Consider the following 62088-nt stretch of genomic DNA (forward strand, 5'->3'; position numbering starts at 1 on the left):
CAGCTGTGGGGGGTAGTGGTAGATCATTCACTTCCTTTACTGACTGGGCACAGGTTTATGGCCTCACTGAGATATGGCACTGGAAACACCCGGATATCTGCCAATACTCCTGTCACTCGGATTCCTTCCGCACCATGTCTCGCATAGACCTGGCGTTTACCATTGTTCACACTCCCCCCATTATCTCTGCTGTGTCATACTTACCTAGGGGTGTATCGGACCATGCCCCACTCTCTGTGGATCTCCTCCTCCTTCCAGGCACCGATTCTACTATCTGGCACCTGGATTCATACTGGTTGGAGGATGAGGTGGTAAAGGGGATGCAAAAAGGGTATTGTTGATTATTGGACTGTAAACATGGGCAAAGTAGACCCACTAACAGAATGGGAGGCCTTTTAAACTATGTTGAGGTGTACTTTTATGTCCATTACTGGTGTCCTATGTAAAAATACCCAACAACATACCAAGGAATTAGAGACAGCTATGTTAACTTTGGAATCTGCCTATGCTGCTAATCCTAACTCTGATACGCGGGATTCGTGGTTGCAGTGTCGCAGAAAGTACGAGCTCCGTTTGTTGGACTTTAACCAAAAATGCATGCTCCATGCTACCCAAAAGTCCTTTGAGCATGGCCGGGTGCCTATTGGCTTACTTGACTAGGCCTGAACGCTCCCCTGTCTCAATCCCATGTATCAAGTACAAACCAAGCAATGGATGGATTTACCTCTAGATTTTATGGGCAGGGCCAATACCCTTAAAATGATATATCTACCTAAGCTATTGTATGTTCTAGCCAACTCCCCCTGTAAAATCCCTAAATCTATTTTTAAACATATAGATACAATCTGTATGGCGTTGTTATGGAATGGCCGACTCCCCCAAAGTGGCTCTTGAAACGCTGAGGTTCCCGACTCATCTGGCAGGTTTGGCATTTCTTGGCGTAACTTCTATCTGTATTATCTGGCATCCTAACTGGTTCGTATTCATGACTGGCTGCACCCGGTTGCAGCAAATGCCTGTACCTCTACAGAGGGAGCTATTGTCTCCCCTCTAGAGACCCTCCATAACATCATCTATAGAGGTCGTGTTCCAGCCCAGCCAGGTACATCTATATTAGACACCTCTCTTTGGTTGTTTAAATCTGTCGTCTCGAAAGTCTCCAAGGACAAGTGGTTGTCCTCTCCCAATAACCCCTTGTGGTTCAGCCCCAATATGCAGAAACTGTACTCACTACCTGATCCCAAATTCTGGTACTCTAAAAGGGTTAAATATCTTTGTCACTTATAGGATGCACAGGGTTTTAAGTCTTTTTATCAACTGCGTATTGACTTTGACCTACCACGCTCTTACCTGTTCTACTATTATCAATTCAGACATGCTGTTCGTGCTCAGTTTGGTACCCTAGACTACCATATAACTGTACCCCCACTGGAGAAAATGCTGCAACATCCTGACCCTATCAAACTTATCTTCACATATTATGCTGCCCTTACAACTGACTATAACCCTAGATTCTGGAAGGCCTAAACAAAATGGACTTCCATGGACATTTCTCTCACGGACGATGACTGGTCCAAATTTAGTGACACATACAAGTCCTCAGTTATATCTTCTAGGGACCGCATTATACACGTAAAAAATTTTTTACCACTCTCACCTTACCCCAGCTAGGCTGCAAAGAATGGGGTTGTCTCCTTCTGCTGAATGTTTTAGAGGCTGTGGTCAAATGGCTGATTTTATACACTGCTTCTGGTCCTGCCCAGTGGTTCATGACTTCTGGGTGGATGTAGGTTCCTTTATATTCTCAGCGGTGGGTCTCCCTAATATTATTCATCCTAAGAACTGCCTTTTGGGCATTTTTGGTGATTTGCCTATACCCTCTCATGCCAAGAGACTACTCAGCATTTTGCATTTTTATGTAAAGAAATCTATCCTGTTGTCATGGAAGGGATCACAGACACCTCTGGTTGAAGTTGATTATTGACTCTTTGCCATTATATAAGCTTACATTTGAGACTCGAAAGAGAAGTAAAATCTTTAAAAAAATATGGGGCAGGTGGAGGCAAGCCCTCCAACCCTCACCCCAGGGTGAATACATTGTTATGTTATTTTTGTCGTGCCACGTACCTCACAATGTTGATATTCATTGCTGCCTTGTAAAGTTTAAAAAAAAAATGATTGTTTGGTCAATTCTTGTACCTACACCTAATAACTACAAGAGACATGTGAATTGGATGTTTGTTTATTGACTGAGTGTATCACATGTACATGCATAACCAGGAATAACCAAAGTCTTTCTTTTGTATGGTGATCTGTCTTAAAACACATACAAAAAAATCTTTAAAAAAAAAGAAAAAAAAAAGACTAACGTGAGTGGATATTATTTTGTGATAAAACCTTTTTAAACGATATCATGCCATGTATGCTATTCCTTAACCTATGAGTATGTCTAACTATTGGAGACATGTGGAAGAGGAAGATACACATCTATGAAAGATATATTTCACCAGTACAGGCAATCTTTACATGGATAGCTGGTGAGTAAAGGCACAGGAGGAAGGGAAACACAACACTTTCATCACCTTTGCCATATATTTCTGCACGGATTGCAAATTTTGAACAACTTTTTCTGCACAGATGGCACTTTAAAAGATTCATCGCGATATTGAAGAATCACAGTACTATATAAACTCTTATTGTTATGCTTTGTCATTTGTTATAGCAGATACTGTTGATTATATGGTAGATATTGTAGAGTATTTTTTAATGATTCTATATATTTTACTGAGCACAGACAGTGCAGGAACTTCCCATACTAACTCTTAAATTAGTACACACCTTTTAACAGTCAAAACTTAATTTAATTTAAATTTATTTGAGCACACCACAGTGCGGGGACACTCATAGTACTTATTTTTAATGCTTTACATAGCTATACCTGCAAAAGGGGCAGCCTGAAGTGATTTATCAATACTTAATTTTCTGACTAAAGTTCCATTTTAAATGTGCCTTTGTCATAGTTATATACCCTGAAATATTATCTAGTAAGCTGTTCTCTACAGTCTGTACATGACAGTAAAAATTGTGTTTGCATATGAAATGCACACAGTTATTCTTGTACTATGCCCGTGTAGAAATTCCATCTTATATAGCCACTACTGACACCTGCAGAACCAATATATGTACTAAAGCTAATCTGTTACCAAGCTGTTGCCATTGCATCCTTCTACCATAGTGCCCTAATACAATGCCATTTTAACGGCCTATTTTCATCATTCTCATTTTCTACCTTTTTCTTTGCACATTTCCTAAAACAGAAGCGCTGAAGACTGTCAAGAAATGAATGGAAGCCTTAGCCAGCATGGCCTCACAAAAAAAAAAAAAATCTTTAAAACTCCATAGGTTATTTTTCTGTTTAGGCACTTTTGGAGAAAAGTTTTGCCAATGAAATGAGTTTTGAGCCAAAACCAGGACAACACCCATAGAGTTCATTCTAAAGCACGCACTCATACTGCAAACAAAAAAAAAACATACACAATAGTTTTATGCAGGTTTATTTCAACAATCCATTTTGACACATATAAAGCATTTCTTCAGTTTTTCTAGCTTTTCATACACAACGTTGTTATGGTATTACATGTATATTAGAAGATATGTATATAATATTCATGTTTCAGTAACATGTCATTGAGTGATTTAATAGGACTAATGTATGCCAAACAATATTTTGTTTTTTAAAAAAAACAAATGTTGATAATCCTCTAAAACCACCTTGTCAGTTTGGTATATATCTTGGTTAGTACCTAACATCACTGGGTGTTTTTGCTCTTTTCACCAGGATGGGGAAAGTGTGTATTGGCATTTGCTACCATGAACTTGATTGATAAAGAATATCCAATTGCCTCTTGGGGGATCAAGAAGGATATTTTCCCCCATCTGGAGCAAATTGCTTTCTAGGTTTTTTTTTTTTCCTCTGGGTCAACTGTGGGCATCGTATTGTGTTTATGATGATTTTCTAATTGTTTATTTTTTTGTATCGATTTAACTAGATGGACGTGTATATTTTTTAAACCTGACAAACAATGTAACTTTATTGGTGTTCATTTATGCTTTGCATTACTGATGGAACTTGTTAGAGTAAGGTCTATGCTGACAGAGCAAAACCCATTCTATTGTTGCCCATATCATAGACTGAATAGTATTGCCGCAGGAAGACATCACCCAGAATCCAGAAAGGTTGACCATTTTGGGATGGCAAGTAAGTCACTTCAACTCCAACTGTACAATATCCATTGTTCTGCAAATAAAAACAAGATACATGAAAAGGATGGAAGACTTATAAATGAATAACATGTTGACTTACAAACTAACATTGGGGTTTATTTACTAAAGGCAAATCAACTTTGCACTACAACTGCAATGAAAGTGCACTTGGAAGTGCAGTTGCTTTAGATCTGAGGAAGTGATGGTGCAGTGCTGCACCATCACTTTCCCATTTTACTTTTTGCAATTGTCATTTGCGGTGCTGGCAGGCCCCCCCCTTCTTTGGACAGCGTGGTAATTAGCAAATTTTTTTCAAGCTTTAGATCTGAGGGGAAGATCTGAAATGAGAGAAGCTCTGCTGATTTTATCATCCAATCATGTGCAAGCAAAAATACTGTTTTTTATTTTCCTTGCATGTCCCCCTCAGATCTACAGCGACTGCACTTCCAAGTGCACTTGTAGTGCAAACTGGATTTGCCTTTAGTAAATCAACCCCATTATGTCATTAAGAAGCAAAGAAGACATACATATTCAAAATAGGGAAATAGATAAGCAGCAACAAAAATTAAATATATAGTACACTTATAATATGATGAATTAAACTTTGAAAACAATTTTAAAGCCAGATTCCAGGAATTACAAAAAACTTTTTGTCCTGTATTGTAATTCATGACATAATTGCGTGACCACAGCTTGGAGTGTGTTTTGAAAGAGGCTTCTTGGGGGCAATTGCGCAAATGGAGGGGGTCTGCCAGAGCCATTTTTTTAGGAAAGCATTACACCTTATTCCTTATCCTTTAGAGGTAACAAGAATTTAACCCTTGGCAGTGCAGAGGGTCCCCACAGCAAGAGTCTTTTTTTTTTTTGTAATTCTTGAAGGTGGATTTAATATTTCTTTTAGGCTGAAACTAAGTACATGTTTTACAGAGCATGGCACATGCGTAGCCAGATGCAATAACTGATACAAATTTTTTTACATAGTACCATTTTAAATGTAGACATCATATCATATGCCAATTAGCAGGCATTTGCATGGGAACTTTACGATGACAGATATTCGTGACCAGATTGGAAGTTATTGAAAATTTAACAACATACATGGCTCTCTCATTATCATCCACACAAAAGTCAATTTATAATTTTGACTAATGTTTTCATTAATGATATTCACTGAATATTTAAAAAAAAAATCTTTAAGTAATATTCATAGCATTCTGGTCTTTCAGTTGTATATACTAAGACTAGAGTTCAGAATACAGATATATTTGCTATGCTAATATTAATTTCTCTCACAATCACATCCTATTTAGCTTTATGCAACCTTAAAAATTTAAATTATCTGCTGGCAGTACCCTTATATCCTGAATGATGTTTTGCTATGTACTGCATTTTGTTTTCAAATTAGTTGATTGCAATATTAAAGTTTGATGCACTTTTATTACTGAACTGTCATATGCTGTTCAGCATGTATTACCTGCAGAATATAAGCAGATGGAGGCAATGGGAACTGAACTCCATTGATGGTAAAGCTGATGGTAGGAAGGCTCTGTACACTGTTACAGCTCACTATATACTGCAAGACAAACAAGGAGATATACGTTTAATTTGACAGATAAAAAAACAGGTTGCATACAATGCAGTAGTTTACATTAAAGTGTTCTAAAGCCAAAAGGTTTTTTTCACCTCAATGCATTACCTGCATTAAGGTAAAAAAAACCTTCCACTAGCCATTTCCCCCACCCTCCTCACTAAATACTTACCTTAGTCCTCTTTTGATCCAGAGCTGTCCAATTCTGCAGCAGTTGCTTTCTCTTCTTGCTCTCACAGAAATAAAGGCAGCAGTGGGAGCCATTGGCTCCTGCTGCTTCAATCAAATCCTGTAAGGAGGGGGCAGGGGGGTGGGCCCGAGCTATGCTGTGTCTATGGATGCACACAGCCTGGCTCAGCAGCATGCCTGCATATATGCCCCCCATAGAAATCAGCTTTCTAAGCGAGCACACGAAAAAGAAGAAGAGCAGAGAGCACTGGTGGGGGACCCCAGAAGAAGAGGTAAGGGGCTGCTCTGTGCAATGGGCAAGTATAAACCACTTTTTTATTTTAGAAAACATTTTAAGCCTTTCGGATCAATTTGAAGCCCCCGTACCCTCATCACTGTCTGTGATTGACAGCGGCTGATGGCTCCCACTGCTGTGTCTAAGCCAATGAGGAGGGAGAGAGCAGACAGAGCCTCTGCTCTTGTGCACATCGCCGGATCGAGATCGGGCTCAGATAAGTATAAAAGAGGGGCTGGAGGGGGAAATGCATGCAGAAGGTTTTTTACATTAATGCATAGAATGCATAAGGTAAAAAAAAAACCTTCTACCGTTAGAACACAAAAAACTTACAGTAATATCGCTTTCCCATTTGACTTCAGTGGATTTTGCCAAAATTGTTAAATTTAACTAAAATCTTCAGATTTTTGCAAAATTTTGAGGAAATGAGAACTAAATTTTTCTCATCTGTTTATTAAATAACTTGAAATATCTGTGACGTTAAACTGCTTTCAGTAATTTAATGCAGTCTAAACTAAAGAAAAATTAGCACATTTTTTGCAATGTTTATAGTTTTGTTAGGGACCAGCTCCAGGTTTTTGGTTGGGATTAGTAAGATTTAAAACCACTGTCAGTTTTTTTTCTGCTGTTTGTTGGGGAAATTAGGCTTTACTTTATTTTCTTGTTAAAGTGTCACCAGAACAGGAATTTAGCAGAGATCTTCCCAATAAGGATACAGACAAAAATGAACACCTGACAGAAGTTCTGACTGTTACCCACTTTATTAAAAAACGTAAAAACAAAAGTTTTGACTGGAGTTGGGCTTTAAGTTAAAGGTACAGAGATGGGAGAAAGAATTATATTTATTAAGTACTCCTTAGGATATTCCAAAAAGAGGTATATAGTATAAATAGTATTTCCAAAAGAAGAAGGATCCTAATGATAAATTTCTTATTTTTAATTTCTTTAAATCAATGCTCTACCCACATCGTTCTGAAGCTTGAAATAGCCTTTACTCATTTACAGACTACCTGTATCTATTTTAGTCTATGGATTAGAGCCCACTGTGTTTCCTTATCTGCCTTTGTGGGACTGGCATTTATCCAGTGCAGAAAAATGCAGGTCACTGCACATAGGTTGAATGAGCCCTAACTTAAGCACAACAATATTTTAGCATATTGGGTATCATTTACAGAGGGATGGTTGTTTCCTTAGAGCATATGAAGCAGTCAGAAGGGACTTCACTGGGCTTTAGGTACAAGTGGGGAATCTTTAGGCAATGCTTGGTTAGAAATACATACAAATAAGCTAACAGGCAATCTTTTTTTTCTTCTTGCCTGACAGGCCTTGCAATTAAAATATTTATTTTAAGAATTGCCAGATATTTTCTAAACCAAAATCATGCCCTGTAGGAAATAGATGCAATTATTGAAAACTACCATTAAAAACCATTGAAAATGTTTTCATCCAGGAAAATGCTTTTTCTCTTCTCTCACCTCTCCATTTTGGCTTTCTTGGGCTCCAACATATTGCAGGAAGGTTCCTAAAAATTGTTGGGGAATAGTGAGGAGGGAGGTTCCTGTATCCACCATGGCTTGACATCCCTGGCTACACCAACCTGTTGCCTGTCCATTGATGGAAAACCTAAAATATATGAATGTAGATTATTGCTCCTCAAGACTCATTGGATTACACGGAAGACCAGTACAAACTTGATCAGATTATGTTTATTTTAGAACAGCTAATTGCTGGACTAAAAACTACTCACGCATCAATCGCAATCTGCCAGTACAGCTCTTGAGTGACAGGTGCCCAGTATATCTGTCCAGAATACAGCTGGTTGTCTACACCACCAAAAATGACTGCTCCTGATTGACTGAACACAAATGGTATGTTAAAAAAACAAATGTTTAGATAAACAAGCTCCACTAGTAGCAAATACAAAACAGCTTACAGTGAAGACATACCTATCCATGTAGACACTGAAAATAGGGTTTGTGAGGAGATTTTGTTGCAACATTCCCTGCATTGCAGTGGTGGCACCCCCTGCAGAAAGAGCAGGATAAGCCATTCCAAAAATACCTTCAAAGGCAGCATACACAAAGTTGGTGCCAGGTTCATTGACACTAAGGCCAAGCTCTTGGTTTGTGATGGTTAGACTTTGAACCTTTGAAAGAGATTATGTCACTGCATCAGCATAAGTACTAACATTTAAGCTAAAAAAGTAGAATAATAGCATAATAAACATATAACAATTTATTAACCACTTACCAACCAACTCCTGCACATTTACGTCGGCAAAGTGGTTCATTACCACAAAACAACATAGCGGTACGTCGGCCCCTTATTTATTATTTATTTATTTCAGGTACTTATATAGCGCCGTCAATTTACGCAGCGCTTTACATATATATATTATACATTCACATCAGTCCCTATACCCTCAAGGAGCTTACAATCTAAGGTCCCTAACTCACATTCATACCTATACTAGGGCCAATTTAGACAGGATCCAATTAACCTACCAGCATGTCTTTGGAGTGTGGGAGGAAACCGGAGTACCCGGAGGAAACCCACGCAGACACAGGGAGAACATGCAAACTCCAGGCAGGTAGTGTCGTGGTCGGGATTCGAACCAGCGACCCTTCTTACTGCTAGGCGAGAGTGCTACCCACTGCGCCACTGTGCCGCCCCTTTAAAAACCATAACCGGCATGCGTGCGCCACTGCACGGCAGGGGACACGATGGCCACCGGCCACCCGCGATCATGGGCACTAGAGCCAAAACGGGGATTTGTGTGTGTAAATACACAAATCCCTGTTCTGACAGGGGAGAAAAGACACATCTGCTGTTTGTAGCAATTCCGAACAGCGATATGTCTCCTCCCCTAGTCAGTCCCCTCCCCCCACAGTAAGAAACACTCACAAGGGAACACATTTAATTCCTTGATCGCCCGCTAGTGTTAACCCCTTCCCTGCCAGTGACATTTACACAGTAATCAGTGCATTTTTATAGCACTGATCGCTGTATAAATGTCAATGGTCCCAAAAATGTGTCAAAAGTGTCCGATCTGTCTGCCGCTATGTTTCAGTACCACTAAAAATCGCAGACCCCCCGCCATTATTAGTAAAAAAATATATAATAATAAAAATGCCATAAAAATGCCATAAATCACTCCCATAGTTTGTAGACGCTATAACTTTTGTGCAAACTAATCAATATACCTTTATTGTGTTTTTTTTTTACCAAAAATATGTAGAAGAATACATACTGGCCTGACCTAATGAAGAAATTTGTTTTTTAAAAACATTTTTGGGTTTATTTATTATAGCAAACAGTAAAAAAACATTGTTTTGTTTTTTTTCAAAATTGTTGCTGGGTACAACGTTGCACGACCGTGCAATTGTCCGCTAAAGCGACGCAGTGCCGTATCGCAAAAAATAGCCAGGTCATTAAGGGGGCAAATCTTCCGGTCTGCATGTGGTTAAAAAGACGAGATTCCCCTTGATCATATTAGTTATCACTTAGCATGAGTTTTGTAAACATTTTTTTTTCTAGCTTTGGATAGAGTAAGAAATAAATAGAACTCCTGTCTGGTTTTTACTGTTACCCAGGGCTCCATTAGAGAGATTTACCTTCATTTTTATATCTTGCTGGCAACACTGTCAACTGACTGGGAAGTGTAATTTTGTCACAATTTCAACCTAATTTCAATTGTAAAAACATTTAAAGCGGAAGTAAACCCATCCATAAAACCGTTTCATTTCCGGCACGCTCTCAACCAAACTGTCAAACCATCCAATGGCTGGTGTCATAACTGATCACATATGCAGCATCATGGCAGTTGTAGATTAAACAGAGGCAAAGATGGCAGCTTCCTTGGCTAAAAACGATAGGGGGGGTTACTTACACTTTAAATGTAGGTCAGACATCAACTAACAGTTCTGATCTTTCATAGTTTCAATGGAAATTCAGGTTGGTAAGTTGCCTTAAACAGTTCCCTCGTTTTTGTGGTCAAAAAATGGTTAAAAGAAATGGAAACTGCCACATAATTGCAATCTATGTATGACCTGTATAAGTGCACACAACTGGGCAGAGACTTTTATATTTTCAGAGTTAAAGTGACCCTGCCACCCAAGGATTCCTTGTAGAAAAAATCCAGAGCCTGTAAGAGAAAAGGCAATATACTTATCTTTTTTGATGATCCGTGTGTGTGCTACCGCTTTGGTGACTCCCAGCCGCTGCATGTATTCCTCTCTTGACAGCGTGTAGAATACCTGCTTCTCTATTGTATGCAATGGTTCCTCCTGCCAGCTACTATGTCACTACAGGATGTACAAACCAGTGGGAGGAACCACTCTGTGTAGCAGGGGTAACATGTATTTAACAAATCTGAAGTGTCAAACACCCGCTGAAGCAAGGGAGCAGTGAAATGGTGACATTTCATGAGCTTGGTGTTTTGGTGAAAGAGTCACTTAAAACCTTTCCTATTTGTATATGCTTGTACAGTTTGTACAATTATGTTTAGTGATTCTTGGACAAAGTATTCTAGTGAGTCATGACTACACTGTACACACATTCTGGGAAATCACAAGTAAAGTAGGTAAACATGATTCAATAAGCAAATGCATTCCATCCAACATTTAATTTTAATTTCAAGTAGATTCTCCTTTTAACAAACATTTTGTTTACTTTTAAGCTCTAATTTATAGATTTGTTGTATTTATATGTAAACATTTTTTAACCCCCCCTCAAAAAAAAAAAAATCTGTACTGAGAGAAGTATGTAGTCTAGCACTGCAGTCCTCTCCTAGCTTTAGAGCTCTTAAACTGCAATGGCTTCCCCTCAGAAAAAAAAAAAAAAACAGAATCGCGCTATCAAAAATTGATATCAATAATCAAAATAAATCTCATACATTCATCTATTAATAATGAACGTCAAGGGTATGTTTAAATGGAAACCCAAACATCTACATGTGCATATACAAATTGGTGATAAGACCATTAATAAATGCGTGCTTTGTAGATAAATTGTGGAGCACAAATGTGAATATGAGTCAATGGTTCATGAAAAAATCCCATAAAAAATGTGATATATAAAAAATCAGTGAATAAAAATTATTAATAAATAAAGATAAACATCTACAGACAAGACAGCAAAAAAACACCCGTGCAAAAATATATGAATGAAAAGTCCATAAGATGCAAGCTGAATATCATCGCAAAGATGTTGAGTAAAGGTTTTAGTTGAATCCACCACCAAAACAACAGAAATGGACTCTTACCAGAGCTCCATGATCCCCCATAACAGAGAATCTAGGAATGCATGTATAAAGGTACTGGGTGGCTTCAGGATAAACAGAAAACCTCAATATCGGGCAGTCCCTTCCCGACCAATCAGATCACGTTGGAACTGTGTGGTCTGACGTGGAGAAAATCCGATGCTGGTGGCCGTGTGTTTAAGATGGAGACTGAGAATGGCTTCCCATGACCTGCTTCTACAAACCGTGAGAGCCCTGGACCTCCCACAGATCCCATTGCCGAAAAAATACTGGTAATACAACAAATAAGCTTTAAGAACAAGTTTTGGTAGTGAGTACCCGTCTTATGCCTTTAAATTCTGTTGCTTTTATTTTTTTAAGAATTCAGTGTCTCTGTCTATACATATACTGCTATAATTGTAGTTAATTGTATATACATTTACAGGCATACCCCACTTTTAAGTACACAATGGGGTTTATTTACTAAAGCTGGAAAGAAGCCAATGAGCTTCTAACCCCAGCTTGTTCAATTAAGCTTTGGTAATAAAACCTGGAAGCTCATTGGTTTCTATGCAGAAGTGAGCCTGATTTTGCACTTTCCATCTTTAGTAAATAAACCCTATTGTGTACATAAAAGTGGGGTATGCCTGTATGTGGTTTCCTACCACATTCCATGTGGAATAAAGCTTTTGATTCCTTGTTATAAGTTAATATATGCCCTACAATACAATACCTGTACTGACAGGCTCATAAATTGTGTTCCACTGTGGATTGTACTTTGAAAAATGTTCAATAAAAATCCATATGAAAAGAAAAAAAACTGCAAGGGCTTTAATAGATTCTAAGTCACTGCGCTGCAGATAAATAGTTTTGTCTTTTTTTCTATATACTTGCTCTGAGTCTGCGTTTCAAAAAGTACCGAAACCAGAGGCAGTCAGGCAGCTAGAATTTTTAGAAAGATATTGGCAATGGTAGCCTACATATTTGTTGTAATATGATTTACCTTTTCCTACCTTTTAGGCAGAGGCCAGGTATCATCTTACCTGTACATTATAACAATTACCTCCAGGGTAACAGCTAAGTTACAAATACTTGAATCTAAATAAAATAATAAAACTTGTTATAGTGGCTGTCAAGATGATGCAGTTTTAAAATCCCCAGCGACTCAAAGGAATTTCCCTTACTAAATGTCTTTCAATTGTAAATACCGTATTTATCGGCGTATAACACGCACCGGCGTATAACACGCACCTCAATTTAGGAGGGAATTTTAAGGAAAAAAAACTTTTAGGAGGGAAGTTGAAGAGAAAAAAACTTACATTTAAATGCCCATCATTGCAGCCTTCTCAGTGCAGCCTTGCCCCAGTCCAGCCTTGCCCAGTGCAGCCTTGCCAGTGCAGCCTTGTCAGTTCAGCCATGTCAGTGCAGCCTTGCCAGTGCAGCCATGTCAGTGCAGCCTTGCCAGTGCAGCCTTGCCAGTGCAGCCATGTCAGTGCAGCCATGTCAGTGCAGCCTTGCTAGTGCAGCCATGTCAGTGCAGCCATGTCAGTGCAGCCTTGCTAGTGCAGCCATGTCAGTGCAGCCATGTCAGTGCAGCCATGTCAGTGTAGCCTTCCCCAGTGTCCAGTCCAGCCTTGCCCCAGTCCAGCCTTGCCCCAGTGCAGTCTTGCTGAAGCCTGTGAGCTTCAAAATCGCCGACCGATACACAGAGCCGGTCCTCGGCTCTTCTGGGCGGCTCTCGTTTACTTTTGGTTCCACTCGGACGGTGAGCGGAGCTATCCGAAACTAGCCGAGTATACTCGGCTAGGTTCGGGCGGCGCTCGAGTGAAACCGAAAGCCGCCGAGAAGAGCCGAGGACCGGCACTGTGTATTTCGGCGCCGGCGGCGCCATTTTCAAATCGCGGCCAGCGATTTTTTAATTCTGACAGGTCAGGATCGCAGGGGATCGGCGTATAACACGCACCCGCGATTTTCCCCTGATTTTAAGGGGAAAAAAGTGCGTGTTATACGCCGATAAATACGGTACTTATTCCCTGTTTTCATTTTAAAGGAGTTTTCCAATCCACAGTGGACTAAGTGTCAGTTCACACTGTAGCAATGTCAGACATTGCATGTGATTCACACCGCACTGCTGTGCAGATCACATGCAATGTCTGTGTGATGCAAATTCAGCCATACAGATTGTATGACTGAATTTGCATCGCATTCAAACCAAAATTGTGCAGGACCCTTTTTTTTGTCCGCACCAGAATCGGATGCAATTCCTGTCCGTGTCATTAACTTTCTATTGACACCCGCACAGGGCCGTCTTTAATATTGATTGGACCCTGGGCAAAAATTTTCTTGGGCCCCCCCCATGCAATTTCACTCTCCACCTGCTCTGAGACATATAATAAATTGCAGCTAGACTTAAAATCAGTTTACTGTATCAGATCAGGCAGCAATTGCAAGTGGTTGCCAGCAGTTACAGCATATCATTACTGCTTACTGACTGGTTGCTAGAGGTTACAGCACACATTACAACTCACTGATTAGTTGCTAGAGGTTACAGCAAATTATTTTTGCTTGTTAATTGGCTGCTAGAGATTACTGTAGAGTAATACTGCTCACTGATTGGTTGCTAGAGGTTACAGTACATCATCTCCTCACTGCAGGGGGCATGATATACATATGAATGCCGCTTTTATTTACATATCAATGCCGCCAGCCACAGCTATTTACATGTAAACACAGGGTCTACAGGTGAGTCATCTGTACACAACAATAGGGCAGAGTTGGGCAGCATTAGTACCAGCACTTCACACTGAGATAATATCAGGACACAGCACAGGACTAAAACTTCAAAGGACAAGGACATTTAAACTGGGATAGTTGGCAAGTATGAGACAGCTGCTTTGGGCCCCACAACAATGACAGGGCCCAGGGCAGCTGCCCCTTTTGCCCTGCCTTAAAGATGGCCCTGCACCCGCAGAGGTTCGCATAGGGCAGTGTGAACTGCCTGCGAGTTCTATGCGATGCAGGAACTGGCACTGGAATTGCGCTGGTTCCCGCATCTGCAAAGGGTGCTTCCCTTTGCAGACTCCTGATGCAGTGTTTTGAATAAAAAAAATAATAAAAAAGCAGTTGTAGCGCAGAAAGTTGCTAATGAAACATCCAAAATTGTTTTCTGAGCCAGAGTTGTCAGGGTAAATAAAGCTGAACCTGTTCGAGCACTGCAGCATTCTCTAAGCTGCATTTTTTTAAATCTGAACTAAAGAAAGGTAAAATCCTGCTGGTATGCTTTCTTGTTGTTGGTGGACATGCCTTAAAAAAAAATACTATAGTGATTTTGGTAAATTTTAAGTATTTATTTTTTTATAAATATATTTTGAACATATTTATTTTTTACTTTTATTACTTGTATTAAACTACTGTATGCACATATAAACATTTTGAGTGGGTGGTGCTTCCCTAAAACTATATGTACAGTATTTGAAAAGCAAATTTTTTGGTTTTTGGTTTTTGACAGTCTCTGATGAAACTTACTTACTGAAAAAAAAAATTTGTCCCTCCTTTGACTTTGTGTGAATTGTTACTTTCTCTGAACAGGACAGTGATATGAATCAGGGCTAGTAATATTGTCTCAGAATATTGCAGTAATAAACAAAGCATTTTTACCTAAGTGTCATATATCTACTATTTAGCTGATACCTTAGATTTGTTTATGCCACTTTAAAGTTACACTTACTGTCACAGTGTCATAGCCAAAGACACCAGTGAGACTTCCACTGCCATACTGCATAGAAAACTGCTGATTGTTGGACGTGTATGTGGAGGACTGGCTTGGGTCGAACAATGGATGGTTCTCTAGGGGGTGAAGCAGACAAATAACATCAGCAGGAGTAAGACATTTGTTGCTTCTACCCTGCTTTAAAGTGATACTAAAGTCTAAATTTTTTCCCATAAAAATAACAAACATGTCATACTTGCTCTGTTGCAGTGAATTTGCACAGAGCAGCCTAGATCCTCCTCTTCTCGGGTCCCTTTTCTGCTCTCCTGACTCCTCCCTCCTGTTCAGTGCCCCCCACAGCAAGCAGCTTGCTATGGGGCACCGGAGCTGAGTCACAGATCCCTGTGTCCATTCATACACGGAGCCCCGACCCGGCCCCGCCCCTCTCTCCCCTGATTGGCTCGTTGACTTTGTTTGACAGCAGCAGGAGCCAAAGGTGCTGCGTCTGTGTCTCAGCCAATCAGGAAGGAGCATCTCGGACGGCTAAGGCACTCGAGAACATTGTTGGGTAGAGAGGGACCTCAGGTAAGTGTTAAGGGGGCTGCTGCACACAGAAGGCTTTTTATCTTAATGCATGGAATGCATTAGAATAAAAAACACTCTGCCTTTACAAACCCTTTAAGTACTGTATGTTCTTCAATTCAAATATCTCTCAAAGTCACTCTTTTTGTAATTAAATAATAGTTATCAAATGCATGCATGACATTTCAACAAAATTACTGGGCTTTGTGTATATGTATGATATATACACCGATCAGCCATTACATTATGACCACCCACCATAACATGAGCACCCACCTAATATTGAGTAGGTCTCCCTTTTGCTACCAAAACAGCCCTGACCCATCAAGGCATGGACTCCACTAGACGTTTGAAGGTATGCTATGATATCTGGCACCAAGCCATCAGACACAGATCCTTTAGGTCCTGTAAGTTGCGAGGTGGGACCTCCATAGATCAGACTTGTTTTTCCAGCAAATCTCACAGATGCTAAATTGGATTGGTATCTGGAGAATTTGGAGACCAAGTCGACACCTCGTAGACGCATACTTCCATTGCTCCCTGGTCCAGTTCTGATGCTCATATGCCCATTTTAGGCACTTTTGCCTATGGACACAAGTCATCATGGGCACCTTGACCTGTCTGTGTCTATGCTGCCTCATACACAACAAACGGTGATGCACTCTGTGTTCTGAAACCTTTTTCATTAACGTTTCATTAAACATTAACGTTTTCAGCATTTTGACCTACAGTAGCTCCCCGCCTGCATCAATGAGCCTTGGCTTCCCATGACCCTGTCTCCGGTTCCCCAGTTTTCCTTCCTTGCACAGCTTTTGGTAGTTCCTGATCACTGCAGACAAGGAACATCCCGCAAGAGCTGCAGTTTTGAAGTTGCTCTGTCCAAGTTATCTAACTATTACAATCTGGCCCTTGTCAAAGTCTCCCAAATCCTTACACTTTTTTCTGCTTTCAACACATCAGCTTCAGTAACAACATGTTCATAGCTGCTATTATCAAGAGATATACAGTATATACAGTGTATGTGTGTGTATGTATATATATATATATATATATATATATATATATATATATTCTATGAGGGAACCATGGGAATATGTTTTCTTCAACAACACTATATAAAGTGTTAAAGTGAGTCTCTCGTGCTATTCTATGAGAGTAGACAAATTTAGTCAAATGAAAAAGTGCAATCACAGTGCAGCAAAACCTATAAGTGCGTCACATAACACTCAAACAGTAAACATGAATAAAGTGAGTTAATAATGATAAAACGTGCAGTGGAATAAATAAAGTGTCCCAATAGAGGATCATGTGAAATAAAGTCACTCAAAAATGACAATCACTAATGACACTAAAAATAATAATAATATGTGGCACCTTCTGTGAATAAAAAAAATATAAGTAAAAAGTGTAATCAAAAGTCCAAAAACTGAAGTAAAATGTAAATGGATCTAAATGTATTGATAAATGTTCAAGTCCTCTTTGAATGGATAAATAAGTAGGTAAAAATGTAAAGATGATGAAAGTTGATGTAGTAGAGTGTCCATGGGTTTTCCTGTTGTGATTTCTCTGATATTACAGTCTCCCAAAACTCTCACCTCAATGTTATAGTAACAAGCAGTCGCTATCTGCGACCTCCACCGCTCTCCATGGATAGATGGAGCCCTCGGCGTTTCCTCCACAGCTGTCACCGTTCGCTCCAGAACAGTAATAGTAAGAAGGTACCTCAGTGTGAGATGGGGGACGAGAATAGAGAAACCTCCAATTGTGCAGTATGTCAGGGCTAAAAAGTTTATTTAGATACATTACACTATTACATTTCTGGAGCGAACGGTGACAGCTGTGGAGGAAGCGCCGAGGGCTCCATCTATCCATGGAGAGCGGTGGAGGTCGCAGATAGTGATTGCTTGTTACTATAACATTGAGGTGAGAGTTTTGGGAGACTGTAATATCAGAGAAATCACAACAGGAAAACCCATGGACACTCTACTACATCAACTTTGATCATCTTTAAATTTTTACCTACTTATTTATCCATTCAAAGAGGATTTGAACATTTATCAATATATTTAGATCCATTTACATTTTACTCCAGTTTTTGGACTTTTGATCACACTTTTTACTTATAGTTTTATTATTCACGGAAGGTGCCACATATTATTATTATTATTTTTAGTATCATTAGTGATTGTCATTTTTGAGTGACTTTATTTCTCATGATCCTCTATTGGGACACTATATTTATTCCGCTGCACGTTTTATCATCATTAACGTAAGGATGTATCTTTATTGAATATGATTACCATATGCACATTTATTTATTACCATTTTATGTATTATTAAGGTACATTTATGCACAGAAATTTGCGCGAAATCACTTTATTCACGAACACTGTACAATGATTTGTCAGTTAATTTTACTACAAATTCAATTGTTTAAGATGAATAGATGTGCAAGCATGGTTTGGCCATTGTAATGGGGCAGAGAAATTAGTTTTTATGGCCTTGAACGTTTATTGCTGTCTGTGCCCGCTCTCTATATTTCTTAGTGACTATAGATAAGATAAGTCAATTTTTCTTAGTAACACTGGCCATACACTGCTAGTTTTTTTTGCTCAGCCCAAAACAGATTCCTCCATCAACACAAATGAGGCAGATGTAGAATTCTCTCCCACTGGGACATTGTATAATGACAGCGGCACCCGCAGCTGTTAGAACACACTGATCAGCAGCTGCAGCTGATTAACTGTAGCACTTGATTGAGGAAAAACTACAACACTTGTTAAGTGGGGCCTGCCATACAATGATCGAAATTTGACTGGATTCGTAAGGTCCAGTTTTAATCAGTGTATGGCCACCATTAGATTGCATTATTTTTTGGGGGGGTTTAACATTCTATTATACAACCAATTGTTATACGTACGACAGGCTTGACTCTGGCAGTAAGTTGAAGCAACCCAAAGATTGGATGATCCAGTGTCAAAAAGTACCATGAAGTTCTGGGGAGGTGTTCCAACACTAATTTGTCCATAATAGCAGGCCTGAAATGTTCAAAAAACATTACAGCAGTTATTAAAAAAAAAAAAAAGAGAAGAAAAACTAAATTGTATCTCCTTATCTCTCAATGTAACTCGCACTGCTTATAATAAAGCATATCTAAGCCCAAACTCAAACATTTTATGAATTGCATTGTACCAATCCTAAGATGTCTTGTTGTTGGTTTAGTTTACTTTTATTTTCACCAGTTGATCTGGCTAGTTAAACAGGAACAAATGCACAAGCTTTTAGGTAACATCTCGACTAAATCAGAACTTTACTTTACTGGCCTTCAAGGCTGCAAATTTGTGAAAAACATCATCAAAATCAATGTATTTCTCTAACTCAGTTTTAACTGATAATATCACAAGATAAGAAAGCCTTGATTGTCCCATTGTAGAATGCAAATAGTTCTTTACAAATTTCGCTTACTGTGCACTTACTGTTCCCCGAGGACAACGAGTTAACAAGACAACAGGACCGCAGCGAGATAAAAGGAGCAGGGAGGGAGGAAGATTCTTGCTAAGCACATTGCGTATATTGAGCAATATGCGTAGTCCAGATTTTGTTCCTTCCTTCTCCCGCCAGGCTCCTCCTTGCCAAGTCTACTATCTAGCATAACCCTGAGCCCCGCAGTGTAGACTGAGAAGAGAAGCAGGGTTTTGAGCAGGCTAGTGGTTTATTTTAAGTGTTCACTTCTCCCCCCTAACTAGCCTGCCACAGTGCTCTGTCCTGTCGCTGCAGATTGACAGCAGGACAGGCAGTAGGGCATTAAGCAGGCTAGCGCATCTGCGTGGCTCTCCCCCCCAGCCTGCCACAGTGTTCTGCCCTGCTGTTGTGGAGTGACAGGAGGACAGAGCAGTAGACACTGGACAGGCTAGAGCATCAGGCTTTCCTGTCTAGCACTATCACAGTGCCCTGCAGAGCGCTGGACAGGCTAGTTTCTTTCCTGCAGCGCACGGTGAGCACCCCAAACCAATCCCTGTAAATAATGCATTCGGTGCTGGCACGCCGATCTGTGTGCTGTCACAGATGGGGGTGACACCGTTGTGGCTGGATATCACTTCCTACTTGATGGTATCACCCCTCTGGCGGGTGTCACCCGCACCCTTATGGTGACTCCACTGCATTCAACTCTTGCTACAAAAAACATTGAATGGTACTTTTTTACCATTACACTAGAGCATAGTGTGATGATACATCACTCTCACATTTAAAAATTGTGCAGGAATTTTTAAAAATAGAAATTGTCTTTGCACATAAATGCATTTTTATAGTGATCTAGATTTTACTGAGTTAGTGAAAAGCATACCCTTTTAAACAATTAACCTCAGTTAATCAATTTATTCTACTTGGCAGCTCTTAAAATAGTCGACTCTGTCCTGAAGGAACTTTGCAGAATTTCTAAAGTGAGCTACCTACACATTTTCTGTATACCAGTGCTGCAAACTTCAAGCCCTTACCAAGATCTCAGCAGCCAAAATGGTCTCCATCTTTGCGTGTGAGATATGTCCACCTCAAAACAGTCAAGATAATACATATTGATGTGCACATGCTTGTGACTTGTATGGTAGATTGCAGGATCTAAACAATTTTGCTCATAAACCAACAAACTGACTGTTATGCCCTGTACACACGGTCGGACTTTGTTCGGACATTCCGACAACAAAATCCTAGGATTTTTTCCGACGGATGTTGTCTCAAACTTGTCTTGCATACACACGGTCACACAAAGTTGTCGGAAAATCCGATCGTTCTAAACGCGGTGACGTAAAACACGTACGTCGGGACTATAAACGGGGCAGTGGCCAATAGCTTTCATCTCTTTATTTATTCTGAGCATGCGTGGCACTTTGTCCGTCGGATTTGTGTACACACGATCGGAATTTCCGACAACGGATTTTGTTGTCGGAAAATTTTATATCCTGCTCTCAAACTTTGTGTGTCGGAAAATCCGATGGAAAATGTGTGATGGAGCCTACACACGGTCGGAATTTCCGACAACATGGTCCTATCACACATTTTCCGTCGGAAAATCCGACCGTGTGTACGGGGCATTAGAAGAATAAGCTGATAATGATACAAGGAAGGGGGTGTGTGTTTTGTCTTTTATGGTATATTTTTCGTTAGGACAAAATGTATCTAGGGCACAACCTAGCAGTGATGCCATCACATTCGCCGGAGTAATCAGTGTGGTGGTTTGTTTTAAACATGCATACCTACACTATCTTGTGAGCAGTTTTACCCTGCTTTTAAAATAAAGGAGGCACAATTAAGGTAAGTTAATGTGCTTTTTACTGGTACCCTAGACAATGCAGGGGACAGGGAAGCACTGTAAGGGTAATTTGCTCATATCCCTGGATTTCAGCTTTAATTAAAACAGTTGCAAACTACAGAGCAATAAGTAACTGTTGAGACAATAAACACTTAGGTCAGGACTATGTAACATACCACATAGTATTTACAGGTGTTAGGTCTGTATTACATACTACACAGCATATAGTATGTAGGGGTCTGGACTATGCAATATACAACATAGTGTATAGAGTACATTAGTCAGGAGTATGTATTATAGGACCCCTTATATTGTTGGCCAATGGGAGTAGAAAAGTTCCAGCTATAGGAGGAAGGGGGAGGCCTGCCATCTGTGGCCACTGGTGCTAAAAATGCTTGCCGTAGCTGAAGGAAACAATAGCCAGTATTGATGGTCAGTTTAAAGAAAAAAAATATTGGATGTTAGGAGGAAAAAATGCTGGGGTTAGCAGAGAGTGGGTGGAAAAAATGCCATGCATCTGTGTCCACAGGAGGAAGAATACATTGACACTGATAGTCAGTGAGAGGACGAAGGCCCTCATGTCAGGTCAACATGCCTGTTGTGCAGGATTTGTTAGCACTCAACAGAACCTTTTTGCTTTTTATTATTATTATGAAAAAAGTAATTTCACCTTGAAAGTGTTGAATCTGTATTTACAAAACTGATTTAGCACCCTTCGTAGATGGAAATATCCACAGCTCCAAAGCAAGAAGCAATATAATCACACGTTCACCCTCTACAAAAAAAGGAAAGTTTTAAATATTGAATAAAGCAAAAATTGGCATATATAGGGTGGATTTTGAAGTGAATCTACATAAAGTGATTAATAAGATCTATAGTATTGTAAAATACTTTTCTCCTTGGAGAAAAGATACGGGTGAATATAGGCAAATGTTGTTTAATTCTATTTTGACCCAGCAAATGTTGAGGGAAACCTATTTTAAAAAAATAGGTGTAAAGAACTGTGCTTGATAGTATGAATGTGCAAAATTTAATTTTGACCATAAAAGAAGCAAGTTGGACAAGTTGCCCATCAAATCTATTGTAAATAGGCCATTAGACTTGTGTTTTTTTTAGGTACTTACATCCATGTTCATAGGCTCATAGACCACAGCAAAATCATTCTTGTGGTTGAAGCTGTATTTCATGGCAGGATCCCTCTTGTGTGTTTTCATAAACTCTTTCAGTACTCCTTTCTCCTTCATTGTTTCCCGTATGGATTTGAATCTCTTCAGAGGGACTCTGTAACAATGTCATAAACTTAACCAAATGAAATAATTTTTACTACTATGATGTTCACATCTTATATTGCTTTAGATATTTCATCTGAGTTGGGTATTAACTGATTAAGAGTATTATGAACTAGAACTAACTATAACTATTAAGTAAATATTGAAGCAGATCCATATTTATATAGGTTGTGTCACAAATCTCTAGTTACTGGAAAAGATAGTGTAGGGATCCACTGCCCTCTACTGTCAGGTTCTAATATCACACTGTAATGTAAAATATGTATGTCACTTCCTGACTCTAGGGTTGTTGGGAAAAGATCCTGCAATGAAGAAGTGGAGAGAGAGAAGGTCTCAGCCATATGTTCTGTCAATGCTACTGATACTAGGTCAGAAGAGACGATTATTGCAAGATAACTAGGACTGCGTTCCAGACTGGCTGAGTAACGGCTGAAGGACCTCCTCATAATTGCAGATCTTGTCTTAAGGTCTCCAGCACAAAGACAAATGCTGCATCGTCCTCAGGACACCCAGCAACAGGACTATCCTGCAACATTCATCTAGAGTTACCTCTATAAAAAAATATATATATACTCGGGTATATGTACATAATTCCACCAAGAGCCCTTTACTGATAATATCCATTTGTACATTTAATGTACGTACTGTTATTAATATTTTCTTATATAAAGCTTGTATTTCTTTTATACTTGTGTGAGACAATATGCTTGTGGTTAATGTTATATGCTGGTTGCAGTAATTCTTCCACTTCCAATCACTTTGATTAGATTGCTGGTTAATTTCCAAGAAAGGGAATCTCCTCAATTCACAGAGGCCCTGACCTGGGTAGAGGCACTGCCAATTTTATTATCAATCCCACTCTTCCACTTAGCAGAGATTCTAGTTCTCTTATTTACCTACAGGTTTAACACAATATTCTGTTTGGGGAGGGCCGTTTTTCATAACCCTGATTGAACTTGATGGAATTATGTCTTTTTTAATCAGATTAACTATGTAACTATGTAACCTAATCAAAAAGGGGGACTAAAATAGTCAAGAAAGATTTTTTTCCATGTGGTAAGTGCTCAGTCCATAGGAAATTATGTCAGGGCAATTAGGATCATGTCTGGGTTGCATGGACAGTTTACTTCTACACTCATATTTAGTATTAGCATAAAACGTCTACCAGTTCACGATTGATCCTCCTAGAGAGAGTTAAGGTGAGGTGAGAAAGTACCTGCACCTCCATACAGAGTGAGCAGTCTTAAGGGAGATTGCTTCTGTTATTACCACCAGCTATTATGTGAGTATAATGCCTAAATGGTAAAGTTTACAAAATGTTAATATGACTTCAGAAGACACTTTTCAGTAAGCCAGTATAAATTTTTGATAAGCCTGTAACCTAGCAACATCCTGTCCATTGACTGAGTAGGCATCCTGATTGGGGCACACTATAAAAAGAGTTTAGCTCTGGAACATGTGGTACCCCTCTGCTACAAAAAAGAAAAGCTCTCTCATTTGTACATAACTATATACTCCCAAACTGTTGGCTACATTAATATACTTACTAAAGCCTCAGGTCAACTTCTGAGATGCATACAACATGCATTTAAACTTAAGGGAGAACTATAATTGCTTTGGAGTTAGAAAACATATATAGGTTTTAAAGTCGGAGTAAACTCCCATGCATGAACTTTACCTAGGTTAGCTTGTAATTAGAGAAAGTTGGGGTAACTGGCGCCAAACACAGAGTTTCATGAATACAACATGACGGTGCCACCATTAGCCAATCAATGGCTAATGGTGGCACTGTCCTCAGAGATAGGCTTTTGGAAGGAGGTGATGTTCCGAGCACATAGCTTTGCCCATCACAACAAACTTTGTCTGTGTGTATCCCGACTTACTCCCTGACCTCAGTGACCTCACATCTGTCCTGCGTTCCACGGCAGGTCTTCCGACTTCTATGGATGCTACCAAGCCTGCCTACCAGCAGCAGCAGTCACCGTGTCCCTGATGTGAGCACGATGTCCTTTGGATGAATCAGAGCACCAACCCCCATGCACCAGATGAGCTTTTAATACTTTTTTTCCTGTGAGTGTTTTTAATCCTATGAGTAACATTGTGCATTTTAATACTACACTCAGGTGGCGCTTCCTTTGTTTGTCCGTTTAAGCCTATAATAAGGCTTACCTATAGGTACTGTAAATTTCTCCTAGACGTGCACCATTTAGGAGATATTTGCTGTAGATGCAGCATGCGCTCTAAAGGAACGACGTACCCATGTCATTCCTTCAGAGTCCTGTGAGTCATGTGTTGTAAACGGCGGCTCCCGTGCGCATGTGCAGGAGTGATGTCATTGCGGCTCCAGCCACTCACACAGTCGAAGTCCGCAAACCCGGAAGGACGACTGGGTGAAGATGGAAGTGCCTTCAGTGGTGACAGTGCGCTGCTGGAGGGCTTCGTTCTAAGGTAAGTTTCACATAATGTGCAAGTGTGCGATGCATACTAGCACCTTATGACATTGCCTTGCTGGTTTAAAAAAAACAAAATGTCAGCGGTTTACTTTAATGTTGATACTCTATTTCTTTTATTATTTATTTAGAACCTTTACAAGTAAGCATTTCATGACACCATATTCCCTGAGCACTGTGGTTTTCTAAAGGCAGAGTACAGCAGAAATAACAGCATACATGGTTTTATGAACTAAATTTAAACAAAAAACATCCCAAAATTGTTGCAAAAGTGCTTTTACAGGTTGAGCAAATAGCCTACTGCTTTTGACCCAGTAGCATCCAAACTACTTGTTAAAAATGTTTATAAGGCCTCCTTAATTATTTACAGGCATGGGCGTAGCATAAGGGGTTGCAGGGGTCACAATCGCAACCCCACCCCTAGCTCCAGGGGGCCCCTGTAGCCTCCCTGTCATATCCTCCACAAAGTCCAGCTCCGATCTGCCCTAGGGCCCCACAGCCACGCTCAAGTACTGGGCTTCTACTTTGCCTTCCACAGTCCACAACCCCTCTGTTCCCATAGGCTGGGGAGAAGCTGTGAGACATTTCCTGAATGGAGAGGAGCATGAGGTGAGAACAGCCCAGGATGGGGAAGTGTCTGTGCTGTGTTCTGGCAACATGGAATGGTAACCGAGCTCAGTGAGGCAAGAGGAGGAGAGTGCCATCCTGTAGCCACGATGGGACCGACGTCACTGGTTAGGTATGACACTGCTCAGTGTCTCCTAGTCACCAGCTGGGATTCTCTGTACCCCCCCACCCGGGGATGTCTACTTACCCCACTTCCCTGACAACTGGGGAAAAGACACACACCTACGGGAGGTGACCTTCCCTACACCTGCCAACACTGACAGAGAAACCTTCAGAAATTGCTAAAACAAATCCCTTAACACCTCCTCTGGTGGCCCCGAAGGACTGCAGGCTCCAGATTTTGTGTCACATGGCTTTGCCCTCCCAGATCTAAGTTGCCCCCCCAAAGCCCCCTGACCACCCCCTCCACCCAGCATGCTATGCCCGGCTGCTGAGCTCCTTTCCCATTACAGCACTCCATACTGTTCCTCCTCCTCAGGGCTGAAATCACATTCCTTTACAACATAGCCAGTTAGCCATGATCTGCACAGGGTGTATCTGCCTACTGCAACTACACTGTCATTCCAACCAGAGAATTTCACGGGTCAGAAGGGCAACATAAAAGCCAGATACACCCTGTGAAGTCTGACAGACTGTGTGTAAAGGAATGTGATTTCAGCCCTGTGTAGTGTGGGTAGGGGGGTGCTGTATACAGTGCTGGGATGGGAAAGGAGCTCTGCCAAGTGACCTGCCAGGGATCCCTGTCCTCTGCCTCTCCAGCGGTAATCCCTGTCCTCTGATGTAAAGAGGAACTCTGGGAACTCAAAACTCTTAAGCCACTTTGAGTATCTTGGCATGCGGTGGATGTATCTGCACGCACGTTGGAAGTAGCGGCGGGGGCCCAGGTCAACTTCTGCATCGGGGCTCACAAGCTTCAAGTTATGCCTCTGTTTACAGGACAGGCAAATTTTGAACGTTTTGAAGTTGACTTGAGTGCATGTATTTGTACTTCAAATACCATATAGAATATGTAGCTCAGATTTGTGCAAAAGAGGGTTTATTGAAACTGCAAGAGTGCAAAGAAGAACAAGCAAAGTTCTATTACAGAGGAAAAACAAAAATGAATGAGGAGTATTAGTACATTATACAAATATATACAAATGATTCCTATAGAAAATTCACTTTAAAGTCGACTTGTACATTATTAAAAAAAAGTAAAAAGGTTTTTTTTATTGTAAACATCATGTTAAAGAACACACACCACACATGATGGCTGTTATTACTTTTGTTAGTAAGCAAAGCCTTTTCTGTGTCCCTCTAGCCTCTTCTGTGCCCTTTTGTCTCTCTGTTTAACTTCTTTTTTAGAACTTGACTTTTCCTAACTTCAGGGCTTATGTCATTCTACTGTTCAATGGCATGCCTAGTGTCATTCCCCTGACACTGAATGACCAATAAGAGCACTTTTAAGTGAATGGCAACTAATGGAACATAGCCATGAAGTCAAGTAGAATAAAGACCCAGTGATAAAGTTGAACTATAAAGACTATTTCTAAAGGACTTTGTCTTTCTTTCTCTGCACACTGCAGGACCTCACAGGAAATACTACATATGCTGGCATATTATGTGTTATTTCAAGTGTAGCGGCAAATACTTTTAGGTAGGTGACCTTTCTTGTTAGCTTTCTTTGACAGGTAAATTTAGACAGGCTGATGCTATTACACCAGGCCTGTTTTGTTGATTTCCATATTTGAGTGACAGGTAGTTTATGTTTGGTCTCGGCCAATCATTAATTTGCTTGGTAATCCCGGGACTCTCATATAAAAGCGGGGTCACATGGTAGGAGAGAGAGGAAGAGTTCAAGTCCGATCCTGCTCTGAGGAGCGAGAGAGCCAGCCTGGTTCCTGGAGGGGAAGTTGGAGGTTTTCCCCTCCGGGGAGCCAACGGAGCTTCACCTTAGCGAGAAGGGTGAAGATCCGATCCTCATGGAGGAACAGATGACATCTTACCGTGTGTAGCCGTGGAAGTCGTAGACCGCCCCTGCGGGGAGGGAAGCGGGCCACAAAGAGGCAGAGAAACTGAGAATCATTGCGGATGAAGTAGCAACAAAACGGAAGGAAACTGGGTGATCAATCGTTTATGAGTGGTACATGGACTATTGATCACGTGAGTAAAAGCCCAAGGGAAGGGTACTACCAGAGACTGAGGGTTGTTGGTGCACAAGTCAGTGAGATGGGCAGTAATGGCCTATGACTTTGAGTTCAGCATTGCCCCGGGATTCCAATCAGTCAAGCAGGAGGAGTTATTCAGAGTGGCTCTCCTTTAGCTTAATTTGGAAGTACCATGTCGGTGGGAACTAGTTTTAAAGAGATAGCGATGAAGCTACAAGTACACATATAGAGATATGGATCGTTCTTTTAAAGTCGTCCAGATGAAGGAGTTAATCAGAGTGACTCTTTGTGAACTAATTCTCTATCAAATCTACTTCCATCGTCCCTGATCGAAGAGATCGTTTAAAATGATTTCCTGACTATCCGCAATTGTTCATAGATTTTCCTGTAAGAATCATTGAAAGATGACAATGTAACAAAAGAGCATCTCAAAGGAAGTCCTTCTCCCATCCCAGTTTATGTTGATGAATAAAGCATTAAGAAAAAGCATTAAGGACTGTGACTTTTAAATCTATGGGCTGCGAGGGTTGAGTAGTAAACGTGAATTATGGATATAGCAAATATTCAGCCACTCCTTCGGGGGTAAGCGCTACATATGGGGGCTATCTGTTTCACGTTTGCCACTAACCATCTCCCATAGCAAAGAAAACCTGCATTTCAGTGATGTGTTGCCAAGCCTGCAGTATAACAGTACCTGCCGCCAGGGGTCGCTGGGGAGGACTTTGAAAATATACAGCTACAGTTCCTCGCGTGCTGAACCAACAAGTGGGGGGTGAAGCCACACCCCAGAGGAAAAAATTTTAGTGTTCAGCCTGCCACGCGCCAGAGCAAGATGGCGGAAGGTGTTGAGGACACGCTATCTGATGTGCAGGACCGGGTTCTGGTTGACACCAGTGTGCGGTTGGAGCTAACCAGAGGACTAGCGTTGGGAGTGATTGACGGAGTAGAGAAACTCTGTATGCTATGCCTTAGATGTCGGAGGCCTACAGTTGGAGTCACCGCCTGGGCTCAGTGTGGACATTGCGGTATCCAGTTAACAAGATTGGGACCCGTCCAACAGGAGGTCAAATATTATTTTGTTAAAGATAAAACAGGACTTTTTCTGCCGCAAGAATGGGTGATTCGGAAGGCCGGAGAGGGTCGTATGTCACCTACAGCAGCAGTAGAGGAGCTCCCGTCTGATTCGTCTGAATCAGAGCCACCAGGAGATCAGGTAGGATCTACTGAGAAAGCCTGTGACTTGGCTGGGGATCCGGGGACTGTTGAAATTGTTGCCCAGTCTTCAGAGGGAACCCCTGAGGAGCCAGTTAGCAGTGAGCCCTTTGATTTGCCCGTCCGGAAGGAGCCTAAATTACAGGAGGGGGATCCATCGGGTGAGCCGGACAGGGTAAGCGAAGATCGGGTTGTAGATTGGAGATCACCACAGATCTTGCAGAAATACGGATCGATGAGCGATCTATTTGAATGGTCATCCCCTGAAGAGTTTGATTCAAGTGAGGAGGAATGTTTTATTGAAAGTTCAACTTCAGTGGAGGCTTCCACAGGAGTGTCCGGTACAGTTAAAGTTTCAGTACCTCCATTTAATGTGACAAACACCATCGTTCCTAGCAGACCAGCTATGTTTCAGAAATGGGTCAGTAGAGCTACTGACGCGTGTGTTTTGCCTGGCAGAGGAAAGGCTAAAGACTTGCCTAGACTCTCTAGATTTCAGAGAGATGTTCAGCGAAAGGTGGCTCAAGAATGGGGTTTTGATTATCCCTATGTCCCAGAACTAGTTATGGACATTGTGGAAAGTTCCCGGGAATCATGGGAGGATGAACTTGTGTGGGACTACCTTCATGTTCCTAAGCCAAAAAGGACACCTGACAGTGAGGTTTGGGTTCGGTTCAAAGATATTCATCGGGAGTGGAAGCTTGGAAGAGTGATCCACAAAGACAGAGTATTGGTGGTAAAAGCTGGACAAAATACCCGCAGTTACTCTATCTCGGTGAGAGGACCGGGAGATAGTCGAAAGAGGTTGCCTGACCCGAGATATTATTTGTGAATAGGATTGTTTTCACAGGTGTATGTCTTCTACCCAGATTGACTGCAGGATGGCAGATGGGTTAGGGTGGGTTTTCCCCAATTAAACTGTTGAGCAGGAGACTCACATTCATGGTGCTTAACAAGGACAAAGTTAAGGACACTAGGGTGTGCTGTCTCTGCTTAAATCCCTTTGTAGCACAAGTACTTCTTCAAGGACTCTTGTTTAAGAGCCAAGCAGAAAGTTTATTTTTGCAAACGGATTTACTTGCCGAGCATGTCTATTGGGATGCGCTTTGCAGAAGTAATGCTGGACTCCTTTTGAGGGAGCGACTATCCCAATGGGAACATACATGCCATAAAGAAATGTGTATTTGTGGCCCGCTTCCCTCCTGCGGGGAGGGAAGCGGGCCACAAAGAGGCAGAGAAACTGAGAATCATTGCGCATGAAGTAGCAACAAAACGGAAGGAAACTGGGCGATCGATCGTTTATGAGTGGCACATGGACTATTGATCACGTGAGTGAAAGCCCAAGGGAAGGGTACTACCAGAGACTGAGGGTTGTTGGTGCACAAGTCAGTGAGATGGGCAGTAATGGCCTATGACTTTGAGTTCAGCATTGCCCCGGGATTCCAATCAGTCAAGCAGGAGTTATTCAGAGTGGCTCTCCTTTAGCTTAATTTGGAAGTACCATGTCGGTGGGAAGTAGTGGTAAAGAGGTAGCGGTGAAGCTGCAAGTACACATATAGAGATATGGATCGTTCTTTTAAAGTCATCCAGATGAAGGAGTTATTCAGAGTGACTCTTTATGAACTCATTCTCTATCAAATCTACTTCCATCGTCCCTGATCGAAGAGATCGTTTAAAATTATTTCCTGACTATCCGCAATTGTTCATAGATTTTCCTGTAAGAATCATTGAAAGATGATAATGTAACAAAAGAGCATCTCAAAGGAAGTCCTTCTCCCATCCCAGTTTATGTTGATGAATAAAGCATTAAGAAAAAGCATTAAGGACTGTGACTTTTAAATCTATGGGCTGCGAGGGTTGAGTAGTAAACGTGAATTACGGATATAGCAAATATTCAGCCGCTCCTTCGGGGGTAAGCGCTACACAAGGTCACGTGGCAGGCTTCCTCCTGCAACACTTTTTTTCCCTATTAGAATGAATAGGGGCATAGCAGAATGTGTGCCAGAGTAACTACTCATAGAAAAGCAATGGTATGGTTACATTTAAGCCATGCCACTGCCTTTTAAATTGGCCCCTAAATGAGAGGGTAGCACACAGAAACCTTTTCTGTCCAATCGTGGAGATAGTAGTCACTTTGTGAAGTGTGTGCTCATAGACAGAATGCTTTTCACATTTGAAAATGTAGGGCAGGTTTACTTTCAATTGAAAATGCAATAACACCCATTGGTAGGTAAAAAGTCTAAACCGATTATACCTATTATATGTTATATGTGCTTGGTTTCAACCAAACCAAACATGCAACTACAAAATCTGTACTAGAATGAAGTTTAAGTGTTTCTGGACTGACAACAGTTTCCTAAGTGGTTTGGCTTGTAAAATAACTGGATGTACTTGACTTGATGCTGAGTTTACAGCACAAATATTTTGTGTGTAATATTTGATATAGATTCTAACATTGTAATTATATATTTTTTAGAAAAATGGTTAGGTTCAGGTCTAGGATTAGGGGCTAGGCTAATGTAAGGCTCAGGTTAAAGCCAAAGTTAAGTGTTTATATTAGGGTTAGCTTAAGGATTCAAACTGATATTTTATATTTTTTTGCTATGTGTATTCTGCACAGATATCAATAGAAATCACATCCCGAAATTGCAAAAAGTAGTACAGAAACTACTTTTTGAAATCAGTGCAGATCTGCAAATGCAGCATCGCACTGATTAGCCATTGCCATTGCCAGCAATTACGGCCGATTTGACATGCGATTTGGCATGTCAAATCGCACCAATGTGAACCAGGGCTCAGTGTGTTTTTTTAGCTGTGTGTATAAATTTCACATTTGTACAATAGAGCACTTAAGAATAGGCAGGCTAGTATGTAAGAAGAACCATAGGGCTCCTTTCCAATAATGTAAATAAATGCATTAAATATTTGTATGCAATATTTCTTATGACTAAAATAATATTTTAAAAATGTAGTTTCCTTTTTAACATAATACATAAAGACATTATATAAAAATCACTATACAGAGTACTGTGAATGACCAGACAGCCTTATAATGATTTGGTATGTGGCCCCACCATTTATATATATAGGTATAGGCTTAGAAAAGGAGGAGTAATACATAATAAATTACACATTATCAAACATGGCATGCCTGTTCCGTGCAGTAAGAAAAAAATCTGCCTTCCAGTCTACATTTATTTAATGTTGTCTATGGACTGCTCACACAATCACAGAATATCATGGAAATATAGACAGCTCCTATTAAACACAACTGATTGTACAAAAATACAAATTAAAAAAAAATAGCTTGTCTATAAATAATATTTACAATTTCAACAGTTAAATTTACTTAACTAATAGTATCAGAAAAGTATCAGTATTTGTCAGAAAAGAAAGGCTTCTTGTTTTAAAGCAAGCCAAATATTGCACAGGCAAAGCAATGCTGTTCCAGGTCCACCTACTAAAACAGACCTCATACAGCTACCATTTCAGGTGCAAAGTCCAGCTCTAGAGGCTGATCAATAGACCTAGTCATGATTAGGTGCTAAAGCAGCATGAAACACATTGACTTTCCTCTGATCCTCCATTGTGATTTGGTCAATGCTTTTATGTTGTTTTGGTACTACAATAAAGGCGTTCTTTTATCTGAGTGCAGCCATCCAGACTTTCCCTTGTTTCTGCAAGCCCAAATATATATTCATAACATAATGCAATGCAGTACAAACGTATTTGAACTACTTTACTTTATTAAGTATTTCAAGGCACTCTAGAGCTAGATTGATGAATAATAGTGTTATTAATCAAAAATATTAGCATTTACAAACCTGACCAAACCCTCTGAGAGCTGAAGACAAACCAGCGCAAGAATCACCCACTTCATGGTTCTCAACTTAGGCAACACCAGTCTTCTGGGACTGTGCTGTAAGATGGTGGCTGTGATATTTTATAGAGCTGTTGCATTGACGCAAGAATATAATCTGGAATCTAACCTTCCATCAATGTTTGGGATAAATGTATTTATTTTGGAAGTCCTAAGCATGTATTATCTCAACTAATGTTATAAAAAAGCAGCTTAATATAATATTAAAGGTGATTTAATGGACTGATACATTTCTGCTGGTGGAAACACTATGCTTCAAGCTACAACATAGCTATCAAAAGGAAAATAAAGCTATCAAAAAGAAAATATAATCTTTCACTGTTGTTGTTCTACTGCAGAACAGAACACAAAATTAAAATAGAAAATAAGGTCACACTTTTTTTCAGTACCATATCATGCCTAATATTAATATTTTATCATACCTGTGTCCCGTATGTTAGTACATTGTAAATAAGAAGGAACTCACATAGTTTGCTTTATCCATAGTTTTATTTTAACCACTTGATTCTAGAAAGGTTTTGCTACCTTCATGTCCAGGGCATTTTTTGCTATTTCGTACTGTGCTACTTAAACACTTCCTAACCGTGCCATAGCTGAAAGATGACTACTGCATGACTCTCTCATTCTGGGAGAGCGTCCATGTCTTGGTATGCTGACGCCTTAAGAGTTTCCTTCATTGGAACTAAGGGGCCAAGCCCAACCCCTAAAAAGCAACCCCACACCATAATCCACCCTCCACCAAATTATTTGGGACTAGTGCAAAAAACAAGGTCCATATAGACATTGATGAGTGAGTTTGGGATGGAGGAACTTGACTGGCCTGCGCAGTCATGACCTCAACCCGATAGAACACCTTTGGGATGAATTAAAGAGAAGACTGCGAGCCAGGCCTTCTCGTTCAACATCAGTGCCTGACCCCACAAATGCACTTCTGGAAGAATGGTCAAACATTCCCATAAGCACACTCCCAAACCTTTTGGACATCCTTCCCAAAGAATTGAAGCTGTTATAGCTGCAAAGGGTGGGCAAACTCAATATTGAACCCAAAGGACTAAGACCGGGATGCCATTAAAGTTTGTGTGCGTGTAAAGGCAGGCGTCCCAATACTCTTGACAATATAGTGTATATATATATATATATATATATATATATATATATATATATATATTTACATACATTTACATATATTTATATATACACACATACACATACAGTGGGGACGGAAAGTATTCAGACCCCCTTAAATTTTTCACTCTTTGTTATATTGCAGCCATTCGCTAAAATCATTTAAGTTCATTTTTTTTCCTCATTAATGTACACGCAGCACCCCATATTGACAGAAAAACACAGAATTGTTGACATTTTTGCAGATTTATTAAAAAACTGAAATATCACATGGTCCTAAGTTTTCAGACCCTTTGCTGTGACACTCATATATTTAACTCAGGTGGTGTCTATTTCTTCTGATCATCCTTGAGATGGTTCTACACCTTCATTTGAGTCCAGCTGTGTTTGATTATACTGACTGGACTTGATTAGGAAAGCCACACACCTGTCTATAGAAGACCTTACAGCTCACAGTGCATGTCAGAGCAAATGAGAATCATTTCAAAGGAACTGCCTGAAGAGCTCAGAGACAGAATTGTGGCAAGGCACAGATCTGGCCAAGGTTACAAAAAAATTTCTGCTGCACTTAAGGTTCCTAAGAGCACAGTGGCCTCCATAATCCCTAAATGGAAGACATTTGGGACTACCAGAACCCTTCCTAGAGCTGGCCGTCCGGCCGAACTGAGCTATCGGGGGAGAAGAGCCTTGGTGAGAGAGGTAAAGAAGAACCCAAAGACCACTGTGGCTGAGCTCCAGAGATGCAATCGGGAGATGGGAGAAAGTTGTAGAAAGTCAACCATCACTGCAGCCCTCCACCAGTCGGGGCTTTATGGCAGAGTGGCCCGACAGAAGCCTCTCCTCAGTGCAAGACACATGAAAGCCAGCATGGAGTTTGCTAAAAAACAAAACACCTGAAGGACTTCAAGATGGTGAGAAATAAGATTCTTTGGTCTGATGAGACCCAGATAGAACTTTTTGGCCATAATTCTAAGCGGTATGTGTGGAGAAAACCAGGCACTGCTCATCACCTGTCCAATAAAGTCCCAACAGTGAAGCATGGTGGTAGCAGCATCATGTTGTGGGGGTGTTTTTCAGCTGCAGGGACAGGATGACTGGTTGCAATTGAGGGAAAGATGAATGCGGCCAAGTACAGGGATATCCTGGACGAAAACCTTCTCCAGAGTTCTCAGGACCCCAGACTGGGCCGAAGGTTTACCTTCCAACAAGACAATAACCCTAAGCACACAGCTAAAATAACAAAGGAATGGCTTCACAACAACTCCATGACTGTTCCTTAATGGCCCAGCCAGAGCCCTGACTTAAACCCAATTGAGCATCTCTGGAGAGACCTAAAAATGGCTGTGCACCAACGTTTACCATCCAACCTGACAAAACTGGAGAGGATCTGGAAGGAGGAATGGCAGAGGATCCCTAAATCCAGGTGTGAAAAACGTGTTGCATCTTTCCAAAAAAGACTCATGGCGGTATTAGATCAAAAGGGTGCTTCTACTAAATACTGAGCAAAGGGTCTGAATACTTAGGACCATGTGATATTTCAGTTTTTGTTTTTTAATAAATCTGCAAAAATGTCAACAATTCTGTGTTTTTCTGTCAATATGGGGTGCTGTGTGTACATTAACGAGGAAAAAAAATGAACTTAAAAGATTTTATCAAATGGCTGCAATATAACAAAGAGTGAAAATTTAAATTTAAGGTGGTCTGAATACTTTCCATCCCCACTGTATATGGGCATGCATACATGCACACAATCCTATACATACAGACCTATACCCACAGTTGATCCAGAGGAAGGCAACCAAAAAACAAAACACTAAAGGATAATACCATTTGCTCCAGCAGGGGAAAAAAATTCTTCCTGATCCCCCAAGAGGCAATCAAATATTCCCTGGATCAACTTTACCTATAAATATTAGTATCCAGTTATATTATGTACATTTGTGAAAGAGTCCAGCCTTTTTTAAAACAACCTACTGAGCTGGCCAGAACCAGCTCTTGAGGGAGTCTATTTTCACAGCTCTTACTGTGAAGAAGCCTTTCCATATCGGAGATTAAATCTCTTTTCCCCCAGACGTAAAGAGTGCCCCCTTGTCCTCTGTGATGACCTTAAAGTGAACTCAACACCAAGTTCACTATATGGACCAATTATGTATTTATACATTTTGATCATATCCCCCTAAATCTCCTCTTCTCAAGAGAGAATTCAGTTCAGCTAATTGCTCCCCATAGCTGAGCTCCTCAATGCCTCTTATCAGTTTGGTTGCATTCCTCTGCACTTCCTCTAGTTCCCCAATATCCTTTTTATGAACTGGTGCCCACAACTGACCTGCATATTCCAGATGAGGTCTTACTAATGCTTTGTACAGGGGCAAAATTATATCTGTTATATCTATCTCTCTGCACTCCATACCTCTCTTAATGCAAGAAAGGATTTTGCTCGCTTTGGAAACTGCAGCTTGGCATTGCATGCCATTATTGATCTACCAGAACACCCAGATCCTTCTCCACCATTGACTCCCCCAGCTGTTCTCCTCCTAGTATGTAAGATGCATGCATGTTTCTAGCCCCCAAGTGCATAACTTTACATTTATCAACATTAAACCTCATTTGCCACACAGTTGCCCGAATAAACAGTGCGTTAAGGTTGGCTTGTAAATTGGAGACGTCCTGTAAGGATGTTATTCCATTACATAGCTTGGTGTCATCTGCAAAGACTGAAATGGTGCTTCTAATCCCAGACCCCAGTGGCGTGGCTAGGGGGTGGCTATTGGGGCTATAGCCCTGAATCTGGGGCCCATAGCCCTGAGTCTCTTACTGCAGGGGTCCCTGCCTAACCAGTGGGCCGTGGCCTCTCTGCAGTTGGGCCGCGGGTGCGGCAAGCGGGCGGGCTGCATGAGAGAGGCGGGCATGCAGATGAGAGAAGAGAGCGGGCAGACGAGCAGAGATGACATCTTCTGCCCTCACAACCGGGCCTCTTCAATGTTGTAGGTGGTCCGGCAGGGAGCAGCGAGATGACATCATCTCTCAGTGCCCGCCCCGCACTGACAACTACTTCTGCCTCTGTGCTAAATGACCAGTGTTGCCGGCCTGCAACCAATGCAGCGACAATGCATATTTGGTGGCACTGGCTGGCATGGCAGGTGACAATCCACAAATAGTGGCAGGTGACGTGACAAGTGATCATCCACATCTGGTGGCAGGCAACGTGGCAGGTGACATTCCACATCTGGTGGCAAGTGACAATGCACATCTGGATGCAGGCAACATGGCAGGTGATAATCTGCATCTGGTGGCAGGCAACATGGCAGGTGACAATCCACATCTGGTGGCAGGCGACGTGGCAAGTGACAATCCACATCTGGTCGCAGGATATATGGCAGGTGACAATCTGCAAATGGTGGTAGGTGACATGGCAAGTGGCAATCTACATCTGGTGCCAGACAACAGTGGTAAGTGACAATCCACATCTGGTGCCAGGCGACAGTGGCAAGGGGCAATCCGCATGTGGTGGCAGGCAATGTGGCAGGTGACAACCCGCAAATGGTGGCAGGTGACATGGCAAGTGACAACCCACATCAGGTGGTGGGCGACGGTGGCAAGTGACAATCCACATCTGGTGGCAGGCGACGGTTGCAAGTGACAATCCACATCTAGTGGCAGGCGACAGTGGCAAGTGACAATCCACATCTGGTGGCAGGTGACAGTGGCAAGTGACAATCCACATCTGGTGGCAGGTGACAGTGGCAAGTGACAATCCACATCTGGTGGCAGGCAACAGTTGCAAGTGACAATCCACATCTAGCGGCAGAGGACAGTGGCAAGTGACAATCTGCATCTGGTGGCAGGTGATGTGGCAGGTGACAATCCGCAAATGGTGGCAGGTGATGTGACAAGTGACAATCCACATCAGGTGGCAGGCAACGGTGGCAAGTAACAATCCACACCTGGTGGCAGGCGACAGTTGCAAGTGACAATCCACATCTAGTGGCAGGCGATGTGGCAGGTGACAATCCACAAATGGTAGCAGGTGACGTGGCAAGTGACAATCCACATCTGGTGGCAGGAAATGTGGCAGGTGACACGCGAAGGGCTCCCACTGATTCTGCATTATGGTGTGTTGAAACATATATTATAATGTAACAATAGAAATAATGCGCTTCAATCACCTTGACACCATATCAACCATGGTGCTGTCATGATTGAATCACCAACACCAGCCATTGCTCGCAAAAAATTGCTTACCACCGGGCCTGCAAAAAGGTTGGTGACCGCTGCTATGAGCTCTAGACCCAGATCTTTTGCAGACCTAGCAACGCCCCTGCCAGACCCTATATCATTTATAAATATATTAAAAAGTAATGGTCCTAACACTGAACCTTGGGGTACCCTACTAATAACCCTAGACCATTCAGAGTATGAATCGTTAACCACTACTCTCTGAATACAGACTTTTAACCAGTTTTCTATCCATTTACAAACTGATTTTTCCAAGCCTGTAGACCTTACCTTACACTTTAGCTGTGTGTGGGGAACTGTGTCAAACGCTTTGGCAAAATCTAAATATACTACATCCACAGCCATTGCTTTGTCCAAGATTTTACTTACCTCCTCCTCCTTGTAAAAGAAAACAGATTTGTCTAACAACTTCTGTCTTTCATGAATCCATGCTGTCTGTTACTTAGAATGTTTTTTTCCATCAAGAACTCATCTATGTGGAATTTTATTAAACTTTCCAGTATCTTCCCAACTATAGAAGTGAAACTAGTTGGTTAATCTAAGTCTGTCTTTATGGATTTCTGTGCAGAAATTGTCAATTAAAGTAACAGAAAACACACCTGTCTATGTAGTTTGAAGGATTTCTTCACATTATGGTAAACCGGCAATCCCCAGGATTACATGCTTTTTTTCTTTGTAAACTAATTATTTCCTAAAATGACCCATCCTAACCTGAAGTGAACTACTAAGGTGACCCCTTAACAGTTAACTCCATGCTCTCCTTGTCTAATTTTATTATGGTAATTATATGTAGTGCCCTCTATTTTTAGGTAGGTGCTATAGTGGAATTCTTTTGGAGTGTTAGGATAGCCGGGGGTGTGGCCACCTACGCTTAGGCTCAGAGATACTGTCAGGAAATGTTCCATTCGCTGGTAATATCTGTCATTTGGCATGCAGTACTGAGGTCCACCAGCAGGGGTCTCCTGGCAGTTTGGAACTGTTAGGAGAGCTTTTCCCTGCTGATGTTATGTCATCTTTGGTTTGCAGTACTCGTGTCCACCAGCAGATGGATCCTGGCAGTGTTGGAGCATACAGTACCTCCTACAATCAGGTGTCACTTGAGGCCAATCACAGGCCTATAAATACAAGGCAAGCACTCACATGTTTGCCTTGGTTTCTTCATTGCGCCCTGACCTGCTAGCTTGTGATCTGATCCTGATTCTGAACCTGTTCCTGTGCCCTGAACCCGTGACCCGTGTTTCTGATCCTGTCTCCCCGTCCCGATCCCTATCCTGTCCCACCTGTTACCTTGCATCCCTGCCTGCAGTCTGATCCATCCATCCTCTCCCTGTCCTGTGTTCCATACCCCATCTGCTGATCTCCCTGTGTATGACCTTGGCCTGGCTTACGTTTATGTCTCTGGAACATCCCCTGTCCATCTGCTGATCTGCTGTGTATAACCCTGGCCTGGCTATTGTTTATGATCCTGGTATTTCCCATTTATTGCACTTATCTGTGTGTTGTTATTTGTGGGTCTCTGTCTGTGGTTGGTTATTGCACTGTGTCATATTGGAGGTGGTTATACTATATTATTCACTTACTTTAATAAATTATTATATTTTCACTTATATACGTTTTGATGTCCTCTGTCGCAGATCACACGGTTCTGGTCACACCTGTTCATGACAGATACCTTCTCTGCCAAGACTGGAGAAGCAGAGGATGGAATGAGACCTGAGTGGCAGGGAGCTCAAGTGAGAGTCCTGAGCAATCATTGATTTGCTTGGTCGAGGGGAGGCCTCTCATAGAAGATGGGGTCACATGTTCTGGGAGAAGGAGAGTTGTGGTGGAGTTTAGAGTTCGGGAGAGGGCAAGGCCGGGAAGGCCAAGGGCCTGGAGCCCTGGAGGAGGAGGAGAATCTTGAGCATGTCTTCAAGGAAGGTTTGGGGATGTTGCCTGAAACCCCGAGAAGCCAGCATGTAGTGCTGGGGAAGAGCCAGGCATTCCCATGTGGGGAATGTGCCGTGCAAGCAAGCAAGTGAAAAGAAAGTAGGAGTGAAGCGGAGGAAGTGAACTGGCAGATCAACTGTCTGTGACCAAAGAACACAAAGCGTTGATTGTGGAGAGCAGGTCAGTGAAACTTAAAGAAGCAAGTGCAGGAGCGAGTGAAGTAATGTGCGGTGTTACTACTGAACATAGTACAAGCAGTAACAGACAGTAACTTCCAAAGACTGAAGGGTGTTAGTATGCGGGTCACGAAGAAGGTGGTGCAGGCCTTTGACCTTAAAGAATTAATACCTCAAAGGAATCATATCAATCAAGCAGAGGAGCTATTCAGAGTAGTAGATTTTGTTCAACTTGGGAGTACTGTACAGGGGAATTTATAAGTGGATAGTCCGAATGACACAGAGAAGCGATAGATTCCAGAAGGGATCCTCAAGGGTAAAGTTCAGTAACCCAGAAATGGCTTCATTTATGGATTATTCCCTTATAATGTGGGGTCTGGTGGAGCATCTCCTATCTACCCTAGATAACCCAGAACATCCCCGTAAATAAAGAGCAAGAAAAATTAACTATTGACTGTTTGGTGTGTTATACTTGGTGATGAGGAGGTCAGAAGCAGGGTGTATGGTAAATTGTTATGAACAAATCAGCAGCCCCTACGAGGGTACCGCTAAATATATATAATACATTGAAGACGGAGAAGAATCACAATCCAGAAGAAAGTGAAATCCTCACTGGTTTCCTCCTGACCAGAGATTCAGAAGCAGAGAAGGTAACTGGTATGAAATACAAAGGTTCCTTCTGTCAGTGGATCCATGGATCTGCCCTAGTTTCAGTATTAGTAATTTAACTATACAATAATTAAATTATCGATTAACATACTTTCCATGGTATTATTGGATTCCTATTACAGTTTACATTATTATGATTTTTTTCAATATTAGCTATATTTGACCTTCTAGGACTACCAAACATTCCAAAAGTTTTGATATGATGTTTTTTACATTTTAAGTAGTAGTAAACCATTACATGTACCCAGTGAAGTGACTAGCATTAGGTGATACACAGGAATGATACAAATCCTCTTACATATGTTGTAGATGTGTATCTGTAGCCATTTCTTCATGTGCACATAAGGTGTGGGTAGGCAGGCCACAATCTGAGCTGCTGGGTGAAAGCAATGGGCTTGTATATAAAAGAGGAAACTCATAGGGTCTGGACTGGGCCCCGCCTACAGTGTAAAACGTAATGGAGGCCGCACAGGTTGGCTTGTGATTGTGCTTGTGCATTTATCTGCACACTTATGCGGGCTTTCAATGCAAATTGTGACAAGGGCTGTGTTCAGATGGTAGCTCTATGAAAGGAAGGCACCATACAACACAGTCTCTTTGAGGTATGCTGGTCATTCATTTATTTTTATGTACCAAATTAAATTAAATATGCTTCACTTTTAACATAAAGAAGAAAAGTCCTGCTTACTTTATCAAATACATCAGCGTCTCTACACTAGGCTTTTGCCCAGCCTAAACAGCTCACCGTCTGATAGGTGAATCCACCACGCAATCTCTCACAGAAAAACAGCCTGTCAGTTCACCCATCCACATAGTTTCAAAATCCATAGGACAGGCTCTTCCTGTGACGCTTCCCAGCCCTTTTATAATGAGCTGGGTATTCTGGCAGGTGGACTTGTGGACCAGGGCAGACAGGTTGCAGACTCACCCAATTTTTTCCACTCTAAAACCACACCCAACAGTGGAATTTTGTGATCAGCCGTTTAAAGGAAGACTCACTTAATTTCCGCATCAGGTGTCCCTAGAGATTAGGACTGCCTAAATCTGTATTCTGGGTTGATAAATACCACCATTTGGCCATGTTGCTTGACATTTTAGCCTAAAATCTGTTTAACAGCCCCTCCCTGTTTAAGCCCATTGGAACAAACACCTTCCCTTTGGGCACAGTCGGTCCTGGATCGGTGTCTGCTGGAGTTGGCCAAACACCACCCATTTTGGTTTGTGACAGAACTCTCGAACATCGCAAAAGTTCCGACCTGAACCGCGAACCCTATTAAAGTCTATGGGACCCGAACCTGAAAAATCATAAGTGCCCATTTTAAAGGCTTATATTCAAGTTATTGGCCATAAAAAAGGGTATGGAGACCCGGGTACTGCCCTGGGGGACATGTATCAAAAACATGTTTTAAAAGATTGTTTTTAAAGGAGCAATGATTTTAATGATGCCTAAAGTGAAACAATAAAAATGAAAAATTCCTTTAAATATAGTACCTGGGGGGGCCCTGCCTGTAAAGTGGGGCATCCGTACCATGTATCGAACCTGCTGCAGCAAAACTGACATATATATAAAGAAAAAAATGGCATTTAAATAGATTTTCCAAGCAAGCTTTCTTTATTTTGTAAACAATGGCTTAGGGGGCCAGTCTGTATGAATAATTTTTATTATTATTATATTAATATTTGGTATAATTATTTATAGTTATTTATTATATTATAATTTATGATTTTGTGTTTCAAACTTTATCATACCCGAGATGTCTACTAGACTCTGGTTTGGACAGATTTAAGTGAGTTATTCCTAAGAATTACAGGTCTACAATATAAAACGCCAAATTTCCATGCAAAATAATGGTACCGTTTTCAGCATCAAAAATATGAAATAATCATACCGCCAGGGAGGTTAACAAAACATACAAAAACAATTTCCAACAATAACCTCAAAAGAGAAATTTCAACATATATTTACAAAACTAATTTGGAAATTGCTTCATTCTCTCATCTCGCCATCTTCTTTCTCCTCTTCTACTCCTCGCATATACAATACATTATTACACCTTATTAGAACTTTCCCCACGGAATGCTCCGAGAACACCACTGTAGAGAGCAGGAAATGGCTAGTATACAAAAGTATATGTGCACCTGTCAAACAGGTGTGGAAAAATTGTCCTTTGGGTGTTGGTGGTGCCTTCAAACCAAAACCCTATAGAGGTACATTTGATGAAAGCAAGAATTGGCCTTTCTGTAAAAAAAATTAAACTATATCCACCTGTCAAACAGGTTTGAAAAAATTGGTCCTTGGGTGTTAATTGTGCCCATTAAACCTATACCAAAAAATTACCTCAAGATAAAATCAAGGTTAAGGTTAAATGCAAAGGCAAACATGTGGTACCCAAATGGCTGGTGTTTTTGCCACCCTCAATCTCCCTGCGGCAGAGATTGCAAATTGCAACAGTGCAATCAGCTGCACATGTGCTAAAAAAAGGCCCACACAGCTGACCTGTGGGAAGTGGGTCGGGAGATAACAGCTCCACAGTCTGATGGAATAGGGTGGCTGCTCTCTACTGTTCCATGATGGCCGCCTCTGGAGAACATCCTGCCTCGTTGGGGTTGTGCATTCCTCTCACTTTCCTCCTCTGCTCTATCCAGTACCCAAGTCATGTCAGTGACCTCATGATCATCATCCCCTCCATCCTCAACATCAATGGAGCCAACTTGGCAATACGCTGCAACTGGGGGAACATGACTGCCAATTTGGACTTTAATGGTACCGTATATCAACTGATACTAGACAATCAGAAGTAAAATACTTGAAAAGATTTATTACAAAAGTACATATGATAATGAACTTGTACAGATTAAAACCTACGGTTATAATCAAAACAGAATATTAAATTCTATAGTCGCACCACATTGTGACAACTGGAACATAGATACCCCCCAGGGCCGGCCGCGATATCATCAGCCGGAAATGTTGGCCGAGTTGCCTTCCATGTCTTGCATCATTTGCAGCTGATGACATCATGTCCGCCCTATTGTGCGTTCCACCGCTACCAGGAAGTAGGAGTACACAAGCCCAATCAGTCCCCTTGAAATAAGAAGTGGAGCAGGCACAGTGTATCTCTCTCTCCTCCCCTGTCCACAGAGTCCCTTCTTGGTCCAGACATGACAGCAACTACAGTGGGCATCAGGGCCACTGTTAGAAATCATCCTACCTGATGGGGCCCCCTTTGACCCAGTGGCAGGCGACGTGGCAAGTGACAAGCTGCATCTGCTGACAAGTGACATGGCAAGTGACTCACTGCATCTGCTGACAAGTGACGTGGCAAGTGACTCGCTGCATCCGCTGAAAGTGACGTGGCAAGTGACTTGCTGCATCCGCTGACAAGTGACGTGGCAAGTAACAAGCTGCATCTGCTGACAAGTGATGTGGCAAGTGACAAGCTGCATCCGCTGACAAGTGACGTGGCAAGTAACAAGCTGCATCTGCTGACAAGTGATGTGGCAAGTGACAAGCTGCATCTGCTGTCAAGTGCCGTGGCAAGTGACACACTGCATCTGCTGACAAGTGACATGGCAAGTGACAAGCTACATCTGCTAACAAGTGACATGGCAAGTGACAAGATGCATCCGCTGACAAGTGACGTGGCAAGAGACACACTGCATCTGCTGACAAGTGATGTGGCAAGTGACACACTGCACCTGCTGACAAGTGACATGGCAAGTGACACTCTGCATCTGCTGACAGGTGACGTGGCAAGTGACACACTGCATCTGCTGACAAGTAACGTGGCAAGTGACACGCTGCATCTGCTGACAAGTGACGGGGCAAGTGACAAGCTGCATCAGCTGACAAGTGACATGGCAAGTGACAAGCTGCATCCACTAACAAGTGACGTGGCAAGTGACACACTGCATCTGCTGACAAGTGACGTGGCAATTGACAAGCTGCATCTGCTGACAAGTGACATGGCAAGTGACACACTGCACCTGCTGACAAGTGACGTGGCAAGTGACAAGCTGTATCTGCTGACAAGAGACATGGCAAGTGACAAGCTGCGTCTGCTGACAAGTAATGTGGCAAGTGACTCACTGCATCCGCTGACAAGTGACATGGCAAGTGACAAGTTGCATCTGCTGACAAGTGACATGTGCAAGTGACACCCTGCATCTGCTGACAAGTGACATGGCAAGTGACACACTGCACCTGCTGACAAGTGACGTGGCAAGTGACACAATGCAGCTGCTGACAAGTGACGTGCAAGTGACACACTGCACCTGCTGACAAGTGACAAGGCAAGTGACAAGCTGCATCTGCTGACAAGTCACGTGGAAAGTGACAAGCTGCATTCGCTGACAAGTGACGTGGCAAGTGACAAACTGCATCTGCTGACAAGTGACATGGCAAGTGACACGCTGCAGCTACTGACAAGTGACGTGACAAGTGACGTGACAAGTGACAAGCTGCATCCGCTGACAAGTGACGTGGCAAGTGACAAGCTGCATCTGCTGACAAGTGACATGGCAAGGGACAATCTGCATCTGCTGACAAGTGACATACTGCATCCGCTGACAAGTGACGTAGCAATTGACAAACTGCATCTGCTGACAAGTGACATGGCAAGTGACACGCTGCAGCTGCTGACAAGTGACGTGACAAGTGACAAGCTGCATCTGCTGACAAGTAACGTGGCAAGTGACAAGCTGCATCTGCTGACAAGTGACATGGCAAGTGACAATCTGCATCTGCTGACAAGTGACGTGGCAGGTGACACGCTGCAGCTGCTGATAAGTGACATGGCAAGTGACAAGCTGCATCTGGTGGTAGAAGATGGTGGCAAGTGACACGCTAAAGGCTGCCACTGATTCTGCATTATGGTAAGTTGAACAATTAAATTTTATATTATAATGTAACAATAGAAATAATGCGCTTCAATCATCCTGACACCATAACAACCATGGTGCTGGGATGATTGAAGCGCCAACACCAGGTGTTTGTAATAAAATGGGCCGGTCTAGATGAAGTCCAGAGCCACATTTTTGTCCCAGTCCACCCCTGGGCAGAGCACTCACTGCCATACCCACACAGTGGACTGCCCGCCTATCCTCTCCGCAGCTCCCCCCCATTGCTGCAGACAAATGCCATGTCTGGACAAGAGGCAGAAACTGCAGGAGAAACTCAGCTGTCGAGCTGACAGCCAACAGTGTAAAGGGGAAGGAGCTTTCTGCTGAGAGCAGAGACCCCATGTTGGAAAAGGCATCGCTGGAGGCATGACCGACACTGTAAGCAAGTAAGTACCAGAACCCATTGATCCCATCCCCATCACCACATCTGCTCTGTCTGTCTGAACCCCCCCCTCCCCACCACCACATCTGCCTCTGACTGACCCCCCCCCCATCACCACCACTGCCTCTGACTGAACCCCCTCCACCACCACCATCACTGCTGCCTCTGTCTGGACCCCCCACCACCGCCTTCTCTGTCTGAACCCCCTTACCACCACATCTGCATTTGACAGAAACCCTACCACCACCACCACCACCACCACCACCACTGTTGCATGTAAATCTGACTTCCTGATACATTTAATTTTAGCTTTAATTTTCATGATATAAAATAATGCATATGGGGGCCTTTTGGTGGGCGTGATTATTTTTTTGGGGGGGGGGGGGATTTCATTCTTGGTCCCAGGCAGCACAATGTCTTGGGTCGGCCCTGATACCTCCTGTGTATCAGTGGCGTCTCCAGCTTTCATATTTGGGGGGGCACATGGGGGACAGGGACAAAAGTAGGGGGGCCAACTATAAAAATGTGTATATATATATATATATATATATATATATATATATATATATATATATATATATATGCCTGAGGATAAGCATACGAGCCTGAAACAAAGCTCTTCTGATAGCTTGCTTAAGGATATCCTCAATCAGGAGGTCATCTATTATCCCCAGCAAACATGGTTTAGGGTCTAAAGGTACCAGTACCTGGAAAACTCTGTTAATAGTATCAATGAAATTGTTCCAATAGAGGTGCAATTTGGGGCATCTCCATAAGAGATGGATGAGATCACCGTGATCTCTGGAACATCTGGTGCAGGTGGGGTCAGTACCTATTCCCATATGGGCCAATCTAGCTGGCCTGTAGTGTACTCTAGAAAGTATAAAATGCTGGGAGAGTTTTTGAGCAGCGTTCAACGAGCACATGGGGGCTGCCTGCAAGGCTTCCTCCCATTGCTCTTCTTCAAATGCGCCAACATCCTGTTCCCATTGAGCCACCACCTTCAGGGGTGTGTCCCTTAGGAAGAGATTCAGGAGCATGGTATAGCAATCTGATATAAACCCTTTATAATTAGTTATTTCAAATAGGTAATTAAAAATGGATGTGGGCTCCAGGATCCAAATGTCCGTACCTTTCTGGGCATCTATCGCATGTTTGAGTTGCTTATAATAAAAAAACATAGACGCCGGCAATTGAAAGGCCTCTCTGAGCTCCGAGAAGGATCTCAATTTGCCATCTCTGAATATATGTATCATGTGCGACACCCCGTATTGTTTCCATTTCAAACCATATGGTATTTTAGCTATCTCCAAATAATGATTATTTTCCTAAATGGGGCTATATTTAGTAAAGCCATCCACCCCCTGGAGCATCCTAACCTTATTCCAAATCTTCTGCATAAGAGCGTAAGTTGGGAAGAGTTTATTGGATTTAGTGTACTGTAGGGCCTCTAGACCATCTGCTACCTCTCTCTTGGACGTGAACCGGAGTATTTGATCCAAGGAGTCACTCAGGTTCATTTCCAATTCTTGTCTAGGTCGTAGGACCCTTGCAATGTGTTGCAATTGGGAGGCTAAATAGTACACCCAGGGATTAGGCAGCGCTAAGCCACCGTCGTTTTTGGGGCGCTGTAACTGCTCAAGTTTAATTCTAGGAGGTTTTGAAGAGGGAGTTAATGATTCTAAACTTTTGCAAAGTAATGACTATTGGAGAGTTGTGAAGCACATAAAGTAACTGTAGGATAAGGATCATCTTTATTAGATTTATCCTCCCTACTTGGGATAGTTTCAGTTTGCTCCATACTTTGACACGATCGCGACAGCGATTGATCAAAGGGGTTAGGTTTAGGTTGACGTAGTCTAAGGTACGGACTGTAATCTGTATGCCCAGATATTTAAGGGATGTCGAGACCGGGATATCCTGCATATTCCTTTTGGGATGGGGACGGTTCACGGTCTAGCAGTAGCAGGGAGGACTTGGTCCAATTAATAACTAGACCTGAGTACTTCCCGAACTGGCTAATGACCCTCATTGCTTCTGACAGTGAAGTGGATGTATTACCAAGCAGTAACATGGTGTCATCAGCATACATGATAACCTTCTCTTGAATGTCCCCATATCTAAAGCCCTGTATTGAGGGATTAGTACGTATCATAGCCGCTAGGGGCTCAATAGCCATAGCGAATAGGAGGGGAGACAGGGGGCAGCCCTGCCTCGTACCTCTATGTAATTTAAAGGGTGGCAAAATCCTCCCCCCTTCTCTAATGGCTGCTACTGGGGACGAGTAAAGTAGTTGTACCCAGTTAATGAATCCATCACCAATTCCGAATTTCCTCATTACTGCCCATAGATAGTCCCACTCGACGCTATCAAACGCCTTATGGAAATCCAGTGACAGCAATGCTCTATCACCCCTATTGTCTGCCTGGGATTGGATGTTGAGAAAAAGTCTGCGAAGGTTTATCGCGGTCGACTGTTGGGGCATAAACCCGGATTGATCCGAGTGGATTATGGTAGAGATGACTTTATTCATTCGAATTGCCAATACCTTGGCTAGGATCTTTACATCATTTTGTAAAAGAGAAATAGGTCGGTACGACCCCGGGTCAAGTGGGTCTTTATTGGGTTTTAATATCAGGACTATGTTTGCTCTGGTCATTGACTGAGGGAGGTTACCATTCTGTCTCGCTGCATTAAATACCTTCAGCAGGTGTGGAAGTATATGCTCGCCATATTGTTTATATACCTCAATGGGGAGTCCGTCGTCTCCCGGAGCCTTAGAATTGGGGAACAAACTGGTCGCCATCTGCAATTCTTCAATGGTTAAAGGGACATCAAGTTCTACCTTGGATTAAGCTGGGCAACTGGACACCATCCAGATATTCAGATAATGAGTCTAATGAGTACGTTTGTTTAGATTTGTACAGGGAAGAGTAAAATCTCACCAGCTCTGAAAAAATTTGGTCTGGGGAGTTGGTTAGCCCACCGAGGTGCGTACGTAGTGCCCCAATAGAGGGGGAAGTTTGATGGGAGTGGGCAATAGTTGCTAACTGGCGTCCAGTGTGCTCCCCCTCTTCATAGAATGCTGCTTTATGAAAGAATCTCTTTCTCTCCGCTGTGGATGCCATGATCCGATACAGCGCATCTTGCGCCGAAAGCCACTCCTCCTTGTTAGTTTGAGTTGGATCTGTAATAAATTTATTCTCAAGATCCTCTGACATACGTTCTATTCCCTCCCTCTGAGCGTGTGTTTTTCTTTTAATAGCTTGAATTTCGGTTATGAAGAGGCCCCTCAGGACTGCCTTAACCACTTGAGCCCCGGACCATTATGCTGCCTAAGGACCAGAGGTCTTTTTCCAATTTGGCACTGCGTCGCTTTAACTTTTAATTGCGCGATCATGCAATGCTGTACCCAAACGAAATTTGCGTCCTTTTCTTCCCACAAATAGAGCTTTCTTTTGATGGTATTTGATCACCTCTGCAATTTTTATTTTTTGCGCTACAAACGGAAAAAGACCGAAAATTTTGAAAAAAAATGATATTTTCTACTTTTTGTTATAAAAAAAATCCAATAAACTCAATTTTAGTCATACATTTAGGCCAAAATGTATTCGGCCACATGTCTTTGGTAAAAAAAATGTCAATAAGCGTATATTTATTGGTTTGCGCAAAAGTTATAGCGTCTACAAACTAGGGTACATTTTCTGGAATTTACACAGCTTTTAGTTTATGACTGCCTATGTCATTTCTTGAGGTGCTAAAATGGCAGGGCAGTACAAAACCCCCACAAATGACCCCATTTTGGAAAGTAGACACCCCAAGGAAATTGCTGATAGGCATGTTGAACCCATTGAATATTTATTTTTTTTGTCCCAAGTGATTGAATAATGACAAAAAAAAAAAATATTTACAAAAAGTTGTCACTAAATGATATATTGCTCACACAGGCCATGGGCCTATGTGGAATTGCACCCCAAAATACATTCAGCTGCTTCTCCTGAGTACGGGGATACCACATGTGTGGGACTTTTTGGGAGCCTAGGCGCGTACGGGACCCCGAAAACCAATCACCGCCTTCAGGATTTCTAAGGGTGTAAATTTTTTATTTCACTCTTCACTGCCTATCACAGTTTAGGAGGCCATAAAATGCCCAGGTGGCACAAACCCCCCCCAAATGACCCCATTTTGGAAAGTAGACACCCCAAGCTATTTGCTGAGAGGCATATTGAGTCCATGGAATATTTTATATTTTGACACAAGTTGCGGGAATGTGACACTTTTTTTTTTTTTTTTACACAAAGTTGTCACTAAATGATATATTGCTCACACAGGCCATGGGCATATGTGGAATTGCACCCCAAAATACATTTAGCTGCTTCTCCTGAGTATGGGGATACCACATGTGTGGGACTTTTTGGGAGCCTAGCCGCGTACGGGGCCCCGAAAACCAATCACCGCCTTCAGGATTTCTAAGGGCGTGAATTTTTGATTTTACTCTTCACTGCCTATCACCGTTTCGGAGGCCATGGAATGCCCAGGTGGCACAAAACCCCCCCAAATGACCCCATTTTGGAAAGTAGACACCCCAAGCTATTTGCTGAGAGGCATGGTGAGTATTTTGCAGCTCTCATTTGTTTTTGAAAATGAAGAAAGACAAGAAAAAACATTTTTTTTTTCTTTTTTCAAATTTCAAAACTTTGTGACAAAAAGTGAGGTCTGCAAAATACTCACTATACCTCTCAGCAAATAGCTTTGGGTGTCTACTTTCCAAAAAGGGGTCATTTGGGGGGGTTTTGTGCCACCTGGGCATTCCATGGCCTCCGAAACTGTGATAGGCAGTGAAGAGTGAAATCAAAAATTCACGCCCTTAGAAAGCCTGAAGGCGGTGCTTGGTTTTCGGGGTCCCGTACGCGGCTAGGCTCCCAAAAAGTCTCACACATGTGATATCCCCGTACTCAGGAGAAGCAGCAGAATGTATTTTGGGGTGTAATTTCATATTCCCATGGCATGTTTGAGCAATATATCATTTAGTGACAACTTTGTGCAAAAAAAAAAAAATTTGTCTCTTTCCCGCAACTTGTGTCGCAATATAAAATATTCCATGGACTCGACATGCCTCTCAGCAAATAGCTTGGGGTGTCTACTTTCCAAAATGGGGTCATTTGGGGGGGTTTTGAACTGTCCTGGCATTTTATGCACAACATTTAGAAGCTTATGTCACACATCACCCACTCTTCTAACCACTTGAAGACAAAGCCCTTTCTGACACTTATTGTTTACATGAAAAAGTTATTTTTTTTTTGCAAGAAAATAACTTTGAACCCCCAAACATTATATATTTTTTTAAAGCAAATGCCCTACAGATTAAAATGGTGGGTGTTTCATTTTTTTTTTTCGCACAGTATTTGCGCAGCGATTTTTCAAACGCATTTTTTGGGGAAAAAACACACTTTTTTAAATTTTAATGCACTAAAACACACTATATTGCCCAAATGTTTCATGAAATAAAAAAGATGATCTTAGGCCGAGTACATGGATACCAAACATGACATGCTTTACAATTGCGCACAAACGTGCAGTGGCAACAAAATAAATACATTTTTAAAAGCCTTTAAAAGCCTTTACAGGTTACCACTTTAGATTTACAGAGGAGGTCTACTGCTAAAATTACTGCCCTCGATCTGACCTTCGCGGTGATACCTCACATGCATGGTGCAATTGCTGTTTACATTTGACGACAGACCGCCGCTTGCGTTCGCCTTAGCGCAAGAGCAGGGGGCGACAGGGGTGCTTTTTTTTTTTGTTTTTTTCTTTATTATTTTTTTGCTTTTTTATCTTATTTTTAAACTGTTCCTTTCATTTTTTTTTTTTTTTATCATTTTTATTGTTATCTCGGGGAATGTAAATATCCCCTATGATAGCAATAGGTAGTGACAGGTACTCTTTTTTGAAAAAATTGGGGTCTATTAGACCCTAGATCTCTCCTCTGCCCTCAAAGCATCTGACCACACCAAGATCGGTGTGATAAAATGCTTCCCCAATTTCCCAATGGCGCTATTTACATCCGGCGAAATCTAAGTCATAAAATGCTCGTAGCTTCCGGTTTCTTAGGCCATAGAGATGTTTGGAGCCACTCTGGTCTCTGATCAGCTCTATGGTCAGCTGGCTGAATCACCGGCTGCATTCTCAGGTTCCCTGTTGAGACAGGAGAGCCAGAGAAAAACACGGAAGACAGTGGGGGGGGGCATTCCCTCCCACGGCTTGTAAAGGCAGTCTAGAGGCTAATTAGCCACTAGGATTGCTTTTACATGAAAGCCGACCGCTGGCTGAAAAGAATGATACCAAGATGATACCTAAACCTGCAGGCATCATTCTGGTATAACCACTCAAAGTCGTGAATGGCGTACCTGAAGACAAAAAAATGGTTAACAATAAAGCACAGTAAACGGTAAAGTATAAATAATTACATACCTGAAAAACAAACATGATAAAACATAATAACAATAAAACATTGCAGAATAGAATACAGTAAAAAAGAGCAGAACAATAGAGAGAGAGAATAGAGAGAGAGAACAATAAAACGACAACAATTTTTTTTTTATTTTATATATATTTTTTTTTTTACACACCTTTTTTGTAACTGTAACTTTTATAACGGTAACCGGTTCCAGGTTCGGGTCTCTCAAAATGCGATGGCATCTTGGGAGACCCTGTGAAAGTGTGCCTAGTCTGTGCAATGCTGTACCCTACGCTAATACTCAACTAGTGAATGGTAGCGTTCAAAACATTCACCAATGCAAAGACCAGGATTGTCAGGACAGGAGGGACAATAATAGCGGGTGTCACGCCTATATCCGCGCTTGCTGCAGACACGACATCTTTTTTGGGGGGGTTCGTTGGGTAGGGGTACTCGGGAGGACATAAAGAAAATGCCTCTCATGCAGCCCACTGCATTTGGTTGGGGATGTGAATGGGGGAAGTACGGGCGCTGCAGAAGTGGTGGGTTCCCAATTAGGATTGGCGAATGCAGCAGGAAGGGCACTATGGGCACGACGGGCCTGTGTTTGTCTTCTTGGTGGCAGCGGGACACTACTTGTGCTTGCCACCTCACCAGCTTGAACTGCACTTATGGGACTCGCCACGTCACCAAGTGTTACTGCAGTGCTGGTTTGACTACGACCGGGGTGTACTAGGCCGCTGGTGCTTGCCAGTTCACCAAAACGCTACCAAAAAAACTGTTAGCGATCGCAGGGATCAGGCCTGACTCTGCGAACGCTGCAGTTATGCATTTAGTGTTTTGTAAGTGTCAGTGATCAATCGATACTGCACTTGGGTGGGCTGGGCTGGGCTGGGCGGAGGGGCAAAACGCAGGTGCTAGCAGGTATCTGGGCTGATCCCGCTAACACTGCGTTTTTGGGAACCCTAAACTGCTGGGGACGCTAGTATAGATCTGATCGGATCAGATATTGATCCGTTCAGATACTATACCACTAAGGGAGGTGTATGGTGTGTGCGTGGGTGTTAGCGGTACTGGCGCTAACCTGACGCTGCCTGGGGCTGGTGCTTGCTAGTTCACCAAAACGCTACCAAAAAAACTGTTAGCGATCGCAGGGATCAGGCCTGACTCTGCGAACGCTGCAGTTATGCATTTAGTGTTTTGTAAGTGACAGTGATCGATCGATACTGCACTTGGGTGGGGTGGGCTGGGCTGGGCCGGGCGGAGGGGCAAAACGCAGGTGCTAGCAGGTATCTGGGCTGATCCCGCTAACACTGCGTTTTTGGGAACCCTAAACTGCTGGGGACGCTAGTATAGATCTGATCGGATCAGATATTGATCCGTTCAGATACTATACCACTAAGGGAGGCGCATGCTGCGTGCGTGGGTGTTAGCGGTACTGGCGCTAATCTGACGCTGCCTGGGGCGACGCATATCACCGCCGGGTGATCGGGGGGCTAAACCTTTATTCGGTAATAAACGGCGGGTTCCCTGACACTATAAAAAATAAACGAACTAACCAGCGTCACCCGTAACGGTTATACGGTGATCAGTGGTGAAAGGGTTAACTAGGGGGCAATCAAGGGGTTAAAACATTTATTAGATAGTATATGGGGGTCCCTGTCGCTATAAAACGCTGACGGCGAACCTAAATATTTACCTCACTAACTAGCGTCACCAGCGACACTAATACAGCGATCAGAAAAATGATCGCTTAGCAACACTGGTGACAGGGGGTGATCAAGGGGTTAAAACTTTATTAGGGGGGGTTAGGGGGGTATCCTAGACCTAAAGGGGGGTAATACTCACTGTTCCAACACTGTAACTGTCACAAACTGACACCAATGCAGTAATCAGAAAAAAAAAACAAAAAAAACAAAAAACTGCTGGTGTCAGTTTGTGACAGGGAGGGGTGATTGGGGGGGGATCGGGGGGCGATCGGGGGGGGGATCGGGGTGTTTTGTATGCCTGGCATGTTCTACTGTGTTGTGTAGTGTTGGTGCACTCACATTGATGTCTTCTCTCCTCGGCGCTGCAACGGAATACCGAGCCGAGGAGAGATGACATCATTTCCTTTGCTGCTGTTTAGCATACAGCAGCAAAGGAAGTGATCTGATTGGCCGGCGGCGATCGCGAGGGGGGGCCACGAACGGATGGCCTCCCCCTCATCTCCGATCGCCGGGGGACCAAACGGGACCGCCTCGGGCGGCGGGGGGGGGGTCCGATCGGACCCCCCACCCGCGGGAGGCAAATCACGTACATGTACGTGATTTTGCCTGCCCGTGCCGCCTTGCCGACGTACATCGGCGTGAGGCGGTCCTTAAGTGGTTAAAGGCTTCCCAGTTCATGGCCATCAATTCATCGGTGGTATGTATGTGCCAAAAGTCTGTAATATGAGATTCTATTTGCTCATGGGAAGGGAAGAGATTCAACCAAAATGCGTTCATTTTCCATGGAGCCTTTGCTACTATGGAAGGAGGGTGCACCTCTAGGGTTACAATCAGTGGGGAATGATCCGACACACTCCTGAGAGCATAGGTCACCTCAGAGATGTATCGTTGAGCCACACATGAACATAAACATAAGTCTATCCTTGACAGTGATGAGTAACTTTTAGAGAAACAAGAGAACTTTTTCATTCCCGGATTTTTAGCTCTCCATGAGTCTTTCCACCTCACTTCCTCAATAAATTTCCGAAGAGCTGTACGGTGTACCCCCCTCCCACTCACTACAGGTGGATGTTTATCTAATAACTGATCTGTATAGTTGTTATCTCCGGATGTTTCATTTGGTATGCCACCAGTGCTCTCAACACCTGATTGTTATACGGGGGGCACATAAACAAAAGCTAGTATACATTTAAAGGTAAACAATTTACAAAGAAGAAAGACATATCTCCCATCCTCATCAATTTCGGAACCTAGTTCCTCGTAATCCATGGAGCTGTGTATCAACACACTCACGCCTCGAGAATACGAGGTATGAGTGGAGTGATATGCTTTGCTCACCCATCTAAAATTAAGGCATAACAGAGAGTCCATTGTGAGGTGGGTCTCTTGCAGGGCACATAAAGCTGGGAGGCGTTTCCTTAACAGAGATGATACCATAGTCCGTTTTAGGGGATCTTGCAAACCCCTAATATTCCATGAAAGCACAGTCACTGTCGTCATTTTTAAGTGACCAGTAAATGACTTATAGGGGAAAACCTTTTTTTGCCCCTCTTACTCCAATCGAGGGGGGGGGACTTTCATGTCATACCTTAAGAGTACTGTCAATTGGTGAATCAACCAGCAAGAGAGAAATGAGGTTGCGGTTCTACCCGTATAATGATTTACCTCGAATGCTCTGGAACAAACTTGTATGAAGGAGTACCTTAGGACGCACAATGGTGCGTGAACCAAACATAAATGCCTCTTCTGATGTGGGTTATCCGTCTTCATGAACTCATCACATAGAAGGGCAAACATTCCTTATAATCCAGGACACTGATGTGTCAACAGGGACAACAAAACTTTGTGGGACAACCGGTCCCTCCGACCCCCGACGGGGTTCCGAACAGCAATAGCATTGTTGCTCCTGGTACATACTAGTAAGTACATTGCCAGGATCCATCACATTTCCGAACTCGCATTTTATAGGAGAGAAATCAATGTAAGTTTCCGGCACTGCCCTCAGGGAAAAATGAAGAAAACCTGGGGCCGGTGTTAAAGGTGTCAGTCTATCTCCGCTTCAGGTCTCCGATCTTGACGGAACTCATTTTCATTGGCATCTAGCCAGTCTGCAGCCTCTGCAGGGTGCTCAAAAAAGTGTACTCGACCCCTTAGAGTAACTCTGAGTTTCACAGGATATAGCAATGCATAGGAGGCTTGTAACTTTTGTAGGGGTTTTTTAATCTCAGAAAACCGCAAGCGATTCTTCTGGACTGCAGCAGAGAAATCTGGGTAGAATGAGATCCGCGTGCCATTGTACCGAATGTTCCTTTTTTCTAGGGCTAATCTCAGAATAATCTCCCTGTCACGATAATTCAGGAGATGGGCCAGTATCGGACGAGGGGGGCTTCCAGGTGGGAGAGGCCTTGTGGGTATTCTGTGGGCCCGTTCTACAGCTTATAAATGGGTGAAAGCCTCCATGCCAAAAACATCAGCCATCCATTGTTCTATGAACTGCGTGGGGTCACGACCCTCCACCTTCTCAGGTAGCCCCACTATGCGCACATTGTTAGGCCTGAGACGATTTTCTAAATCCTCGGCGCGTGTATCAGTGGCTCTCGCTAAACGTGTGGTGGATTGGGATTCTCTAAACATTATAGGGAGTTTATCCTCAAGTTCACGTATTCTGCTTTCTGCTGCAGTAGTCCGTTCCCGGATTTTCTGAATATCTTGCCTGAGGAGACTCACCTCTTCCTTCAAGCCACCAAAGCATGCTTGTAGATTATTCACAGAGGCTGTGCATTTATTAACTGCTTTTAAGATGGCAGCCAGTGTGGGCTGTTCACCCCCCTCCTCCTCCTCAGGTTCTGCAGGCTCCTCAACTACAGCGACACCGACATCTTGCCGAGCCATCATGGCACCTGCTCCCTGTTCCCTTTCACCCTCTTCCTCCTCAGTGTCATTAAATGCAGGGCAATCACCCACAGGCAGGGCTACTGTCAAGCCTGATTTCTCAGTCAATTTTTGAGCATAGTACCTCATATCCTTAGGGTGAACAGATGCTGCTTATTCAGTCCCTCCTTTGTTTTATCTGCACCACGCTTCTGTGTGGACGGCGGAGAGGCGCCATTTTGAGGATCCATCCCTGAGCCTTCTCCTCTCTGTCCTCGGGTCATCATGCCCTCTGTGCACACCGGGATACGAGCGAAGTGTGAAGGAGATTCTCCCTGGGTGATCCAGCGTAAAACGGGTGGTATATAGTGCCGGGAACCGGATCAATTCAGGATCACTGCGGGAGCTCTGTGACTAGACGTCTGCTCACATGCCCCGCTGGCCACGCCCCTCTGCATCAACCATTTACCATTTATGTTCTTAACGACTAGCTGCTATTGATTACCAATTACTATGGCAACTTTTATAGAATTTTTTTGTAGGGTTGGCTTTCACGAACTCCAGGGCTCAGTGATTTTTATTAATTGTTATACATTAAGGAATCATTATTATCGTTGTGCAAAATTTATCGCGTATATAAAACATTTTTTTAATACATTTTTTTTTATTTGTAAAATAGAAAGTGCAGCGCTGGACTTATGACAAAAATATATATGAGTGATAATAAATCAGTTAATCAATCAATAATCAATCAAATCAAATAACAACCACAGTGAATAATTTCCAATCATTGATAGGAGATCAGCAACAATTGGGTGCTTAGAAAATATTATGTGTTAAAAAAAACGATAAATCAAAAATGAAAATAAAATAAAGTCCAAATTTTTGATGTGTTGATATTCTATACAGGGTCCGGGGTCAGTTTTCCACCGTATAGTGCTGCCCACCACCTAATGGTGTAGAAATGGAGGCTTACCAGAAAGCCTGCGACCGCCCTTACTCAGGGGGGTCAAAACAGGCTTAGTAGAAATAGACCATCAAGGGGATACTCCAGGACACACTGCTGGGAAAAGACATCAACCTCCTGCATGGGCGACCAGCTAGCGACAACTTGAAGTACTTCGCAAGGAGCTGTCCCAGGAACGCTTCTCATAGAGCAGTCAGTAATTGCTGTGATTGGTTAAAAGTGGTTTCCTTCAGCGCAGAAGGAGGAGTGACATCACAGACACAGAAACCTGCTGTATACAGCTAAAGCAGGTACTGACTCATGCCAGGACTGTTGGAAACCACTTTTAACCAATCACAGCAATTACTGACTGCTCTATGAGAAGCGTTCCTGGGACAGCACCTTGCGAAGTACTTCAAGTTGTCGCTAGCTGGTCGCCCATGCAGGAGGTTGATGTCTCTTCCCAGCAGTTTGTCCTGGAGTATCCCCTTGATGATCTACTTCTACTAAGCCTGTTTTGACCCCCTGAGTAAGGGCGGTCGCAGGCTTTCTGGTAAGCCTCCATTTCTTCAACATTAGGTGGTGGGCAGCACTATACGGTGGAAAACTGACCCCGGACCCTGTATAGAATATCAACACATCACAAATTTGGACTTTATTTTATTTTCATTTTTGATTTATCATTTTTTTAACACATAATATTTTCTAAGCACCCAATTGTTGCTGATCTCCTATCAATGATTGGAAAGTATTCACTGTGGTTTGTTATTTGATTTGATTGATTAATTGATTGATTAACTGATTTATTATCACTCATATATATTTTTGTCATAAATCCAGCGCTGCACTTTCTATTTTACATCCATTCTTTGTGCCCTCATATCGGGGTTATAGTGTACAGCAGCAGGACCCTCTTCACGATTTTTATCTATAATTTTATTTTTTACATTTTTTTCACGCACCTAGCGCAATTCTTTCCTTTTTTTTATTTTTTTTATTTATTTAATTTTTTAAAAATTAATTTACTATTTCCTAGTGGTCAAGTTTTGTTAGATAATTTTTTGCATTTTTTTTATTTAATTTTTGAAAAAAAAAAATTTTTATTTTTTTCTCCCATCTATCTTTGCCCATTCATGTCCATAGAGACACCTTTGTACTGCTCCCTCTCCAAAAGTGATGTCATGTGTCATCAGGCATTTTCCTGAGTTTCCAGGAAGTGGATTCTCCTTGGCACCGAGCTGGTTCCCTGGGGTCTGGTAAGGTTCCTGTGTGACACCGGGTGTTCACTGATCGGCGCACTACAGCGTGGACGATCCTGCTGGTGTCTGTTGGGGTTTTTTCCCCTATTTCTGGCAATTCTGAAGCTTCCCGTCGGGTGATCCTAGTGTGTGTTTTTTTTGGACACCTCTTAGTGCCCAATCCCCCCCCTCCCCCCTAGCCACTTCAGGAATGTAGAGGTGAGACATGGATTGACCCAATTATCAATCCTGCATCCTTTTTTGCTTATGTGTTCCTACACTTGTATTCATCTGACTAAATATAAATGAATGTGCAATATATCATGGATTCAAATGAATTATCATTATTTATTTATTTGTGTATTTATGATGGAGTTTTTTGTTTTGGTTATAGGTTTTTGATATGGAATCTGTCGTTTTTCATTAGTGCAACTATTTGTGTAATGTATGTATATATATAATGTATGTGTATGTGTATGTATATTATATACATATATATATATATATATATATATATATATATATATATATATATATATATATATATATATATATATATTATTACATTTTTTTAATCTTAATTTTTTATTTCCCGATTTCCCACCCCTTTGAGGGCGTGGCTCTTTTTTGACACACAGTTTTCAATTCCACCATTCCCTATAAAAGCGCTTGCCCATGGTGTACGAGACTAGCCTAGCTCTGAGGAAGGGGGAAACGCGTTAACTGTACCCCGTGTTCTGAGAATGTCCATGCATTGTTTTTATGACCTTTTGTCAGTTGAATTTTGTGAGTACCCACTTTTATATAAAACATTTTTATTATTAAATTATCTTTGGTAATGCACTAGGTGTGCGCGCCTTCCATTTTTGTTTTTCTTGCAGTTCCTCTCGGATTACCCCATCTGAGGAAGGCAGTATCCACCCAGTTTTGGATACCATATATACCTTTCACACCACCATTTTATCTGACATCTGTTACTCCACACCTTGGAAGATCTATTAGCGCTGGAAGTGACTGTGTTTTTTGTCAATAGTCTTCCCCAGTTTGAACAGGAGGCTGGAACATGACCAGGCTCATCTGTCCACAGTGCCAATAATTCATGCAGGGTGTAGGCCGGTGCTCAGCCAGTGGCACAATCCAGTGCAGCCACATTGTGTCTTGGGTACAGAGTAGTTGACCCCTGTGTGATCCCTGTCTTTTTCCCACAAATATGATCATATATTCTTCTACATAGTTCTGTTTTTGTATTATAACATTAGCAGCAACATAAGCAGCCATTGCATTCACAGAGTATTAAATAGATAACCCTCGCAGTTGAACAGTTTGCAAAAATGTTTTGCCATATATACCTGATTGGAAGTCAAATTTTTTGGGATGTTGAGATATTATATTTACATTGGCTACACTTAGAAGTTCCCTTGAATATACAAATATCATTGTTTCTATCTGTTTCATAACTAGTCAAGCTTTTTCCAATGTTATACTAGGATGTTTGCTTAAAAATTTACACAAAATGGGATTATTTGTTAAAACTGAGTTGCATGCATACCACAACTATAATATACTGTACTGGTTTTTCCTACATACTACGTTTTTGAAAAAAAAAAAAGATTTGGGGACATAGGTATGTAAATAAGTAAAGTTATTTCCTTGGATTTCCCACCAAATTCTTTTTCTTTGAATTAAGCTTTTACATAATTTAAAGAAATCAGTTTTAAATAGGTTGTTGCTGGGAAGTGGGGGCAGCATTTGAATAATGGATTAAAGGGCTACTTTTGTCTTGTCTTGATCTCACTAATCTCACCATTAACTAGGATTTTTATTTTATCATAGATTTACCCCTTTCTCGACATAACTTTGCCTTGGACGTGAATATATTTATGTCTTTTACACAAAAGGTTATTCAAATAGCAACGATGAGACTCCATTTGTAGTAATCCTTTTAAATTTACTGATCAAGTGGAGCTTTTTTCCATGAATGTCTATATTATTTATTTTTGACTATGATTTTTTTGAGGTTTTGCATCAATATTACCACAAACACAATCATTCACTTAACCTTCAGTTACGTGTATCTCTATTCCTAAATAAATCTACCACATTCTACATTACGATAGAGAGGCCTGCATATACATTTATTGTCTCCCATAAGGGAAAAATTCTTAAACATCTCCTCCTCCATGAACCCAACCCCCAGGCACTCAGGGAATAGATAAAAAAGAAAAAAAAAAAAGGGAAAATAGTTCTCTCTCCTCTCTCTCCCATCATCTCCCCCACGTACTCCCTGCCCCCCTGCCCCAATTTACTAATTTACTATGTAACCCACTTCTAACAACTCCTTCATCTTCAAGAATGCACAAAAAGATTTCCATGGGGACCATACTGTGAGAAATGTCTCGCTTTTGTCATTTATCATTGTGGTAAATTCTTCCATTCTCCATAAATATTGCATTTCCTCTTGCAAGTCCCTTCTTGGTCTCTCTAGCAGAGCCTGGAAGGATCAACAGCAATGCTACCTGTGGCATAAAAGCAACTTCTCTACGTGTTATACAAATATATACATTAAGTATAGTTGTCCAAAAGGGTACAATTCTTGGGCATGTCCACCACAAATGGAGCAATGTGCCCAAGTGTGTTTGACATCTCCAGTAGATATTTGACTTTTGAGGAAATATTCTGTGCAGCCTAACT

The 62088-nt window shown here is 42.0% G+C and overlaps 1 protein-coding gene across 1 annotated transcript; it reads right to left on the reverse strand.

Moving 5' to 3' along the window:
- Positions 1 to 3538: 3538 nt before the first annotated feature.
- Positions 3539 to 32857, reverse strand: LOC141128564 (gastricsin-like). The gene is made up of 9 exons (XM_073615923.1): positions 32702 to 32857; positions 22277 to 22433; positions 18765 to 18882; positions 15281 to 15399; positions 8261 to 8460; positions 8062 to 8169; positions 7790 to 7937; positions 5738 to 5836; positions 3539 to 4297 (listed from the first exon to the last, which is right to left on the reverse strand). Exons 1-9 carry the CDS (start codon positions 32755 to 32757, stop codon positions 4145 to 4147), a joined length of 1158 nt encoding a protein of 385 aa, XP_073472024.1. The 5' UTR covers positions 32758 to 32857; the 3' UTR covers positions 3539 to 4144.
- Between the last annotated feature and the right edge of the window lie 29231 nt (positions 32858 to 62088).

Source organism: Aquarana catesbeiana, linkage group LG02 (assembly GCF_042186555.1).
Source record: "Aquarana catesbeiana isolate 2022-GZ linkage group LG02, ASM4218655v1, whole genome shotgun sequence".
In the NCBI taxonomy this organism is placed as follows: Eukaryota; Metazoa; Chordata; class Amphibia; order Anura; family Ranidae; genus Aquarana; species Aquarana catesbeiana.

Excerpts from the sequence above, each read along its gene's own strand:
- LOC141128564 (XM_073615923.1), bottom strand. The coding sequence starts at position 32,757 with ATGAAGTGGGTGATTCTTGCGCTGGTTTGTCTTCAGCTCTCAGAGGGT. Across the intron at positions 18,883-22,276 it reads ATGAGCCTATGAACATGGAT|GCCTGCTATTATGGACAAAT; the intron begins GTAAGTACCTAA and ends TGAACATTTCAG. Across the intron at positions 7,938-8,061 it reads TGGCAGATTGCGATTGATGC|GTTTTCCATCAATGGACAGG; the intron begins GTGAGTAGTTTT and ends CATATATTTTAG.